The 72,089-nt window shown below is 38.9% G+C and overlaps 1 protein-coding gene and 2 long non-coding RNA genes across 3 annotated transcripts; 2 read left to right on the top strand and 1 right to left on the bottom strand.

Moving 5' to 3' along the window:
- The first annotated feature begins 24,491 nt into the window (after positions 1-24,491).
- LOC110607082 lies at positions 24,492-26,525 on the top strand. The gene is made up of 3 exons (XR_002486613.2): positions 24,492-24,762; positions 24,866-24,955; positions 26,137-26,525. It is a non-coding gene; the product is annotated as an uncharacterized LOC110607082 (long non-coding RNA).
- Positions 26,526-42,475: 15,950 nt separating this feature from the next.
- LOC122722351 lies at positions 42,476-44,244 on the top strand. Its single transcript, XR_006349317.1, has 3 exons — positions 42,476-42,747; positions 42,851-42,940; positions 44,129-44,244. It is a non-coding gene; the product is annotated as an uncharacterized LOC122722351 (long non-coding RNA).
- A 13,093-nt stretch (positions 44,245-57,337) lies between these two features.
- On the bottom strand, positions 57,338-59,853 carry LOC110606437 (EPIDERMAL PATTERNING FACTOR-like protein 6). Its single transcript, XM_021745239.2, has 3 exons — positions 59,152-59,853; positions 58,884-58,927; positions 57,338-57,770 (listed from the first exon to the last, which is right to left on the bottom strand). The coding sequence occupies exons 1-3, from the start codon at positions 59,243-59,245 to the stop codon at positions 57,543-57,545; spliced, it is 366 nt and encodes a 121-aa protein (XP_021600931.1). The 5' UTR covers positions 59,246-59,853; the 3' UTR covers positions 57,338-57,542.
- Positions 59,854-72,089: the final 12,236 nt, after the last annotated feature.

The raw sequence follows: 72,089 nt of genomic DNA, 5'->3' as shown, positions 1-72,089 counted from the left end.
CTTGTTACTAGATCCTAATTTGTTAGCTCCTAAGTAGCTAGACTCTCAATGTAACGATCCGAAAATTGGACCGCTACCGATGCTAGGATTCAGATCGACTTAAGGTTGCCGGAACCCGTAGCAAGCCTACTATACATCCTGTGTACCTGATAAAATCCAATACATGATCATACATCAACATAAAAACTTAAACATTTCATGAAACCAAGCTTAACATGTGCATGTATTATATTGAAAACATAAAACCCATACTAGAGCCCTCATCAAATGCTCCAGTATGGTCAACATACATGCCTCAACTTAGTTCAATATAACATAAACATAAAACTTTTACATAAAGATCATGAAAACTGGGATTACAACATTATCATTAGGGCGAAGCACAATTCCAATCCATAAGATATTATATGTCCACTACTATTCTATTACATAAAAACTGCACCAAAAGCTATGCCGACTCTCCCAAGCTATCTGCGCTCCTGCAAACCTCGGGTTAGGAGAAATGGATAAGCTACAAGAGCCTAGTGAGCAGAGCATAAAAACAGTTTTATAAATATATGCTCGTATGAAATGCGTCACAATACAAATTCACAACAAGATGGACTTGTCACCAGTAACCCTCTATATAATCCAATGTGCCCGGCCCTCGACGGAGCTCCTCAGGACTTTCGCTTAAACATAACATAACATATCCATAAATGTCGGGGGCGTAGAATGGACCTCAACCTGGACTTCCGTATCATATCATATCGAGGGCTAGTGGGTCATCCAATATCCATCCACAACAACAGTAAATTATGCAATACATCATATTTGTGAATTCTAATGCAAAACAACCTAATACATAAACATGGCATTCGTGATGCATGAGCATGCTTAAAAAGTTTGATTACTTTAAAACAATAGATTGGTTTAGTTCTACTCACCTCTGGCTAATGCTTGCCTAACAATGATGCAGCTAGCTCATTGAAGGTCTCTATGGTCTCCCTGGTCCGATCCTACACAGGTGGACTCAAATGAGAGACCAACACAACTATTACATGACTTTAAACAACTCCCCAAAAACTCCCTAAAACATAACAAAACATGCATAGGAAACAAGCAAAGGAAGGCTGGGTAGGGGACTTTCGACGGCAGGTTCGGCGGCCGAAGGTCCTCCACAGATTAAAGTCAGGCACTTTTGCCGGCAGGTTCGGCTGCCGAAACCCCATCACAGATCCGAAAGTCACCAACATTCAGGGGCAGGTTCGGCGGCTGAAAGCCTTCTCAGATCCGAAAGTCCATCCTTTCGGGGGCAGGTTAGGCGGCCAAAGGCTGCCTCCACAGGCAGGTTCGGCGGCCGAATCCTGCTTCGGCGGTTGAACCTAGGTTCTCCAGAATGGCAGAGCCCGATTCTGCCTTATGCACTCAGCCACCAAAACTCTCCAAAACCTCACATCCAACCCCTCAAAACATGCATACACACTCATCAAGCATAAGGGGCTTAAAAACTAGCCTAAACCCCAGCAAACAACGACTAAAACATCAAAAGAGCAAACATTCATAAACAACCCAACTCAAATCCTATAACATTAGATCTAACCGATTCATGCATTTTTAACCCTTAACCCTTATTAAAACTTACTTAAAATATAGGAAAAGGCAAGGATCTACACTTACCTCTTGAATATCTAAGGTAGATGCGACCCAAGCTTAGAATTGAGAAGAAACGGTCTCCAAACTTTAAAATCTCGGATTCAAGCTTAAAACTTCAAAAACAAGAGAAAACTCATGAATATTTTGAAGGATTTGAAGGAAAAGCAACAAAATCAACAATGGGAGGGCAAGAACTCACCTTTGCTCGAAAATGGAGAGAGAAACTCTCCCATTTTCTGTAATACCTGGCTAGATTCCGGCATCAAAATCTCTACCTTCCGGCGGAATCTCCGTTGGAATCGAGAATTTCTGATTATGCCAGAGGTTTCTAGAGGGGTAAAATGTGTTTTCTAAAATGTTTTCACAATGATTTCATGGTTTTAAATAAAAAAGAATTGAGTTTTGAAAAGAAAAGACCAAGGAGGCATTTGCCAGGTTCAGCCGCCGAAAGTGAAGTTCGGCCGCCGAACATGGAAAGGCTTCGGGAGCGCCTTTGGCCTCCGAAAGTCTTGTTTGAACGAGCCAAGGTTCGGCCGCCGAAAGTCAAGTTCGGCCGCCGAACATGCATGAGTTTAAGGGGCACGTTAGGCTGCTGAAGGTCTCTGACCAGGCCACCTATAAAGAGCCCTCAGATCGGAAATGGGCGAGTTTTCTCCCCATTCTCGAGCTCAGGTGAGTTTTTTGTCCTCCCTTGGCCGTTTTCATGTTTTTCTTCATCTCCTTCATGTTTTCATGAGTTCCATGGTTATTTTGAAGAGTTTTGAAGCTTAGATCAAGTTTTGAGAGCTTGGAGCTTTTGGAGCTTGGATTCTCCACACCTCCGAGTTAGAGATCACGCAACCCTCGATCTTCAAGAGGTAAGTGTAGATCTTTGCTTTCCTAGTGTCTTTCGAAGCTTTATGAAGGTTTTAATGGTGTTTTAATGGGTAGATATGCATGTTTAGGTTTATGTGGGTTTGATGCCCAATGTATGTTATGTGATGTTTGTGTTGAGGAGTTTATGTTAGTTTATGCTCCTTTATGCTTGTGGGAGTGAGTATGCATGATTGGAAAGAGTGTGTGAGGATTTGGGTTGTTTTGATGGTTTTGGCCTATGTGGGTCATAAGCTATCTATGTATGTTTTGATGTTGTTTTTGGAGTTTAATCAAGCTATTAAGCTCCTTTGTGCATGGTTAAGGGTTTATGCATGTTTTGGTAAGGTTGGGTGCTTGTGTTGGGGTGTTTGGAAGGTTTGGGAGGCTTGAATGCATGAGAAGCTGAGTTCTGCCCTTCTGGGAAGAACTCAGGTTCAGCCGCCGAAGGTGGTTTCGACCGCCGAACCTGCCTTTGGATGCATGGATGGGCCGCCTAACCTTGTCCCCGAAAGCTGAGTTTTGGCTTGAAAGCAGACTTTCGGCCGCCGAAGGAAGGATTCGGCCGCCGAAGGAAAGATTCGGCCGCCGAAAGTGCCTGACTTTCGTCTCTGGAGTGGGACTTTCGGCCGCCGAAGGTGCCGCCGAAAGTGCTCGAGTTTCGTCTCTGGAGGAAGGGTTCGGCCGCCGAAAGTGCCTTGTCCAGCCTTTTCAAGGTTGTTTTCTATGCATGTTTAAGTGATGTTTAAGAGGGTTTTTGAGGAATTGTTTATGAGTTGTTTAGAGTGTGTTGGCACCTCATTCGAGTCCACCTGTGTAGGATCGGACCCGAGGGACTGAGGAGGCCATCAGTGTTAGCCGTTGCAGAGTCAGTTCAACGTCTGCCAGATGTGAGTAGAACTAAACTAAATCTTTTATTTTATGAAATCAAATGCCTAAAGCATGCTCATGCATCATGTTTATATGTAATAGGTTGATTGCACTAGTTACACGAATATGAAGCATTGCATCATTTACTGTTGATGGAGATTGGACCAAGGATGATCCCACTAGCCCTATGGATAAGATCTGGCTGGGCCAGGCATTACGAAGTCCTGTGGTGCCCTCTATGGTGGCCGGGCAAATAGCTTAGGGATGTTTTGGGGTTGGGTCCAATCCGTGATATGATTTGTTTGTGCTGTGACGCATTTCATGAAAGCATGTAATTAATGAACTGTTTTCTCTGTTTCTACTCACTGGGCTTTTTAGCTCACCCCTCTCCCCTAACCCCAGTGTTGCAGGTTTGAGGTTGATCGGGAAGTCTCAAGAGTAAAGGTTTTGCTTATGTAATAGTTTCAGCTTAGTACTTTTAGTGTGGACATGTATTATAAATTTATGTATTGTATTTTGAGATAAGGTTATGTAATGTAAAGTATAGTAGAGTTATGTTTATGGAATAGTACTGTGCTTGGCCCTGAGACTTGGTTAGTCCCTGTTTAATACATGATGTATGTTTTGGTTTATTGTTGAGTTATGTTGGAACTAATCTTGTGGTATGTGTTGTTTACCACGCTATGGAAATGGATGAGGACCCTAGAGGAGGTCTTATGTTTGTGGTTTGAGGCATGCACAGGTTGGGTTCTAGTTCTTTGGATGTAATCCCAGCTTGATGTATGTTATGTTGACCCAGCTAGAGTTGTGATGAGAGCTCTAGTATGGGGTTCTTTTATGTTTTCAGTTATGTTGCATACATGTCAGGCTCGGGATATACATCATATGTCTCAGTTTTCATGTTAAAGTTTTGATCATGTATGGGATTTGACCAGGTGATAGGAGGTATGTTTGGCTTGCTACGGGTCCCGACGGCCTTAAGCCGATCTGGATCCTAGCGCCGGTGGCGGTTTGGGCCGTTACGATAGGGTATCGGTTTCCGGGCTGTTACAGATGGTATCAGAGCTTTGGGCTTCGAGAGTATGGTGTGTTGCACATCGGAAAGAGGTTGGTTTAGAGGTCATAGAAGGGCAAGCACAATAGGAAGAATCATGTCCACTAGGATAGGATGTTGAGTCCTGTCTTGTATGAATGATGATGTGTAATGCCATGATTTTATACATGTGCATTAACGTTATGTATGATATGCTATGTATGCATGTATGTGTAGGTTCATGTGTTTTCATATGAACCGTATGATGCTAATGATTGATTGTATGCTTGTGTGTTGTTCTTCAGAGGAGCCAGAATGCGAGGTGCTCGTCGATCTGTGGAATCGACTGGAGTTCCATCTGAGAGGGAAGGTATGGACACCTTTCCTCCTGCTCTGCCAAGAGCGCAGTCATGGGGAGTCAGCAGATGGGGAACATCAAGGGACCCTGGAAGGTCTTTTGATGTAAGCAGAGAAGGAATGGCTCCGAGAAGGATGTCAGCTAGTATGAGGGAAGTAGAGTTGGAGGTTCAGAGAAGGGATGTTAGTTTGGGAATCAGAGTGCCAGAGGAAGGCATGGGAGATTCTCAGGAGGATGCTCAGACTCAGGATTCCAGGATTTCAGGTTCAGGAGGGATTGATCCCTCCACTTTGAGTACAGCCTCCACAAAAAGTAAGAAGTGGGGTAGAGGCCTCAGAAGGTCGAAGAAGAAGTTCTGGAAGAATTTGAAGGCTAGTCTGGGTTTTGGTGGTTCGAGCTCTGGCTCCGGCAGTTTGAAATGCTTGAGGTGCGGTAGACCGCACAAGGGAGTCTGCCGTTATGGGACTGATGTATGTTACAGATGCGGACAGGAGGGGCACATAGCACGTGAGTGTCCCACTGTGCCCAGGTTGGCTCCGTCCCAGCAAGCAGCTTCAGGTAGAGCGGCTCAGCCAGTAGCTCCAACCGTGGTTCAGGTTAGTGGTCGAGGCAGAGGAAGAGGGTTAGCCTTTTCTTCTGAAGGTTTCCGTGGAGAAGGTTCGTCAGCTTCAGCTCGGATCTTCACCCAAGCTCAGCAGGAGGCAGACACATCGAACATGGTGGTGCCAGGTACGCTCACTTTTGAATGTTCTGATGTGTATGTTTTTGTGAACCCTGGAAGTTCTCTTTCTTTAGTTGCTCTAGGAGCCGTCGAGAGGTTGAGTTGACAGCTTTTGGGCTAGAGTGTTCTCTTTGGGTCAGTAGACTCACGTGTGATCCATCTGTGGCAGAGTCAGTCTGCCGGTTCAGTTCTGTGTCAGTTGAGGGTAGATGCCTTCCACCCGACTTTGAGGTCCTAGACTTGACTGTCTGGACGTCAGTTCAGGGTTGGACTGAGTTTTTCTGCTCGTGGTGCTATCTTGGTCTGTAGAGACAAGGTAGTCAAGTTCAGAGGACAGGATGGGTCAGAGGTAGTCTTCTGAGGGGACACAGTAGGGATGCCTAGAGGTTTGATGTCAGCCTGTTAGGTTCGTAGGGTGCGTAGGAGGGGTTGTCAGAGGGTTCTAGCTCTTGTTTGAGAGTTTTGCAGTCAGGTCAGGGAAACCAACCTCAGTGTCTTTGGTTAGAGAGTTTTAGATGTCTTCCCAGGCGGGTTGTCAGGTTCACCATCTGTTAGGGAAATAGAGTTGAGCATAGGAGTGGTGTCTGGACCCAGAACCATTTTTATTCTCCCCTACAGGATGGCACCTGCAGAGTTGTAGGAGTTGTTAGAGCAGTTGTGAGGCTTGGTAGACAAAGGGTTTTATCCGACCTAGTACCTCACCCTGGATTGTTCCAGTGTGGTGGTGGGAAAAGAAGGATGAATCCTCGAGAATTTGTAATGACTGTAAGCAGTTGACCAAGGTTACTACCAAGGGCAGGTATTCCCATGCAGGATGGGTGATCTATTGGAACAGCTAGTAGGAGCTGTTTGTGTTCCAAGATAGATCTGAAATCCGGGCTCTACCTGTGAGAGTTAGAGTTAGTTTTGGGTTAGCTGTGAGAAGAAGCCAATCAGTGAAGATGGAGAGAAAGAGAAAGGATCAGAGTAGCGCAGTGGAAGCATGTCGAGCTTCAGGTGAAGGTCAGGTATTGTTAAGGTGTTTCTTTTGGAAAGGTGTGTTTGGGAGACCCGGGAGTCTATACTCCAGCAATACCTGTGTCTCTCTTTGGAGAGAGGTTTTAAGTTTTGCTTGCTCGTTTATGTATGATTGATGCTATGATTTGAGATGCCTGTTTGTTATGGAACATTCGGGGACGAATGTTCTTAAAGGGGGGAAGAATGTAATATCCGGCTAGATTCTGGCATCAGAATCTCTACCTTCCGGCGGAATCTCCGTTGGAATCGAGAATTTCTGATTATGCCAGAGGTTTCTAGAGGGGTAAAATGTGTTTTCTAAAATGTTTTCACAATGATTTCATGGTTTTAAATGAAAAAGAATTGAGTTTTGAAAAGAAAAGACCAAGGAGGCATTTGCCAGGTTCGGCCGCCGAAAGTGAAGTTCGGCCGCCGAACATGGAAAGGCTTCGGAAGCGCCTTTGGCCTCTGAAAGTCTTGTTTGAACGAGCCAAGGTTCGGCCGCCGAAAGTCAAGTTCGGCTGCCGAACATGCATGAGTTTAGGGGGCACGTTAGGCTGCCGAAGGTCTCTGACCAGGCCACCTATAAAGAGCCCTCAGATCGGAAATGGGCGAGTTTTCTCCCCATTCTCGAGCTCAGGTGAGTTTTTTGTCCTCCCTTGGCCATTTTCATGTTTTTCTTCATCTCCTTCATGTTTTCATGAGTTCCATGGTTATTTTGAAGAGTTTTCAAGCTTAGATCAAGTTTTGGGAGCTTGGAGCTTTTGGAGCTTGGATTCTCCACACCTCCGAGTTAGAGATCACACAACCCTCGATCTTCAAGAGGTAAGTGTAGATCTTTGCTTTCCTAGTGTCTTTCGAAGCTTTATGAAGGTTTTAATGGTGTTTTAATGGGTAGATATGCATGTTTAGGTTTATGTGGGTTTGATGCCCAATGTATGTTATGTGATGTTTGTGTTGAGGAGTTTATGTTAGTTTATGCTCCTTTATGCTTGTGGGAGTGAGTATGCATGATTGGGAAAGAGTGTGTGAGGATTTGGGTTGTTTTGATGGTTTTGGCCTATGTGGGTCATAAGCTATCTATGTATGTTTTGATGTTGTTTTTGGAGTTTAATCAAGCTATTAAGCTCCTTTGTGCATGGTTAAGGGTTTATGCATGTTTTGGTAAGGTTGGGTGCTTGTGTTGGGGTGTTTGGAAGGTTTGGGAGGCTTGAATGCATGAGAAGCTGAGTTCTGCCCTTCTGGGAAGAACTCAGGTTCGGCCGCCGAAGGTGGTTTCGGCCGCCGAACCTGCCTTTGGATGCATGGATGGGCCGCCTAACCTTGTCCCCGAAAGCTGAGTTTTGGCTTGAAAGCAGACTTTCGGCCGCCGAAGGAAGGATTCGGCCGCCGAAAGTGCCTGACTTTCGTCTCTGGAGTGGGACTTTCTGCCGCCGAAGGTGCCGCCGAAAGTGCCCGAGTTTCATCTCTGGAGGAAGGGTTTGGCCGCCGAAAGTGCCCTGTCCAGCCTTTTCAAGGTTGTTTTCTATGCATGTTTAAGTGATGTTTTAGAGGGTTTTTGGGGAATTGTTTATGAGTTGTTTAGAGTGTGTTGGCACCTCATTCGAGTCCACCTGTGTAGGATCGGACCCGAGGGACCGAGGAGGCCATCAGTGTTAGCCGTTGCAGAGTCAGTTCAGCGTCTGCCAGATGTGAGTAGAACTAAACTAAATCTTTTATTTTATGAAATCAAATGCCTAAAGCATGCTCATGCATCATGTTTATATGTAATAGGTTGATTGCACTAGTTACACGAATATGAAGCATTGCATCATTTACTGTTGATGGAGATTGGACCAAGGACGATCCCACTAGCCCTATGGATAAGACTTGGCTGGGCCAGGCATTACGAAGTCCTGTGGTGCCCTCTATGGTGGCCGGGCAAATAGCTTAGGGATGTTTTGGGGTTGGGTCCAATCCGTGATATGATTTGTTTGTGCTGTGACGCATTTCATGAAAGCATGTAATTAATGAACTGTTTTCTCTGTTTCTACTCACTGGGCTTTTTAGCTCACCCCTCTCCCCTAACCCCAGTGTTGCAGGTTTGAGGTTGATTGGGAAGTCTCAAGAGTAAAGGTTTTGCTTATGTAATAGTTTCAGCTTAATACTTTTAGTGTGGACATGTATTATAAATTGATGTATTGTATTTTGAGATAAGGTTATGTAATGTAAAGTATAGTAGAGTTATGTTTATGGAATAGTACTATGCTTGGCCCTGAGACTTGGTTAGTCCCTGTTTAATACATGATGTATGTTTTGGTTTATGGTTGAGTTATGTTGGAACTAATCTTGTGGCATGTGTTGTTTACCACGCTATGGAAATGGATGAGGACCCTAGAGGAGGTCTTATGTTTGTGGTTTGAGGCATGCACAGGTTAGGTTCTAGTTCTTTGGATGTAATCCCAGCTTGATGTATGTTATGTTGACCCAGCTAGAGTTGTGATGAGAGCTCTAGTATGGGGTTCTTTTATGTTTTCAGTTATGTTGCATACATGTCAGGCTCGGGATATACATCATATGTCTCAGTTTTCATGTTAAAGTTTTGATCATGTATGGGATTTGACCAGGTGATAGGAGGTATGTTTGGCTTGCTACGGGTCCCGGCGGCCTTAAGCCGATCTGGATCCTAGCGTCGGTGGCGGTTTGGGCCGTTACGATAGGGTATCGGTTTCCGGGCTATTACACATGGGGTACTGTGGATAAGGTGGGTAAAAGGGAGGATAGGGCATGAAGGTAGGATATGGATTATAACTGGAGTAATTCGATGTACTCCCCATCGGATACCCTGGACCCTGTGGATAGGGTTGGTACTAGGGTGGGTGGACAAAACCCGAGGCTTGAGCGCCTCCTTGATCTCATGTCCAGACTACCATGGGGTACTGTGGATAAGGTGGCTTGAGCTCATGTCCAGACTACCATCTCTTCTTTGTTCATCATCGACAGATTCCCTCACATCTACTGATATCCTTCCTGGATCTGTTCTCCTCCTGTTTATATCAAAAGCCCTTCTTGGGTCCCTTGATGTCCCTTCTCTGCTGGACCTACTAAACATTGCCCTTGGCAAAGCAGGGGGAAGGGCATCCATGCCCTCATTCTCAAGTGGGACTCCAGTCAATCGTGCAAATCGACGAGTGCCTCGCATTCTGTTTTTTGAGAAACATCATATATACATAAACATTAGCATCATATGGTTCATGTGGAAACACATGAACCCGCATCACATACATCACATATCATTAATGCGCATGCATATAGTCATGGCATTTCACATCATCATCAAGACAGGACTCTATATCCTATCCTAGTGGACATAATTTTTCCTATTGTGTTTGCCCTTCTATGACATCTATGACCCCAACACTCTCTAGGTCCGACCATATGAACCTAGGGCTCTGATACCACTCTGTAACGACCCGAAAATCAGACCGCTACCGGCGCTAGGATCCAAATCGTCTTAAGGTCGCCAGGACCCATAGCAAGCCTACTATACATCCTGTATACCTGATAAAATCCCATACATAATCATACATTTTCATAAAAACTTTAAACTTTTCATATACCAAGCTTGACCTGTGCATGCATCATAACTGTAACAATAAAAACCCCATACTGGAGCCATCATCAAATGCTCCAGTTGGGTCAACATCTCATACATCAAGCTTGGTTCAACATAACTTATCATTAAAACATTTACATAAAGATCATGTACAAAAGGGATTTACAACATAGATTAGGGCCAAACACAATTCTAATCCATTGATATTACATGTCCACTACTAGCCTATTACATGACATAGCCATTACCCTTGCTAACTTCCTGCTATCTCTGACCCTGCAAACCTGGGGGTTAGTGTAATACCCGGCTAGACTCCGGTATCGGAATTCCTACCGTCCGGTGGAATCTTAGATGTCGGAGACCTTTAGAAGGGTAAAACCATGTTTTCATGAAATGTTTTAATGTTTTTGATGATTTTAAGTAAAAAGGAAATGAGTTTTTGAATAAAAACAACCTTGGAGGAAAACTCAGGTTCGGCCGGTGAAACTCAAAGTTCGGCCGCCGAACATGCATGCATTTCGGGTGAGCCTTAGGCCCCCGAAGGTATAAGTGAGGGAAGCCCAGGTTCGGCCGCCGAACATGGCATGCATGCGGAGGCACGTTCGGCTCCCGAATGTGGCCTGGCCAGCCACTATAAAAGAGCCCCTTAGCCGAAATGGGCTAGCTTTCTCCCCATTTTCGGCCAAGGTGAGCCCTTCCGCCGTTCCTCACCATCCTTGAGTTCTTTCCTTCAAATCTTTCACCATTTTCACTAGCTTTCACTTTATTTTGAAGATTTTCGAGTTTAAAGCAAGTTTTGGAGCTTTGAGGTTTAAGAACTCAAATCCCTCCCATCTCCGAGTTTAGGTCGTCTCTCTCTCGATCTTCAAGAGGTAAGAGCCAATCTTAAGCTCATTGAATGTTTTAAGTAAGTTTTATGTAAGATCTTTGGGGTAGAATGCATGTGTAGGGTTTTATGAGTTTTTGGGTTTATGTTGGTTTATGAACAATGTATGTTGGATTTGTGTTGCTTGATGTGTTGTAGTTGGGGTTTAAGGTAGTTTGAGACCCCTAGGAGCTTGTATGCATGTTTTGGTTGAGCTAAATGCATGATGGTATGAGTTGGAGGCATTTGTGCATGTTTGAACCAAGTTTCTGCCCTTTGGGAGAAACTAGGTTCGGTAGCCGAAAGGACTTTCGGCCGCCGCACCCTCTTGTGGAAGCAGCCTTCGGCTGCCGAAGCTTGCCCCCGAAAGGAGACTTTCGTCTCTGTCTGGGAGCTTCGGCCGCCGAAAGTGCCGCCGAACATGCATGAGTTTCGCCTCTGTCTGGGAGTTCGGCCGCCGAAGGTGCCGCCGAACCTGCCTGACTTTCGGCTCTGGAGGGACTTTCGGCCGCCGAACCTGCCGTCGAAAGTGCCCTGTCCAGCCTTCCTCTGCATGTTTTTGCATGATTGTTTTGAGGTGTTTTAGGGGGTTTTTGGGGGATGTTTTTGGAGTTATGTTCTAGTTGTTTGGTCCCTCATTTGAGTCCACTTGTGTAGGTTCGGACCCGAGGAACCGAGGACCCCAGCAGTGAGTTCAGCTGCTTCTGAGTCAGTAAAGCTTCAGCCAGAGGTGAGTAGAATAAACCTTATGTTTTTAAAGCAAATGAATTATACAGTTGAGCATGTTCATGCATCATGAATGCCATGTGATGAAATAGGTTGTTTGCATTAGAATCCACGAATATGTTGCATTGTATTTATTATGTTGATGTGGATTGGTTATTGGATGACCCTTTAGTCCTCATATGATATGATGATGCTACGGCATGATATGGTATGGAAGTCCAGGTTGTACCCATTCTACGTCCCTGGCACTATGTAAGAGAAAGTCCAGGTTGTACCCATTCTACGTCCCTGGCACATTGGTATGTATGATATGTTATGTTAAGAGAAAGACCGGTTGTACCCAGTCTACGTCCCGGCACTTTGGAATGTAGAGGACTATTGGTGACAATACCATTTGAGATGTGATTTGTTGTGATGTGTTGCATTACATGATGGCATGAGATTTAAATGTTGTTTTCTATTATTCTGCTCACTGGGCTCTAGTAGCTCACCCCTTTTCCCTAATCCCCCAGGATTGCAGGTACGGGCTAGACAGAGAAGTCAAGAAGAGTAATGAAGTCTTAAGTATGTAATAGTTAGAATGTGGACATGACAAATTGTATAATGATGTATAGATATGTAATGTAATAATTTTGAGGTTAGAAGTGTGCTTGACCATAGTATATTGTAATCCCTTTTTGATACATGATCTCAATGGTTATGGATGACTATGTTTAGCCAACTCAACACATGTTATGCCACCCATTGGGGGCATTGATGAGATCCCACTAAGGGGTCAAGTTTATGATTATGACTATGTTCAGTGCATGCACAGGTTGAGTTTGGTGTATGATAGAATGTATGAAAGAAAAGTTTTAAATTTTTATGTATGTTGTTGATCATGTATGGGATTAAACAGGTTTACAGGTTTCATGTCAGGCTTGCTACGGGTCCCGGCGGCCTTAAGCCGATCTGGATCCTAGCGCCGGTAGCGGTCCGATTTTCGGGTCGTTACAGAATGGTATCAGAGCCCTAGGTTCATATGGTCGGACCTACAGTGTCGGGCTCATAGAGGTTATGGAAGGTCAAGCACAATAGGAAGATCATGTCCACTAGGATAGGATGTGGAGTCCTGTCTTGCATGATGATGTGAAATGCCATGATTATATGCATGTGCATTAATGCTATGTGATGTATGTGATGAGGGTTCATGTGTGCCCACATGAACCATATGATGCTAATGTTTGCTTGTTATGTGCTGTTTTTCAGAAAACAGGATGAAGGGAACTCGTCGATCAGCAAGATTGATTGGAGTACCACCTGAGGATGAGGGCACGAGCGCCCGTCCTCCTACATTGCCTAGGGCAATGTCTAGTAGGTCTAACAGAGAAAGAGCAGTAAGAGACCCTAGAAGGTCTCTAGATCTGGGTAGGAGCAGATCAGTGAGGGGAACAGTTCAGGGAGGAATGTCAAAAGACATGGGGGATGATATGGATGTAGAGCAGAGGAGGGATGGCAGTCTGGGAGTTAGCATGTCAGAAGAGGAAATGGGAGAGTCCCAAAGAGGCACTCAGGCCTCGGGATTTGTTCAGCCACCCCACTACCCACACTTCTCACAAAATCCTGGGTATTCGATGGGAGGTACATCGGATTACCCTAGCTTCACCCCTTATCCCACACAGATGCCATACCCACCCTACTACCCACCATATTCACAATACCCAATGTATCCACCCACACCTTACTATCCAAATCCAGCAAACCCTACCTCAGAAAATGTTGCCCCACCTCCACCACCTACAGAACCAACAGCCCCAGTTACCCAACCTTCTAGACCTAGCTCAGCCAGTGGGAGCAAGGTCAAGATGACCGACTACATGAAATTGGGTGCTCCTCAGTATGAAAAAGGGGATGACCCATTTGTGTATCTTGAAAGGGTTAAGGTGATCACAGATGAGATTGGGGCTGATGACAGTAGAGCCATTCAGATGGCTGGATTCACGCTTAAGGGCAAGGAGGCACGAGAGTGGTTCAAGAATTATGTGAACCCGAGAGTAGACAACATGTCTTTGCAGGATGGGCTTTCCCAGATAGTTCAAGGAAGCTGAAGATGATAGAGTTTGAGCAGTTGAGGCAGACTGATGAGATGGGTGTAGAGGAGTTCACAGACAGATTCTTGGAGCTGTTGCCATTTGCAGGGCAAAACCTTGACACGGATCAGAAAAGGTCAAGGAGGTATATCATGAAACTCCACTCTAGATATTCCTCCTTGATCCATTCAGCAGATAGGGAGAGCTTCCACGCCATAGTGGATATGGCCCAGAAAATGGAGGCCAGTGCCATCGTTCAGGGAGCAGTTAAGCAATCAGTGGCACAGCCTTCTGGTTCCAAGACCCCAAGCTCTTCTTCTCTGAGTGCAGCAGCTTCAGGTAGCAAAAAGTGGAGTAATACCACTAGGAAGCCCAAGAAGAACAAGTTTTGGAATAAGGTCAAGTCTAGTCTGGGACTAGGGAGTGGCTCAAGCTCTGGTGCAGATAATGCAGTTTGTGCAAAGTGTGGTAGGCCACACAGGGGAGTTTGCCGGGCTGGGACAGCAGCCTGCTTCAGATGAGGGCAAGAGGGACACATGGCTCGGGAGTGTCCTAAGGCAGCTTTTGGAGCACAGTCTCAGCAGACAGCTTCCGGTAGTGTGGCTCAGCCAGCAGCTCCAGCCGTGACTCAGGCCAGTGGCAGAGGTAGAGGGAGAGGGGCAGCCTCTTCTTCAGCGGGTTTCAGAGGTGAAGGTCCATCAGCTCCAGCACGGATCTTCACGATGACTCAACAGGAGGCAGATGCATCTAACACCGTGGTGGCAGGTAATTTAGTCATTGGTGGTTCAGATGTGTACGCCTTGATGGACCCTGGTGCATCTCATTCTTTTATTGCTCCGAGAGCCGTCCAGAGGTTGGGGTTGATGATCTCTGAGTTAGAGTGTCCTCTCTGGGTCAGTGGACCCAAGTGTGATCCATCGGTGGCAGAGTCAGTCTGCCAGTGTAGTCCTGTGTTTGTTGAGGGAAGATGCCTTTCCGCCGACCTTGTGGTTCTAGACTTGACAGATTTTGACGTCATTCTAGGGATGGACTGGTTATCTACCCATGGTGCTACCTTGGATTGCAGGGACAAGGTAGTTAGGTTCAGAGGTCAGGATGGGTCAGAGGTTGTCTTCAGGGGAGACAGGAGGGGTACACCTAGAGGTCTGATATCAGCTCTTCAGGCTCGTAGGTTGCTTAGGAAGGGATGTCAGGGGTATTTGGCTCATATAAGAGAGCTTAGCAGTCAGGTTAGAGAGCCCGCCTCGGTGCCAGTGGTTGGAGAGTTTCTAGACGTCTTCCCAGACGAGCTGCCAGGTTTACCACCTGCTAGGGAGATAGAGTTCGAGATAGAATTGATGCCTGAAACCCGACCGATCTCTATTCCTCCCTACAGGATGGCTCCAGCTGAGTTGAAAGAATTGAAAGAACAGTTACAAGAGCTGGTAGAAAAAGGGCTTCATCCAACCGAGCACCTCACCTTGGGGTGCACCAGTTTTGTTTGTGAAAAAGAAGGATGGATCCCTTAGGCTTTGTATCGACTACAGGCAGTTGAACAAAGTCACTACCAAGAATAAGTACCCGTTGCCTAGGATCGACGATCTATTTGACCAGCTAGCCGGAGCAGGTTGTTTCTCCAAAATAGATCTGAGATCGGGGTACCATCAGCTAAGGATAAGGGAAGAGGATGTGCCGAAGACAGCCTTCAGGACCAGATATGGGCATTTTGAGTTCCTTGTAATGCCGTTCGGGTTAACCAACGCCCCTGCAGCATTCATGGATCTCATGAACCGAGTGTTTAGCCAATACCTGGATCACTTCGTTATTGTCTTCATAGATGATATCTTAGTGTATTCCAGGAATGCAGAGGAGCATGCCCATCATCTGAGGTTGGTTCTACAGACCTTGAGGGAACATGGCTTGTATGCCAAGTTCTCTAAGTGTGAGTTCTGGCTAAGGAGCATCTCTTTCTTGGGGCATGTGGTGTCAGAAAATGGGATAGAAGTGGACCCCAAGAAGACAGAAACTGTGGCTAACTGGCCTAGACCCACTTCAGTGACAGAAATCAGGAGTTTCTTGGGTTTGGCAGGTTACTACAGGAGGTTCGTTTAGGACTTCTCGAAAATAGCAACTCCTTTGACCAGACTGACCAGGAAGAATCAGAAGTTTCTGTGGACCGACCAGTGCGAAGAGAGTTTTGAAGAGCTTAAGAAGAGGTTGACTTCAGCACCAGTTTTAGCTCTGCCATCTAGTGATGAGGACTTTACAGTCTTTTGTGATGCGTCCCGTGTGGGACTGCGTTGTGTACTGATGCAGAATGAGAGGGTGATTGCTTATGCTTCTAGACAGCTGAAGAAGCATGAGTTGAATTACCCCACGCATGACCTAGAGATGGCAGCAGTAATCTTTACACTCAAGATGTGGAGGCACTACCTCTATGGGGTAAAATGTGAGATCTTTACAGATCATAAGAGCCTGCAGTACATCTTGAGTCAAAGAGATTTGAATTTGAGACAGAGGAGATGGGTAGAGCTGCTGAGTGACTATGATTGCAAGATTCAGTATCATCCGGGTAAGGCGAATGTCGTGGCAGACGCCCTAAGCCGGAAGTCACTAGGCAGTCTATCCCACATAACGGCAGAGAGGAGACCAGTGGTGAAGGAGTTTTACAAGCTCATTGATGAAGGTCTACAGTTGGAGTTGTCTGGTACCGGTGCTTTAGTGGCCTAGATGAGAGTGGCACCCGTGTTTCTGGAGCAGGTGGCTCAGAAACAGCATGAGGACCCAGAGTTAGTGAAGATTGCCAGGACTGTTCAGTCAGGCAAAGATAGTGAATTCAGATTCGACAACAAAGGGATCCTCCGCTATGGGAGCAGACTTTGTGTACCAGATGACATAGGGCTAAAAGGAGACATTATGAGGGAGGCTCATAATGCAAGATACAGCGTTCACCCCGGAGCCACCAAGATGTATCAAGATCTGAAGAAAGTTTATTGGTGGCCAGCGATGAAGAAAGAAGTGGCACAGTTTGTGTCAGCCTGCGAAATATGTCAGAGGGTGAAGCTGGAACATCAGAAGCCAACTGGAATGCTTAACCCGCTACCTATTCCAGAGTGGAAATGGGAGAATATAGCTATGGATTTCGTAGTGGGGTTACCGGCGACGTCCAACATATTGGACTCCATATGGGTGATTGTGGACAGACTCACCAAATCTGCTCACTTCATCCCTGTCAGGAGTGGCTATTCTGTGGACAAATTGGCGCAGGTATATGTGGATGAGATCGTCAGGTTGCATGGGGTTCCTGTTTCAATAGTGTCTGATAGAGGGCCCCAGTTCACCTCCAGGTTTTGGCGGAGTCTGCAGAATGCCATGGGTACTAGATTGGATTTCAGTACTGCCGTCCACCCCCTGACGGACGGACAGTCTGAAAGGACCATCTAGACTATCGAGGATATGCTTAGAATGTGTGTGCTGGACTTTGGTGGTTCTTGGAGGCAGCATCTACCTTTGGTGGAGTTTGCCTACAATAACAGCCATCATGCTAGCATCGGGATGGCTCCATATGAAGCTCTATATGGAAGGAAGTGCAGGTCACCTGTTTGCTGGGAAGAAGTTGGAGAAAAGGCCTTGGCAGGGCCTGAGCTAGTAGAGATTACCAGCAGGGTGGTACCCGTAATCAGAGAGAGGATCAAGACTGCTGCAAGCAGACAGAAGAGTTATGCAGACATCCGCAGACGGCAAGTAGAGTTTCAGGAGGGGGATCTAGTATTGCTCAAGGTGTCTCCAATGAAAGGAGTGGTTCGCTTTGGGAGGAAAGGTAAACTAGCCCCACGATACATCGGACCCTTTGAAATCTTACAGAAGATTGGGAATGCGTCGTACAAGCTAGATTTGCCTGCTTTAATGGAAAGAATCCATCCGGTTTTCCATGTTTCAATGTTGAGGAAGTTTGTGTCAGATCCGGGCAAGGTTCTTAGTGAGCCTGATGTGGAGATCCAAGAGGATCTCACCTATGTTGAGCAGCCAGTGCGGATCATAGACACCCAGATCAGAAAGCTGAGAAACAAGGAAATCCCGATGGTAAAAGTCCTGTGGAACCACCACAATATGGAAGAATGCACTTGGGAGACACGGGAGTCCATGCTCCAGCAATACCCTTATCTTTTTTAAGGTTAGTTTCTTATACGTTTCATGTGTTTTATGTGTATGTTATGTTGTATGCCATGCTATGTGCTAGTTGAGGAACATTCGGGGACGAATGTTCTTAAGGGGGGGAGAATGTAAAACCCGGCTAGACTCCGGTATCAGAATTCCTACCGTCCGATGGAATCTCGGATGTCGGAGACCTCTAGAAGGGTAAAACCATGTTTTCATGAAATGTTTTAATGTTTTTGATGATTTTAAGTAAAAAGGAAATGAGTTTTTGAATAAAAACAACCTTGGAGGAAAACTCAGGTTCGGCCGTCGAAACTCAAAGTTCGGCCGCGGAACATGCATGCATTTCGGGTGAGCCTTAGGCCCCCGAAGGCATAAGTGAGGGAAGCCCAGGTTCGGCCGCCAAACCTCAAGTTCGGCCGCCGAACATGGCATGCATGCGGAGGCACGTTCGGCTCCCGAATGTGGCCTGGCCAGCCACTATAAAAGAGCCCCTTAGCCGAAATGGGCGAGCTTTCTCCCCATTTTCGGCCAAGGTGAGCCCTTCCGCCGTTCCTCACCATCCTTGAGTTCTTTCCTTCAAATCTTTCACCATTTTCACTAGCTTTCACTTTATTTTGAAGATTTTCGAGTTTAAAGCAAGTTTTGGAGCTTTGAGGTTTAAGAACTCAAATCCCTCCCATCTCCGAGTTTAGGTCGTCTCTCTCTCGATCTTCAAGAGGTAAGAGCCCATCTTAAGCTCATTGAATGTTTTAAGTAAGTTTTATGTAAGATCTTTGGGGTAGAATGCATGTGTAGGGTTTTATGAGTTTTTGGGTTTATGTTGGTTTATGAACAATGTATGTTGGATTTGTGTTGCTTGATGTGTTGTAGTTGGGGTTTAAGGTAGTTTGAGACCCCTAGGAGCTTGTATGCATGTTTTGGTTGAGCTAAATGCATGATGGTATGAGTTGGAGGCATTTGTGCATGTTTGAACCAAGTTTCTGCCCTTTGGGAGAAACTAGGTTCGGTAGCCGAAAGGACTTTCGGCCGCCGCACCCTCTTGTGGAAGCAGCCTTCGGCTGCCGAAGCTTGCCCCCGAAAGGAGACTTTCGTCTCTGTCTGGGAGCTTCGGCCGCCGAAAGTGCCGCCGAACATGCATGAGTTTCGCCTCTGTCTGGGAGTTCGGCCGCCGAAGGTGCCGCCGAACCTGCCTGACTTTCGGCTCTGGAGGGACTTTCGGCCGCCGAACCTGCCGCCGAAAGTGCCCTGTCCAGCCTTCCTCTGCATGTTTTTGCATGATTGTTTTGAGGTGTTTTAGGGGGTTTTTGGGGGATGTTTTTGGAGTTATGTTCTAGTTGTTTGGTCCCTCATTTGAGTCCACTTGTGTAGGTTCGGACCCGAGGAACGGAGGACCCCAGCAGTGAGTTCAGCTGCTTCTGAGTCAGTAAAGCTTCAGCCAGAGGTGAGTAGAATAAACCTTATGTTTTTAAAGCAAATGAATTATACAGTTGAGCATGTTCATGCATCATGAATGCCATGTGATGAAATAGGTTGTTTGCATGAGAATCCACGAATATGTTGCATTGCATTTATTATGTTGATGTGGATTGGTTATTGGATGACCCTTTAGTCCTCATATGATATGATGATGCTACGGCATGATATGGTATGGAAGTCCAGGTTGTACCCATTCTACGTCCCTGGCACTATGTAAGAGAAAGTCCAGGTTGTACCCATTCTACGTCCCTAGCACATTGGTATGTATGATATGTTATGTTAAGAGAAAGACCGGTTGTACCCAGTCTACGTCCCGGCACTTTGGAATGTAGAGGACTATTGGTGACAATACCATTCGAGATGTGATTTGTTGTGATGTGTTGCATTACATGATGGCATGAGATTTAAATGTTGTTTTCTATTATTCTGTTCACTGGGCTCTAGTAGCTCACCCCTTTTCCCTAATCCCCCAGGATTGCAGGTACGGGCTAGACAGAGAAGTCAAGAAGAGTAATGAAGTCTTAAGTATGTAATAGTTAGAATGTGGACATGACAAATTGTATAATGATGTATAGATATGTAATGTAATAATTTTGAGGTTAGAAGTGTGCTTGACCATAGTATATTGTAATCCCTTTTTGATACATGATCTCAATGGTTATGGATGACTATGTTTAGCCAACTCAACACATGTTATGCCACCCATTGGGGGCATTGATGAGATCCCACTGAGGGGTCAAGTTTATGATTATGACTATGTTCAGTGCATGCACAGGTTGAGTTTGGTGTATGATAGAATGTATGAAAGAAAAGTTTTAAATTTTTATGTATGTTGTTGATCATGTATAGGATTAAACAGGTTTACAGGTTTCATGTCAGGCTTGCTACGGGTCCCGGCGGCCTTAAGCTGATCTGGATCCTAGCGCCGGTAGCGGTCCGATTTTCGGGTCGTTACAGTTAGAGGAAAGGGGTGAGCTACAAGATCCCAGTGAGCAGAACAGTAAAAACGGTTCATTAAATATATGCTTTCATGAAATGCATCACAACACAAACAATCCACATCATGGATGGACTAACCCAAAAATCCCTCTACTCTGTGCCCGGCCCTCAGTGGAGCTCCTCAGGACTTCTATTACATAACATAAGCTGTGTGCCAGGGGCGTAGTGCAAGCCACACCTGGTCTTTCCTGTACTCTATGCCAGGGGCATAGAATGGCAGCCCTAGTCTTTCATTACATAACATAATATCTAGAGGGCTAATGGGTCGTCCTGTTGTCCATCCACATCAACAACCAATTATGCAATGCGACATATTCATGAGGTCTAATGCAACCAACCTATTACATATACATGATGCATGAACATGCTTAAAACATTTGATTTCTCCAATAAAAGATTAGTTTAGTTTTACTCACCTCTGGCTGACTCTGAACTAACTCTGTAGCAGTTATCTCACTGCTGATCACCTCGGTTCCTCAGGTCCGATCCTACACAGGTGGACTCAAATGAGGGACCAAACATACTCTAACATGACTCTAAACAACTCCCCAAAAACCCCTCCAAAACATCATAAAACATTCATAGAAAACAGGCAAATGAAGGCTGGGCAGGGGACTTTCAGCGACAGGTTCGGCGGCCGAAGGTCTCTACAGAGCCGAAAGTCAGGCACTTTTGGGGGCAGGGTTCGGCGGCCGAAAGCCTTCACAGACCCGAAAGTCAGGCATTTTCGGGGGCAGGTTCGGGGCCGAAAGTCCAAACTTTCGAGGGCGAGTTTAGGCGGCCAAAGCTGCCTCCACAGGCAGGTTCGGCGGCCGAAACTAGCTTCGGCGGCCGAACGTGGGTCCTCCCGAAGGGCAGAACCCGATTTCGCCTCACTCATCCAGCCACCCAAAACTTTCCAACTTGCATCCAACTATTCTAGAACATGCATAAACACATTTTCAAGCACATAGGGGCATAAAACTAGCCTAAACCCCAACAAACACCAACATAGCATCACATATATCATTAGACTAACATAAGCCCTAACATTTTACATCTACTCTAAACATGCATTAAACACCCTTAAAACCCCTCAAAACTTACTTAAAACATAAAAGAAGGTGAGAATTTATACTTACCTCTTGAAGGACGAGAGGAGAGGTGATCTGAACTTGGAGATTGGGAGAAATCGAGCTCCGGGGGTCTCCAAGCTTCAAAACTTTGATCTTAACTTAAAATCTTCAAAACAAAGGTAAAAACTCATAAAAATCATGAGAGACTTGAAGGAAAAGCACAAGATCGACAAGGGGTGGTGAAGACTCACCTTGCCCGGAAATGGAGAGAGAAAACTCGCCCATTTTCGGACAGGGGGCCCTTTATAGGTGGTTTGCCAGACCAACTTTGGGGGCCAAAAGTGCCTCCGCATCCGCCCCATGTTCGGCAGCCGAACCTGGGTTTTCCCTCAAGCTCTTTTCTTTTTCATTTTTAAAACTTTAACTAAAAAATTTAGTATTAAAACCATAAAAAGCATTTTGTAAAAACATATTTTACCCCTCTAGAGGTCTCAGCATATGAGATTCTAGATTCCAAAGGAGATTCCGCCGAAAGGTAGGAATTCCGATGCCGGGGTCTAGCCGGGTATTACATATTTGCAGAGGCATTTTATTGAAGTTAGTAATTTTGTGAGATTTCATTCTTATTTTCTTATTCGATTATCTATCTTCTTATTTATTCATTATTCAAAAGTATTAGTTTTTATTTTTGTGTGGTTTTTGCTAGTTTAGAGCATTCGAACATTGGGTATTAGTTTAAGTTCAGTTTCAGCTCTATTAAAGGAGTGAAAAATTCATCTATTTTCATATTAGTGTTTTCTTTTAATCTTTATCATCTTTATTTTATTTCGTTATTAGCATTCTATACACATAGAGTGACATAGTTGTTGCATGTTACTCATTAAATTACATCTCAAGCATACTTATTGCCATCTTGTGCTAATATTCTATTGTGTCCATTTTTGCCTCTAGATTTTACTTTTACATTTATTTATTGTTTAAGATATCGTGTTTAATTTCTATTGCTGTGATCTTATTAATCTTGTATTGTTTGTTGGTTCTGAAATGCAATACTCTTAAGTTGAACATTGAGAAATAAAAAAGCTTGAGTGGCAAGTTCATAAGAGGATAAAAGCCAATTTCTGAGCGAAATATGAGTGTAAACAACTTTTTGAGAGAAACAAATGAGGGAGCATTTGAGGATCAAATTTATTTTTCTTTTTGTTTGTGTCTTTGAATTTGTTTCAGAATGGAAAGCAAAGAAAGAAAATATGGTTGTAGAGGATCCAATAAATTCCATTTAAGGAACCAATAAGAGATTCTGATATCCTTAAGTAAAATTTGTGATATCATAAAAGTGCATATCAAATTATTCCAAGAAGAAGCGAAAGTCTTAGAGAAGCTTTTACTATAATGGGCAAAGCAATCTCAATTACCACCACAACATGTTGATAACAAAAAGGTTCCAATCATTTTTTAGGAGAATTTTTTTGAGGAATAAATCATAATTGAGACCAAACATGATCAAGATTTGGAGACTATATTGAGGATTATTCTGTTGAAGAACTCTAAGCAGCTAAAGTATAAGATCCTTTAATATATGAAAGCCATGACAATCGAGTTACTTATGAGATTGTTGCTTAAGATCATAAGTCACAAGATGAGTACGTATACATTGATCATTTTCTTATCCATATGATTGTAGATTCGAGGACGAATCTTCTTGAGAAGGGAGGAATTGATACGTGCATAAGTGATCAAACATAATTTAGCCACATCTTTATTATCTTTATCACTGCTTAATTATACATTTTCCAGCTTTATTTATGGTTTTTGTCATGTTTTTACAGAAAATAAAGAAAATAGAAAGTTGGAGAAAAAGTGCAGAAAAAGCTGGAAAAGTGATTGGGTCAAAGTGATTTGGCCAAATCACTGCCCAAATCAAGCTGAAGCAGAAAACTGGGACTGACTCACAGGGAGCGATTGGGGCAAGCGATTTGGGCAAATCACTGCCCAAATCAAAATGACAGCAGAGGCAGACAGCAGCGCGGGAAAGAGGCAAATTTCAAATTTCAAAAGCATTGAAGTCCTATCCTACTTCAAACACTTCAAGATCAATTCTAGGACATCTCTAAGAGTCACTCCCAAAGATAGACTCCCTCAAGAAGAAGATTTATTCACAAGTAAATACAAAAGCAAAGAGGAGATTAAATACTACAAAAAGACCAATCCACACTAGGATTCCAAATCCTAAGTGGATTAGGATTATTCACCTATAAAAGGAGGCAGCCCCAAACCAGCAAAAGGGCATCAGATTTTCTGCAGAATATCATCGGCAATACTGCAGAATTTCAGCAGCCTCTCTTCTTCTACTTTTCTCCTTTCTTTTTGTATATTTTGTCCACCATGAGTGGCTAAACACTTTTCCTTTCTAGTTGAAGTTGGAAATTTCATATTTGTGATGAATTGGGAGATTTAATACTCCATTATTACACTCTTGTTTATTTTCAATATTTATGCAACTTGATCTTTTTATAATTATTGCTTTGCTTTTAAAATCAATTAAGGCCTGTTGCTTTTAATTGCTTGAGTAATATATTATTTGAATAATTTAGGTCTGTAATTGCTTAGGTTATTTAATCACAAGCATAATCAGTTGCATAATCTAAACTTGACCACGAGGTTGGCAAGGTTAGAGTTAGGTTTCTCTAAGTCCTAATGCAGTTAACAGTTGTTCGATGCTAAAAGTCCCAAGGACGTTCCTTGGCAACTTGTTAGCTAGAGTTCGATTAGCGAACGTTTCCTAATCAAACTAAAAACTAAGGAGGAATTTGGATTGTGAGAAACGTCTTCCACGTCCTAAACTAACTTATTGAAATAAATAAGAGTATCAAAAAGTCAATGATCAATTCTAAACAAACTGAAATTCATCCATGCTTCAACTAGAATCCTTTTCCCATTGAAATTCTTATCTCTTAAATTATTTGTAGCATCCCAAAAATAAAAATAAAGTAAAAATAAAAATAAAGAAAAGAAAAAGAAGATAATAAAATAAATAAATGAAATTTTAATTTAAAGCCAAGTGGCGCAACCAAATAAAAGTTAAAAAAAAAAAAAGAAAGAAAAGAAAAGAAGAAAGGAGAAAAGACTAGAAGAGGAAGGGAATTTATTTTTCCCATTCATTTTCTTCTCCTTCCCGTAAACATGCATAAACCCCTCTTCCTCCATCTTTTCTTTCTACCCCAAAATTGCTTCAAATTTCCATCTCTAATCAACTCTCCATCTTCTCCCAACACATTTTCAAAGTAGAATTTGAAGAAAAGAAGAGAAATCAAAGAGAAAATTCAAGATTGAGGGAGGGTGAATAGTAACCAAGGGTTTTGAAATTTAAAGGTATGTTAGGGGTTTTGATTTAGGGATGTTTCTTATTATTTTTATGTGAATATTTATGAGAAATATTGTATTAATATGATTTATTGGTTTATTTTTCATGAAGAAGAAGTGGAAGGGAAAAGTGGAAACTCTAAAGGAAAAGGGAAAGAAAAGGAAGATTAGGAAGTTTTAAGCTTGTGGAAGATTTTAGAAGGTTTGTGCTCAACTTTGTTTGAATAATTTAAGAATTTATTAAGTATGCTCTATTTGAAAATTTTATTATCCTAGTAAAAATAGGCCAAATGAATAATAGTTTAATTATTTTGTATAATCAAAGTTTGAGAAATAATAGATTCAATAGATAGAAAATTTTAAAATTAATATGTAATTTAACCAAAAAAAATTTAGGTTATGGATCTAATGAAATGACTCCATTTTCCTTGATAGAAATATAATTTGGTTAGATATAGTGACAAATAAAAAAAAATTAGTAGAAAAAAAAAGAGAGATATTAGATTAGATGAAAAAAAAAGAAATTAATAAAAGAGTAAGAAAATCGAGATATAGTGTAAATATGATGTTTAAAAATAATAATAATAATATAAGATAAAAATAGAAATTCAAAAAAAAATGAAATAAGGTATATTGTGATAAATAGAAAAAAATATATATTATATTAGGAAAAAAATAAAAAGAATAATAGTTAATTAATTTATGATTAAAGTATGAATTTATAATTTATGTAGTTGAATTAAATTGATAGATTTATATGATATGCCAATACTTAAAAGCAGAGTTGTAATATGATAAAATGTTATAGTTTGAACAATTGACGGTTACACTGTATTGAAAGTTTTTTTTTTATCATGTTTAAATGTATAAATTATTTAAAGTCTGACCCTAGTAAGTTTGGTGGGAATTGTGAGTTAGTTTAAGGGTGTGGCATGCCATATACAGATCTTGCAGTACTGCACTACAGTTACACTGATTTTTGGGATACAATGAGGTACCCTACAATTATAGATTCGGCTTTCGAGCCGTACAGTTATTTGGCACTTTGTGCCCTACAGTTACAGTTTTCTTATCTGACTTAACAGTCCCATTTAAATTTCTAGGGGTCAAAAGAAAAATAATGAATAAATAAAAGTACTGAGAGAAAACAAAACTTTTTACATGATGAAGAAAAAGAAAATGATTATGAAATTAAAGTATGAATATATGTGAATTAATAGTATGATTTAGATTATTTTAAATTATTTGTTATATAGTTATTTGTCATTTTTTTGAATTACTGTTATTACATGAATTTTGATTTAAATGTTTTATTTATAAAAAAAAGTTGAGCACTACTAAGCAATTTGCTTAGCGCGTAGGAATTTATTTTTCCTCGCGCAGGTTGTAGACCCAAGTAGCAATAGATCAAGTTCTACATCAACCCAGCCAAAGTTACATCATTATTTATCTTGGGTATATTTTGTAAATTTTATATAAAGTTGATTTTGAAAATTTGGCATGTACATAAAGTTTTAGAGATAAAGTTGTATATGGTTGGAAAGGGATATATTTGAAGATTTTAATTTTGATGTAAATATGGATGATTAGCATAAGTTTTTGTATTGAGACTAATGAGATAGTTTATGAAGTGTTTGATCTTGATTGAAATTGTATTGATGTTGAAAGAAGTTTGGGAGTTGAGGTTGAAGTTTATAGAAGTGTGATATTACTATTCACAGGTGGAATTAAGTCAATATTGCAGGGGAAACTCTGCCGAATTTTCGGTAAAAAAAAAAAAAAAAAGAAGTCATGTACTACATGATATATGTAACGACCCGAAAATCGGACCGCTACCGGCGCTAGGATCCAGATCTGCTTAAGGCCGCCGGGACCCGTAGCAAGCCTGACATATAACCTGTAAACCTGTATAATCCCATACATGATCAACAACATGCATAAAAATTTAAACTTTGCTCTCAAACATCCAACTCAACCTGAACATACATGTGCATGGTCCTGATCATAATCATGATCCCTCTGTGGGATCTCCTCAATGCCCCAACGGGCGATACAACATGAGATGAGTTGGCTTTCATGAACATTAAAAAAAAACATTTCTATAGATCATGTATCAAAAGGGATAACAATACTCATAGGGTCAAGCACATCTATAACCTCAATATATCTCATTACATAACATACTGAAATCTCTTACATTACATCATAATACAATTGTCATGTCCACAATCTAACTATTACATCAACATACTTCAAAAACTCTGGCTAACCTTCTGGTCTACCCTGTACCTGCACATCTGGGGTTAGGGGAGAGGGGTGAGCTAACAAGCCCAGTGAGCAGAATAGTAGAAAACAATATATTAAAATTTCATGCTTTCATGGAATGCAACACATCACAACAAATCACATCTCGGATGGTATTGTCACCAATAGTCCTCTACATAGTCCAACTGTGCCGGGACGTAGAATGGGTACAACCGGTCTTTCTCTTAACATAACATATCATACAGTCCAACTGTGCCAGGGACGTAGAATGGGTACAACCTGGACTTCCTCTTACATCGTGCCAGGGACGTAGAATGGGTACAACCTGGACTTCCATACCATATCATGCCATAACATCATCATATCATATGAGGACTAAAGGATCATCCAATGACCAATCCACATCAATCATCATAAATGCAATGCAACATATTCGTGAATACTAATGCAAACAACCTACTATATCTCATGGCATTCATGATGCATGGATCATGCTCAAAATTCATATTTCATTTATTTTAAAACTTAAAGTTTATTCCACTCACCTCTGGCTAGCTCTGACAAACTCTGTAGCAGCTGGCTCACTGCTGGGGTCCTCGGGTCTGAACCTACACGGGTGGACTCCAATGAGGGACCAAACATACATAAACATAACTCTAATATACTCCCCAAAAACCCCCTAAAACATCAGGAAAACATCACATAAAAACATGCAAGAAATGGCTGAACAGGGCACTTTCGGCGGCAGGTTCGGCGGCCGAAAGTCCCTCCAGAGCCGAAAGTCAGGCACTTTCGGCGGCACCTTCGGCGGCCGAAAGTCCCAGACAGTTCCGAAAGTCCTCTTTATGGGGCAAGCTTCGGCAGCCGAATGCTGCCTCCACAAGGGGGTTCGGCGGCCGAAAGTCCCTTCGGCTGCCGAACCTGGTTTCTCCCAGAATGGCAGAAACTTGGTTCACATGAACCTCTTGCCTCCCAAAACTTCAAATCATGCATATAACTCAACCAAAACATGCATACAAGCTCCTAGGGGCCTCAAACAAACAAATACCCCAACTACAACACTTCAAACATACTCAAACATGCCACATTGTTCAAAAATCACATAAAACCTAACATAGCTCAACTAACTTAAACATGCATTTCTACCCCATAAAACTTCATAAAACTTATTTAAAACATACATTGAGCTTAAGATCGGCTCTTACCTCTTGAAGATCGAGAAAGAGACGACCTAAACTTGGAGATCTAAGAAAATGAGCTCCTGAGTTCCCAAAGCTCCAAAACTTGTCTTAAAAGCTCAAAACTTGCAATGTGGGGTTAAAACTCAAGAAAAATGGAGAAGATTTGGAGAAAGAACACAAGATCTGGGGAGAGGGAGGTCGGAAGCTAGCTGTGGCCGAAAATGGGAGAAAAGCTCGCCCATTTCGGCTAAGTGCCCCTTTTATAGGTGGCTGGCCAGGCCACGTTCGGGGGCCGAAAGTGCTTCCGCATGCATGTCATGTTCGGCGGCCGAACTTGGGTTTCGACGGCCGAACCTGAACTTCCCTCACTTATGCTTTCGGGGGCCTAACGTGCCTCCAAAACGCATGCATGTTCGGCGGCCGAACTTGACTTTCGGCGGTCGAACCTGGGTTTTCCTCCAAAGACTTTTCATGCAAAAATTCCTTAAATTTTCATACTTAAAACCATGAAATACTTTAAAACATTTTATGAAAACATGTTTCTACCCTACTAGAGGCTTCCAACATTCGAGATTCCACCGGACGGTAGGAATTCCGATACCGGAGTCTAGCCGGGTATTACATTCTCCCCCCCTTAAGAACATTCGTCCCCGAATGTACCTCAACTAGCACCATAGCATGGCATAAAACATAACAAACATGCAAAACACATAAACACATAGGGATCTAACCTTAAAAGAGATGAGGGTACTGCTGGAGCATAGACTCCCGTGTCTCCCAAGTGCATTCTTCCAAGTTGTGGTGGTTCTACAGGACTTTCACCATCGGGATTTCCTTGTTTCTCAACTTTCTGATCTGGGTGTCTAGGATCCGTACTGGCTGTTCAACATAGGTGAGATCCTCTTGGACCTCCACATCAGGCTCACTAAGAACCTTGCTCGGATCCGACACAAACTTTCTCAACATCGAAACATGGAAAACCGGATGGATTCTTTCCATTGAAGCAGGTATATCCAGCTTGTACGACACATTCCCAATCTTTTGCAAGATTTCAAAGGGTCCGATGTATCGTGGGGCTAGTTTACCTTTCTTCCCGAAGCGAACCACTCCCTTCATTGGAGACACCTTGAGCAATACCAGATCCCCCTCCTGAAACTCTAACTGTCTTCTGCGGACGTCTGCATAGCTCTTCTGTCTGCTGGCAGCAGTCTTGATTCTCTCTCTGATTATGGGTACCACCCTGCTGGTGATCTCTACTAGCTCAGGCCCTGCCAAGGCCTTTTCTCCAACTTCCTCCCAGCAAACAGGTGATCTGCACTTCCTTCCGTACAAAGCTTCATATGGAGCCATCCCGATGCTAGCATAATGGCTGTTGTTGTAGGCAAACTCCACCAAAGGTAGATGCTGCCTCCAAGAACCGCCAAAATCCAGCACACACATTCTAAGCATATCTTCGATAGTCTGGATGGTCCTTTCTGACTGTCCATCAGTCTGGGGGTGGAAGGCAGTACTGAAATCCAACCTAGTACCCATGGCATTCTGCAGACTCCGCCAAAACCTGGAGGTGAACTGGGGCCCTCTATCTGAAACTATCGAAACAGGAACCCCATGCAGCCTGACGATCTCGTCAACATACACCTGCGCCAACTTGTCCACAGAATAGCCACTCCTGACAGGAATGAAGTGAGCAGATTTGGTGAGTCTGTCCACAATCACCCATGTGGAGTCCACTCTGTTGGACGCTGCCGGTAACCCCACTACGAAGTCCATAGCTATATTCTCCCATTTCCATTCTGGAATAGGTAGCGGGTTAAGCATTCCTGCCGGCTTCTGATGTTCCAGCTTCACCCTCTGACACACTTCGCAGGCTGACACGAACTGTGCCACTTCTTTCTTCATCGCTGGCCACCAATAAACTTTCTTCAAATCTTGATACATCTTGGTGGCTCCGGGGTGAATGCTGTATCTTGCATTATGAGCCTCCCTCATGATGTCTCCTTTTAGCCCTATGTCATCTGGTACACATAGTCTGCTCCCATAGCGGAGGATCCCCTTGCTGTCGAATCTGAAATCACTATCATTGCCTGACTGAACAGTCCTGGCAATCTTCACTAACTCCGGGTCCTCATGCTGTTTCTGAGCCACCTGCTCCAGAAACACAGGTGCCACTCTCATCTGGGCCACCAAGGCACCTGTACCAGGCAACTCCATCTGTAGACCTTCCTCAATGAGCTTGTAAAACTCCTTCACCACTGGTCTCCTCTCTGCCGTGATGTGGGATAGACTGCCTAGTGACTTCCGGCTTAGGGCGTCTGCCACGACATTCGCCTTACCCGGATGATACTGAATCTTGCAATCATAGTCACTCAGCAGCTCCACCCATCTCCTCTGTCTCAAATTCAGATCTCTTTGACTCAGGATGTACTGCAGGCTTTTATGATCTGTGAAGATCTCACATTTTACCCCATAGAGGTAGTGCCTCCACATCTTGAGTGCAAAGATTACTGCTGCCATCTCCAGATCATGTGTGGGGTAATTCAACTCATGCTTCTTCAGCTGCCTAGAAGCATAAGCGATCACCCTCTCATTCTGCATTATTACACAACCCAGTCCTACACGGGATGCATCACAAAAGACCGTAAAGTCCTCATCACTAGATGGCAGAGCTAAAACTGGTGCTGAAGTCAACCTCTTCTTAAGCTCTTCAAAACTCTCTTCGCACTGGTCGGTCCACAGAAACTTCTGATTCTTCCTGGTTAGTCTGGTTAGAGGAGCTGCTATTTTCGAGAAGTCCTGAACGAACCTCCTGTAGTAACCTGCCAAACCCAAGAAGCTTCTAATCTCTGTCACTGAAGTGGGTCTAGGCCAGTTAGCCACAGTTTCTGTCTTCTTGGGGTCCACCTCAATCCCATTCTCTGACACCACATGCCCCAAGAACGAAATGCTCCTCAGCCAGAACTCACATTTAGAGAACTTGGCATACAAGCCATGTTCCCTCAAAGTCTGCAAGACCAACCGCAGATGATGGGCATGCTCCTCTGCATTCCTGGAATACACCAAGATATTATCTATGAAGACAATAACGAAGTGATCCAGGTATTGGCTAAATACTCTGTTCATGAGATCCATGAATGCTGCAGGGCCGTTGGTTAACCCGAACGGCATTACAAGGAACTCAAAATGCCCATATCTGGTCCTGAAGGCTGTCTTCGGCACATCTTCATCCCTTATCCTTAGCTGATGGTACCCCGATCTTAGATCTATTTTGGAGAAACAACCCGCTCCGGCTAGCTGGTCGAATAGATCATCGATCCTTGGCAGAGGGTACCTATTCTTGGTAGTGACTTTGTTCAACTGCCTGTAGTCGATACAAAGTTTAAGGGATCCATCCTTCTTCCTCACAAACAAGACCGGAGCACCCCAAGGTGAGGTACTCTGTCGGATGAAACCCTTTTCTACCAGCTCTTGCAACTGCTCTTTCAACTCTTTCAATTCGGCTGGGGCCATCCTGTAGGGAGGGATAGAGATCGGTCTAGTTCCAGGCACCAACTCTATCTCGAACTCTATCTCCCTAGCAGGTGGTAAACCTGGAAGCTCATCCGAAAAAGCATCCTGAAACTCTCTGACAACTGGCACCGAGGCCAGCTCCCTGACCTGACTGTCTAGCTCTCTCACATGAGCTAAGTACCCCTGACATCCCTTCCTAAGCAACCTACGAGCCTGAAGAGCTGATATCAGACCTCTAGGTGTGCCCCTCTGGTCTCCTCTGAAGACGACCTCTGACCCGTTCTGATCTCTGAACCTGACTATCTTGTCCCTGCAGTCCAAGGTAGCACCATGGGTAGATAGCCAATCCATCCCTAGAATGACGTCAAAGTCTATCAAATCTAGAACCACAAGGTCGGCGGAGAGGCATCTTCCCTCAACAAAAACTGGACTGTACTGGCAGACTGACACTGCCACTGACGGGTCACACTTGGGTCCACTGACCCATAGGGGACACTCTAACCCAGAGACTATCAGACCCAACCTCTCAACGGCTCTCGGAGCAATAAATGAATGAGATGCACCCGGGTCCATTAATGCATACACATCAGAACACCCAATGACGAGATTACCTGACACCACGGTGTTGGATGTGTTAGCCTCCTGCTGTGTCATGGTGAAGATCCTGGCTGGAGCTGATGGACCTTCACCTCGGGAACCAGAAGAAGAGGCTGCTCTTCTCCCTCTACCTCTGCCACTGCCCTGAGTTGTGGCTGGAACTGCTGGCTGTGCCACACTACCAGAAGCTGTCTGCTGGGGCTGGCCCATAAAAGGCGCTCTAGGACACTCCCGAGCTATGTGTCCCTCCTGTCCACATCTGAAACATGTATTAGTCCCAGCTCGACACACTCCCCTGTGCGGTCTTCCACATCTCTGACATTCTGTACCATCTGAGCCTGAGCTCGAGCCACCGCCAATTCCCAGACCGGATTTCAACTTGTTCCAAAACTTATTCTTCTTCGGCTTTCTAGTGGTGTTATCCCACCTCTTCTTACCTGAGCTCTGAGAAGAGAAACTTGGTCCTCCTCTGCCTGGGGTCTTAACCCCTGAAGACTGGGTCACTGACTGCTTCACTGACCCCTCAACTATAGCACTTGCCTCCATTCTTCGAGCCATATCCACCACAGTGTGGAAACTTTCTCTCTCAGCTGACTGAATCAGTGAGGAGTACCTGGAATGCAGCTTCATAACATACCTCTTGGCTTTCTTCGTATCTGTATCTAGAGCTTGCCCTGAAAAAGGCAATAGCTCCAAGAATTTATCCGTGAACTCCTCTACGCCCATGTGCTCTGACTGCCTCAGCTGCTCAAACTCAATCATCTTCAGTTCTCTGGAACTGTCTGGAAAAGCCCATCCAGCGAACTCATTCGCAAATTCCTCCCATGTCATACCGTCTAGTCTCGGGTCCACATAACACTTGAACCATTCCCGTGCCTTCTTGCACTTTAAAGTGAACCCTGCCATCTGAATGGCCCTGCTGTCACTTGCCCCTAGCTCATCAGTTATTGTCTTCACCACTCTCAGATACTCAAAGGGGTCATCCCCTGACTTGTATTTGGGAGCATCTAGCTTGAGGTAATCTGTCATCTTCACCTTGCTCCCATCAGCTGAGCTAGGTCTAGGAGGTTGAGTAACTGGGGCTGCTGGTTCTGTAGGTGGTGGAGGTGGAGGTGCAGCATTCCCCGAGGTGGGGTTTGCCGGGTTTGGATAGAAGGGTGAGGGTGGATAAGCTGGGTACTGTGTGTAGGGTGGATAGAAAGGTGGATAAGGCATGTAGGTAGGGTAGGGGTTAAAGCTGGAGTAATCTGATGTACCTCCCATCGGATACCCTGAACCCTGCGGGAAGGGTGGATAATGGGGTGGAAAACCATACCCCAAGGCCTGAACGCCTCCCTGAGACTCCCCTGTCCCTTCTTCCTCCATGCTCACATCCAGGTTCCCATCCCTCCTCTGATCCTCTCCTGTAACTTCCCTCACATCTGAAGAACTTCCTCCTCTATCTGTCCCCCTTCTGCTAGCATCAAAAGACCTTCTAGGGTCCCTTGACACTCTTTCTCTGTTGGCTCTACAAGACATTGCCCTAGGCAATGTAGGAGGACGGGCGCTCGTGCCCTCATCCTCAGGTGGCACTCCAGTCAATCGTGCAGATCGACGAGTTTCTCTCATCCTGTTTTCTGAAAAACAGTACACATCATACAAACATCAGCATCATATGGTTCATGTGGGCACACATGAACCCTTATCACATATACATCATTCATATCATAGCATTAATGCACATGTATAAATCATGGCATTTCACATCATCATACAAGACAGGACTCAACATCCTATCCTAGTGGACATGATCTTCCTATTGTGCTTGACCTTCTATACCATCTATGAGCCCGACACTCTAGGTCCGATCCTATGAACCTAGGGCTCTGATACCATTCTGTAACGACCCGAAAATCGGACCGCTACCGGCGCTAGGATCCAGATCGGCTTAAGGCCGCCGGGACCCGTAGCAAGCCTGACATATAACCTGTAAACCTGTATAATCCCATACATGATCAACAACATGCATAAAAATTTAAACTTTGCTCTCAAACATCCAACTCAACCTGAACATACATGTGCATGGTCCTGATCATAATCATGATCCCTCTGTGGGATCTCCTCAATGCCCCAACGGGCGATACAACATGAGATGAGTTGGCTTTCATGAACATTAAAAAAAAACATTTCTATAGATCATGTATCAAAAGGGATAACAATACTCATAGGGTCAAGCACATCTATAACCTCAATATATCTCATTACATAACATACTGAAATCTCTTACATTACATCATAATACAATTGTCATGTCCACAATCTAACTATTACATCAACATACTTCAAAAACTCTGGCTAACCTTCTGGTCTACCCTGTACCTGCATATCTGGGGTTAGGGGAGAGGGGTGAGCTAACAAGCCCAGTGAGCAGAATAGTAGAAAACAATATATTAAAATTTCATGCTTTCATGGAATGCAACACATCACAACAAATCACATCTCGGATGGTATTGTCACCAATAGTCCTCTACATAGTCCAACTATGCCGGGACGTAGAATGGGTACAACCGGTCTTTCTCTTAACATAACATATCATACAGTCCAACTGTGCCAGGGACGTAGAATGGGTACAACCTGGACTTCCTCTTACATCGTGCCAGGGACGTAGAATGGGTACAACCTGGACTTCCATACCATATCATGCCATAACATCATCATATCATATGAGGACTAAAGGATCATCCAATGACCAATCCACATCAATCATCATAAATGCAATGCAACATATTCGTGAATACTAATGCAAACAACCTACTATATCTCATGGCATTCATGATGCATGGATCATGCTCAAAATTCATATTTCATTTATTTTAAAACTTAAAGTTTATTCCACTCACCTCTGGCTAGCTCTGACAAACTCTGTAGCAGCTGGCTCACTGCTGGGGTCCTCGGTTCCTCGGGTCCGAACCTACACGGGTGGACTCCAATGAGGGACCAAACATACATAAACATAACTCTAATATACTCCCCAAAAACCCCCTAAAACATCAGGAAAACATCACATAAAAACATGCAAGAAATGGCTGAACAGGGCACTTTCGGCGGCAGGTTCGGCGGCCGAAAGTCCCTCCAGAGCCGAAAGTCAGGCACTTTCGGCGGCACCTTCGGCGGCCAAAAGTCCCAGACAGATCCGAAAGTCCTCTTTCGGGGGCAAGCTTCGGCAGCCGAATGCTGCCTCCACAAGGGGGTTTGGCGGCCGAAAGTCCCTTCGGCTGCCGAACCTGGTTTCTCCCAGAATGGCAGAAACTTGGTTCACATGAACCTCTTGCCTCCCAAAACTTCAAATCATGCATATAACTCAACCAAAACATGCATACAAGCTCCTAGGGGCCTCAAACAAACAAATACCCCAACTACAACACTTCAAACATACTCAAACATGCCACATTGTTCAAAAATCACATAAAACCTAACATAGCTCAACTAACTTAAACATGCATTTCTACCCCATAAAACTTCATAAAACTTATTTAAAACATACATTGAGCTTAAGATCGGCTCTTACCTCTTGAAGATCGAGAAAGAGACGACCTAAACTTGGAGATCTAAGAAAATGAGCTCCTGAGTTCCCAAAGCTCCAAAACTTGTCTTAAAAGCTCAAAACTTGCAATGTGGGGTTAAAACTCAAGAAAAATGGAGAAGATTTGGAGAAAGAACACAAGATCTGGGGAGAGGGAGGTCGGAAGCTAGCTGTGGCCGAAAATGGGAGAAAAGCTCGCCCATTTCGGCTAAGTGCCCCTTTTATAGGTGGCTGGCCAGGCCACGTTCGGGGGCCGAAAGTGCTTCCGCATGCATGCCATGTTCGGCGGCCGAACTTGGGTTTCGGCGGCCGAACCTGAACTTCCCTCACTTATGCTTTCGGGGGCCTAACGTGCCTCCAAAACGCATGCATGTTCGGCGGCCGAACTTGACTTTCGGCTGCCGAACCTGGGTTTTCCTCCAAAGACTTTTCATGCAAAAATTCCTTAAATTTTCATACTTAAAACCATGAAATACTTTAAAACATTTTATGAAAACATGTTTCTACCCTACTAGAGGCTTCCGACATCCGAGATTCTACCGGACGGTAGGAATTCTGATACCGGAGTCTAGCCGGGTATTACAATATAAATTAAAAAAAAAAAAAGAGAACAATTACAAAATGTGATGTCTCCTGCTCGTTTAATTAAATGATCGGGTAGGGGGTGTTACATTTAGTGGTATCAGAGCCTGGTTTAGTCGACTCTAGGCAGTATGTGGATATATAGTTAGGTATAGGAATATGTACATGCCATATATATTAAAGATATGATGTAACTCTGATGTAATTCTGATGCAGATCTATTTTATGAATCTTAATATTATAGGATGTCTGAAGAACAGAGAGAACTTCAAGTCGGAGAAGAATTAGAAAGTCATGTACTGACTGAGGCCACTGGTCATGCACCGCCACAGGCTCCTCCTGGTGCTAGAAGGCTAGAGCAGGAGGTCTTATTGCAGCAATTAACAGAGATTTTTAGGCAGGTGACCGGAGTAGCTCAACCAGTTATAGTTCCACCACCGGCTCCTGCACCAGCACCAGCTAGGCCGCCTATTGATAAATTAAGAAAGTATGGTGCTACAGAATTTAAAGGACGAAAGGAAGATGACGCGTCTGCAGCAGAATATTGGTTGCAAAGTACAGACAGGGTGCTTCAGCAGCTACAATGTTCCTCAGAAGATAGTCTCGTATGTGCAGTGTCACTACTGAAAGAAGAAGCCTACCAATGGTGGGACACTGTGGCCCAGACAGTGCAACCAATGCAGAGGACATGGGAGTTGTTTTTAAATGAGTTCAGAAAGAGATATGTAGGTGACATATATATGGAGGAGAGAAAATGAGAGTTTATCTATTTGAGGCAGGGACGTATGACAGTAGCTGAGTATGAAAGGGAGTTTATTCGATTGAGCAAATATGCCAGGGAGATTATTCCTACAGAGGAGGCAAAATGTAAAAGATTTGAGCAAGGGTTAAACACTGAGATCAAGATGCTTCTAGTTGCTCTTCAGATCAGAGATTTTTCAGCACTGGTGAATGCAGCTTTAAATGTAGAGAAAGTGAGGGAAGAAGACCAGAGTAGAAGACAGAGGAGTCAGCAAAAAAGGACTCACAGTCAGAATCAGAGTCAAGGGCAAATGATAGCTTCACAGGGCTCTAGTAAGAGACAGAAAAGTTTTCAACCTGCTAGATCAAGCCAATCTCAAAGGCAAGGCTAAAAATCAACTCAGAGTTTAGCAAGTGGGTCTATTCAACAGACTGCTTCTGATGCGGAACCCAGGACCAACTTGTGATCAAAAACCCCATCACACAACTTGATAGAGAACAAGACAAAGATATCTTCCAGAAGGTTGCTCTACCACACCCCTAACCAACGAATGTGATTAGAAATATGGATAATCAAGCGAAGGTTGCTCTACCACACCCCTAACCAACCATGTGATTAGAAACATAGATAATCAAGCGATTCCAACTTCGAGAACGCCACAAGAAATTCTTGATAAGTTAACTAAGCATGGAGGAAATCCATATCAGAACGCCACAAGGTTAAACCTTGATAAGTGATGCGGAACCCAGGACCAACTTGTGATCAAAAACCCCGTCACACAACTTGATAGAGAACAAGACAAAGATATCTTCCAGAAGGTTGCTCTACCACACCCCTAACCAACGAATGTGATTAGAAACATGGATAATCAAGCGAAGGTTGCTCTACCACACCCCTAACCAACCATGTGATTAGAAACATAGATAATCAAGCGATTCCAGCTTCGAGAACGCCACAAGAAATTCTTGATAAGTTAACTAAGCATGGAGGAAATCCATATCAGAACGTCACAAGGTTAAACCTTGATAAGTTACCAAATAATGGAGAAGAACCAAATATTGTTCAAAAAAATCATTTTTATTCACTGCCTTCTCGTGGCTGCCACCTTAAGGGTGTTTTTATAGCCTTCAAACCCTAATTCTATTGTAGGATGGTGTAATTACAATATAGGAAGGGTATCTAGTCAAATAGTCAAATCTGGATTACATTAAAGATCATTTTCCTAAATTATCTTGGAGAAATCTCCTTCCTAAATGGGCTGCACGAATTTAGCTTCTAATATAGGCCAAATTAATTTAAAACAAATCCCACAAAATACTAAAATACCAAAATAATAAAACTGGCCTAAATGCAATTTGGCCATACATGCATTACGCGATCTGAAATTGTGTTGTGCGTCCATATGTGTTGAAGAGAGTCTAATTTGTTTCCTTATTCTCCCATGCTTCCCAAATATAGTTCTCATCTCGTAAGCCTTGAATTAAGCGATGGTAACTTGATTTGTCATGATTTGGAGTTTCCCTTTTTAAATATTTGAAGTATCGTATTATTTCCTTATCCGTATCAGCTTCTGTGGCCAGTTCAGGAGGCTCAGGAAGAAGTCTTCCACCAGAGTGCAACCACTACAGAAGGAGACACACTGGTACTTGCAGATTGCTGACGGGAGCTTGTTTCATATGTGGGTCTATGGATCACATTATGAGGGATTGTCCTAAGAAGCAGACAGCCTCAACACCAGCAACAGAAAGAACTACAACAGTAACTCAGAAGACCAGAAGCAAAGGTAGAAGTGAGCTGACAGGTACCTCTAGTCAAAGAGTGTCAGAAACTATGGATAGACCGGAATCTAGAGCACCTACCAGAGCCTATGCCATCAAAGCTAGAGAGGATCAGGATTTCCTAGATGTTATCATAGGTATATTTTCTATCTTTGGCCAGTCTGTTCACACTTTAATAGATCCTGGTTCCACACACTCTTATGTTTGCATGCCTATCACAAATAAAGAAGAACTACAAGCAGACATTCTAAACCAGGATATAGTAGTAACTAATCCTCTTGGCCACAATGTAGTTGTCAGTAAAGTATTTAAAGATTGCCCCATCTTGATTCACGGTCACATTTTTCATGGAGATTTGATTGAATTACCTTTTCGGGAGTTTGATGTGATTCTAGGAATGGATTGGTTGTTTAGACACCAAGTTATAGTTGATTGTAGAAAGAAGAGAATCATGTTAAAGACACCGGATGGTGAAGAAGTAGTAGTTGTGGGCGAGAGATCAGACTTTCTCTCCAATGTTATTTCTGCTACTACAGCCAGAAGAATGATAAGGAAGGGTTGTGAGGCATACTTAGCCTGTGTTTTGGAGGCTAAGAAGGAGAAACCTATCGTGCAAGATATACCTACTGTTTGCGACTTCTCTGACGTCTTTCCAGATGAATTTCCAAGATTACCTCCAGAAAGAGAAGTGGAATTTGCCATAGAAGTTGTACCAGGCACTACACCCTTATCAATTGCTCCTTATAGAATGGCTCCCGCAGAATTAAAAGAATTAAAAGTGCAGCTACAATAATTACTTGATAAGGGTTTCATACGCCCCAGTATCTCTCCCTGGGGTGCACTAGTGCTATTTGTTAAGAAGAAGGATGGTTCGCTGCGATTGTGCGTGGATTACAAACAACTCAACAAGGTGACCGTTAAAAATAAATATCCACTGCCCCGTATAGATGATTTGTTTGATCAACTAAAGGGAACGGATGTCTTTTCTAAAATTGACCTAAGATCAGGTTATTATCAGCTCAGAGTAAAGAACGCAGATATTCCAAAGACTGCGTTCAGGACCCGATATGGGCATTATGAATTTCTTGTCATGCCATTCGGATTGACTAATGCTCCAGCTGCATTTATGGACTAGATGAATCGTATCTTTCCTAAGACATGTAGTATTTGCAGAAGGTATAAGGGTCGATCCCAAAAAGATAGAGACTATCCTTGCATGGAAGCCACCCAAGAATATTACAGAAGTCAGAAGTTTTTTGGGGTTAGCTGGTTATTACAGAAGGTTTGTAAAAGGATTCTCTCAAATAGCTGCTCCACTGACAAGGTTGTTGCAGAAAAATGTCAAGTTTGAATGGAATGACAAGTGTCAGGCCAGTTTTGATCGATTAAAGGTTATGCTCACAGAGGCACCTGTCCTTACACAACCAGTGTCAGGTAAGGACTTTGTGATTTATAGTGATGCTTCTCATAATGGACTTGGTTGCGTGTTGATGCAAGATGGAAAGGTTGTTGCTTATGCTTCCAGGCAATTAAAGTCACATGAAAGAAACTATCCCACTCATGATTTAGAATTAGCAGCCATAGTCTTTGCATTAAAGATCTGGAGGCATTACTTATATGGCAAAAAGTGTTACATTTATACGGATCATAAAAGCCTAAAGTACTTGCCAACTCAAAAAGAGTTAAATTTGAGACAAAGGAGATGGATGGAGGAGCTGTTAAAAGACTACGATTGTATTATTGACTACCACCCTGGCAAGGCAAATGTGATCGCAGATGCTCTTAGTAGGAAACATTTGCTTGCACTCAAAGCTATAAATGCTCACTTGACATTGGCTAGAGATGGAGCTGTTATTGCAGAACTGAAAGTTAGGCCCAGTTTGCTTCAACAAGTCCTGGAAGCTCAAAAGGAAGATAAGGATATTGCAGTGAAGGTAAGACAAATACAGGAAGGGAAGGATAATGGGTTTGAAATTAAAGCCGATGGTTGCTTATATTACCAAAACAGAATATGTGTGCCAGACATAACTGAGTTAAGGAAGAGTATACTTGAAGAGGCTCATAGTAGTCCCTATGCAATGCATCCTGGTAGTACCAAAATGTATCAAGATCTGAAGAAGAACTATTGGTGGCCAGGAATAAAAAGAGACATAGCAGAGTTTGTTTCGAAATGCTTAACCTGTCAGCAGGTAAAAGCAGAGCACCAAGTTCCTTCTGGTTTGCTACAACCAATCTCTATACCAGAATGGAAATGGGATCGAGTTACTATGGATTTTGTTACTGGTCTGCCACTCTCACCAAGAAAGAAAGATGCTATTTGGGTGATTGTTGATAGATTGACAAAGTCTGCACATTTTTTACCTGTCAGAACAGATTATTCCCTTGAAAAATTAGCAGAATTGTACATAAACGAGATAGTACGACTACATGGCGTACCTCTCTCTATCATATCTGACAGAGACCCAAGGTTTACATCAAGATTTTGGGAGAAATTGCATGAAGCCTTGGGTACCAGATTGAATTTCAGCACAACTTTTCATCCCCAAACAGATGGACAGTCAGAGAGGGTGATTCAGATCTTAGAAGACATGTTAAGGAGCTGTGTTATTGAATTTGAAGGAAGCTAGGAAAAGTATCTTTCATTAATGGAATTCGCTTACAACAACATCTACTAGTCCAGTATTAAAATGGCACCTTATGAAGCATTGTATGGGAGAAAATGCAGGACTCCTCTATGCTAGACAGAGCTAAGTGAAGATAAGCTTGTGGGTCCTGACTTGATAAGACAAACAGAAGAAAAGGTTAAGATCATCAAGGAGAGGTTAAAGGCAGCATCAGATAGACAAAAGTCATATGCAGATAAGAAAAGGAAGAATATAGAGTTTTCAGTGGGCGATAAAGTATTCTTTAAAGTTTCACCTTGGAAGAAAGTGCTGAGATTTGGCAAAAAGGGCAAACTGAGTCCTAGGTTTATCGGTCCTTATGAAATTATGGAACGTGTAGGACCGGTAGCCTACAAGCTAGCCTTACCACCAGAACTTAACAAGATACACAATGTCTTTCATGTTTCCATGCTTAGAAGATACATGGCAGATCCCTCTCATATCCTCCCAGCAGAATCTATGGATGTACAACCAAACTTGTCATATGAAGAAGAACCTGTGAAAATTCTAGCAAGAGAAATAAAAGAGTTGAGAAACAAAATAATTCCTCTTGTTAAAGTCCTGTGGAGGAATCACCAAATGGAAGAAGCGACTTGGGAGAGCGAAGATGTCATGAAAAGCATAGTATCCTCATCTCTTTAATACAGGTAAAATTTCGAGGACGAAATTTTTATAAGAGGGGTAGAGTTGTAGCATCCCAAAAATAAAAATCAAAATAACGTAAAAATAAAAATAAAGAAAAGAAAAAGAAAAGAAAAGAAAAAGAAGATAATAAAATAAATAAATGAAATTTTAATTTAAAGCCAAGTGGCGCAACCAAATAAAAGTTAAAAAAAAAAAAGAAAGAAAAGAAAAGAAGAAAGGAGAAAAGACTAGAAGAGGAAGGGAATTTATTTTTCCCATTCATTTTCTTCTCCTTCCCGTAAACATGCATAAACCCCTCTTCCTCCATCTTTTCTTTCTACCCCAAAATTGTTTCAAATTTCCATCTCTAATCAACTCTCCATCTTCTCCCAACACATTTTCAAAGTAGAATTTGAAGAAAAGAAGAGAAATCAAAGAGAAAATTCAAGATTGAGGGAGGGTGAATAGTAACCAAGGGTTTTGAAATTTAAAGGTATGTTAGAGGTTTTGATTTAGGGATGTTTCTTATTATTTTTATGTGAATATTTATGAGAAATATTGTATTAATATAATTTATTGGTTTATTTTTCATGAAGAAGAAGTGGAAGGGAAAAGTGAAAACTCTAAAGGAAAAGGGAAAGAAAAGGAAGATTAAGAAGTTTTAAGCTTGTGGAAGATTTTGGAAGGTTTATGCTCAACTTTGTTTGAATAATTTAAGAATTTATTAAGTATGGTCTATTTGAAAATTTTTTTATCCTAGTAAAAATAGACCAAGTGAATAATAGTTTAATTATTTTGTATAATCAAAGTTTGAGAAATAATAGATTCAATAGATAGAAAACTTTAAAATTAATATGTAATTTAACCAAAAAAAATTTAGGTTATGGATCTAATGAAATGACTCCAATTCTTTGATAGAAATATAATTTGGTTAGATATAGTGACAAATAAAAAAAAAATTAGTAGAAAAAAAAAGAGAGAGATATTAGATTAGATGAAAAAAAAATTAATAAAAGAGCAAGAAAAGTGAGATATAGTGTAAATATGATGTTTAAAAATAATAATAATAATATAAGATAAAAATAGAAATTCAAAAAAAAATGAAATAAGGTATATTGTGATAAATAGAAAAAAAAAATATATATATTATATTAGGAAAAAAAATAAAAAGAATAATAGTTAATTAATTTATGATTAAAGTATGAATTTATAATTTATGTAGTTGAATTAAATTGATAGATTTATATGATATGCCAATACTTAAAAGCAGAGTTGTAATATGATAAAATGTTATAGTTTGAACAATTGACAGTTACACTGTATTGAAAGTTTTTTTTTATCATGTTTAAATGTATAAATTATTTAAAGTCTGACCCTAGTAAGTTTGGTGGGAATTGTGAGTTAGTTTAAGGGTGTGGCATGTCATATATAGATCATGCAGTACTGCACTACAGTTACACTGCTTTTTGGGATACAATGAGGTACCCTACAGTTATAGACTCGGCTTTCGACCCGTACAGTTATTTGGCACTTTGTGCCCTACAGTTATAGTTTCCTTATCTGACTTAACAGTCCCATTTAAATTTCTAGGGGCCAAAAGAAAAATAATGAATAAATAAAAGTACTGAGAGAAAACAAAACTTTTTACATGATGAAGAAAAAGAAAATGATTATGAAATTAAAGTATGAATATATGTGAATTAATAGTATGATTTAGATTATTTCAAATTATTTTTTATATAGTTATTTGTCATTTGTTTGAATTATTGTTATTACATGAATTTTGATTTAAATATTTTATTTATAAAAAAAAAAAAGTTGAGCACTACTAAGCAATTTGCTTAGCGCGTAGAAATTTATTTTTCCTCGCGCAGGTTGTAGACCCAAGTAGCAATAGATCAAGTTCTGTATCAACCCAGCCAGAGTTACATCATTATTTATCTAGGTATATTTTGTAAATTTTATATAAAGTTGATTTTGAAAATTTGGCATGTACGTAAAGTTTTAGAGATAAAGTTGTATATAGTTGGAAAGGGATATATTTGAAGATTTTAATTTTGATGTAAATATGGATGATTAGTATAAGTTTTTGTATTGAGACTAATGAGATAGTTTATGAAGTGTTTGATCTTGATTGAAATTGTATTGATGTTGAAGAAGTTTGAGAGTTGAGGTTGAAGTTTATAGAAGTCTGATATTACTATTCACAGGTGGAATTAAGTCAATATTGCAGGGGAAACTCTGCCGGATTTTCGGTAAAAAAAAAAAAAAGAAGTCATGTACTACATGATATAAATTTAAAAAAAAAAAAGAGAACAGTTACAAAATGTGATGTCTCCTGCTCGGTTAATTAAATGGCTGGGTAGCGGGTGTTACATTATTGCCTTATCTTGCTATTTAATTTTAATTCATTATCATTAAATCAAACCCCCTCTCATATTTACTTTTGTTATTTGTCCAAGTCATTAATAGGAAAATCCGTAGTGTCAAATCCCTGTGGTTCGACCCTATTGCCACTATCTACAAGTTAATTGTTGATTATTTAATAGGTTTATTTTTTACGACTTCGACAACTGCTATCAATAAGGAACAATACTTTTCAATAATTTGAAGTATAAGAGAACTCAATCATTCTTTAAGAACACAAGCTCCAAAATTCATGTTTGACTTCCAAAACCTGAGAAATCAAGTTACTATCAAGTAATTCAAGGCTTAGAAGATGAGAACTATATTTGATTGTAGATTCGAGGACGAATCTTCTTGAGGAGGGAGGAATTGATACGTGCATAAGGAACAATACTTTTCAACAATTTGAAGTATAAAAGAACTCAATCATTCTTCAAGAACGCAAGCTCCAAAATTCATGTTTGACTTCCAAATCCTGAGAAATCAAGTTACTATCAAGTAATTCAAGGCTTAGAAAATGAGAACTATATTTGAAAAGTATGGGAGAATTAAAAAACGAGAAACACACTGTTCAATACATATGGACGCAAAATACAAGTTCAACTCGCGTAATGCATGTATGGCCGAAATGCACTTAGGCTCATTTTATTATTTTGATATTTTAGTATTTTATTGAATTTATTTTAAATTAATTAGGCCCAATTTAAGTAGCTAAATTCGTGCAGCCCATAAGGAGAAAGAGTTCTCCTAGTCCAACTAGGAAAATGATCTTTATTATAATTCTTATTGAGAAAGGTTTAACTGTTTGACCAAGAATACTTTCTACATTAGAATTAATCATTTTACCACAAGGATTAGGCTTTTAGAAGGCTATAAAAACCCCTCTAAGTGGCAGCCACAAATTTCAAGACTTATTTTATGAACAATATTATTTTTTTATTAATAAATTCTAGAGAGAATTTTATTTGACTTTGTGTTAAGAATTGACATCTTATTGAGATTAGTAATTTTGTTGCAATTCCATTCTTATTTTCTTGTTCGATTATCTATGTGCTTGTTTATTCATTATTCAAGAGTGTAGTAGAACGCTTGAAAATTAATCTTGTCGTATGACTTAATATTATTGTGTATTAGAGTTTTAGATTACATTGTTAATCCAGCGTTCTGCATCACATTGTCAGTAGTAACTCCTTTAGAGATTCCAAAATGAGTAAAAATATTTTTGCTGATGAAGGAAATAGTCTACTGTGTGGTGATGGACTGGACTGCTTCTGCCTCGGCTCACCTGCTGAAATGATCAACTGCCACAATTATATATTTTCTTTACCTGGTTGCTTTGGGGATAGAACCAAAGATATCTAGCCTCTATTGTAAAAAGGGCCAAGGGCTACCAATTTTTGCTTGCATTTCAACTGGAGTTCGAGGAATGCTTGCTGTGCTTGGCACCGTTGGCACTTCTAGATCGAGATCTTTTGCATCATGCATTACTATTGGCTAGTAATATCCTTATCTGAATGCTTTCTGAGCGATTGTCTGAGCGATTATCCGAGCTCCTTTATGACTTCTAAAGTCTCCTTCATGGATATTTTTAAGGATACTCCTACCATCATCTTCCGTTAGGGACCATAACTATGGCTAAGTTAACAATCCCCTATACAACCAACTATTTATTAGTGTATATCTAGAGGATTTTTTTATTACCTTTTTAGTCGCTAATTCATCTACTGGCAACTCATCCTCTGTAAAAAATATGTATACTGGAGTCATCCTTGATTCTCCCTCCTCAATTGGCAGAGTCTATGCACGACTTCAAATTGGAGAGGTTGAGTCAAGTGTTACTCTCCTGTTGCTGCCATTTTCTCAAATTGATCAGCCTCTTGTTGTCACTTCTTACCACTTGACAAATTTTACAGTCGCCTTGCCTTTCCTTGATACTCATCATTAAGAATTGGATTTTTTCTTCATACTTGACGAGACTAGGGTCCCGAATCTTGAACTATTCCTGACACTCATTAACAATTAAGTCACTAAAAATAATATACTTTTTACATACCTATTTTCACTATGATCCTGAGTGCCATGATCATGGTCTCATACTCGATCACATTGTTCGTGGTGTTGAAGGCGAGTTTTGCTGCATACCAAAACTTTATTCCCGTCTGACTTTGTAGGAAAATTCCAATTCTAGAATTCCAGCTCCACAGGCACCATCTGCCCACAACCTCCATTCTTCAACTGCTAGTTTGGAGGTCTCAATGGGTGGAGTCATTTCCGCTCCAAAGTTGGCCAAAGCCTAGGATTTCATCCTATTTTTAGAAACATACCTGATGTCATAGACTGACAGTATAATGGCCGAGGTAGACAATCGCTTTGACATTTCTAGTCTGTGAAGCACCTTTTGAAGAGAATAGTTTGTCCTTACCTCTATAGTATGAGACTCAAAATAAGGTCAAAATTTTGTGCCAGACATTAAAACTATAAAGGCTAACTTCTCGAGAGGGGGATAATTTACTTTGCTCGCTTTAAGACTTGATTGGCATAGTAGACAAGGCTTTACTCTCCTTTGTCTTCTCGTACAAGTATCGAGCTTACTATTTCCTGCATGACAGACAAATACAGAAATAAAACTTGCATTCAATGGGCGAGCTTAGCAAAGGTAAAGATGACAAGATATTTTTCAAATTAAGAAAGGCCTCAACGCACTCTTCCCCCCTCCCTCCAGAAACTTATTTTTCCTTTTTAATGTTTTAAAAAATGGGAGACACCTCTTGGCTGAGCAAGATATGAATCGGCCAAGAGCTGTAACCTGCCCATTTAGATTTTATATATCATTTATGTACTTAGGTGCTTTCATATCTTGTATAGCTTTAATTTTTTTTATGGTTTGCTTCTATACCTCTTTTAGAGACTATATATCCTAAAAATTTATCAGCCCTTACCCCAAAAGTATATTTTTTAGGGTTGAATTTTATACATGTCTTATCTAGCACATCGAAAACTATCTGAATGTCGCCTGGGTGATCTTCCAAGGTTCAGCTCTTTACCATCATGTCATCAACGTACACCTCTACTGTTGTCCCTACTAGATTCTTAAAAATACATGACATTAACCTTTGATAGGCTGCTCCTGCATTCTTCAATTTGAATGACAACATCTTATAATGAAAAACCCCTTCATTCATAATAAAAAGTGATTTTTTTGGCATCCTTGAGATCCATAAGGTTCTTGTCGTATCCTGAAATGGCATTTAAAAAGAGACCACAGTGTGAGCCGAGGTAGAGTCTACTAACCTGTCAATAGACAGGAGTGGATAGTGATTCTTTGGGCATGCCTTATTTAGATAGGTGAAGTCCACGCACATCCTTCACTTTTTGTTTGCCTTTTTGACTAATACTACATTGGTGAGTCATGTAGGATATTGGACTTCCTTTACTAAACCTGCACTCAAAAGTTTGTTAACTTCTTTCTAAATCACCTGTTATCTCTCTCGGGCAAACTTCCTTTTCTTTTACTGTACCAGTTTATTGACTAATCAACAAACATCTTGTGGGTGATTAGGGTCGGGTCTACACCTATTACATCCTCTGAATACTAAGTAAAGGTGGTCATTCTGCCTTTTAATAATTTTACAAAATGATATTTTACTAGACTACTCAATAGAATTCCAAAATACACATTTTTATCTACTTCTAAGAGGATTTATTCCACCAGGTCTATTGGTTCTAGTTTCATATGAGAGTCTAGTTTTTTCAGCAAATCAAACAACATCATTGCTTTCTTAAGGCTTTTAATGGATTGCCTATAGTATTCTTGTGCTGACTCGAACAATCGCCAATTCCCTTAGTGCTGGTAACTTTAAACACAAAACACCCATGTTAATTACTATCTTGTGGCAGTTTAAGACCAGGTGATTGAGTATTACATTATAGGCAAGTGGAATATCTACCACCGTGAATTCTGCATATAGCTTCAGCTTGTGCTTCTTATCCCTTAGCAGAAGCGGGAGATTAATGGTTCCAAGAACTACCACAATTTTATCCTCTAATCCCACAAACAGATAGGAGATTTTGGCAAGATATTTTTATCTAAACCTAACTTATTAAACACTTCTAAAGTGAGAAGGTGGACAGAGCTATCTGTGCCTACAAAGACTCACCTTACATCATACCTATCTAACCAAACACTTATAACTAGTGGGTCATTATGCAGAGTTTCTGTCACCCTGTCTATTGGCCCAAACTTTATCTCTTTTTTCATCTACGATTCTTGCTCTACAGACAAGACATCCTCAGGGGTGCACTTTTTCTTTCCATTACAATCACTGAGGCCACCTGCAATCACATGTATAATCCTAACGGGTTCACTATCAACAGTATTTTTTGGTATTCTTAGCTCAGGCTCGGTTCTTCTGTCCTCTCTATCTTTCCTGGCAAACTTTCAAAGTGCGCCATACCTTATCAATCTTTCGATTTCGTCCTACAACTACCAGCATTCCTTTGTTGTGTGTCCGTAATCTTTATGGAATCGATAATATTTTGTCCTATTATGCCTGCTAGCTTTATCAGGGTTGATCTTAGAAGGCCATCTGACCTCTTAGTCATTCTTCCTGATCCACATCAAAATATGTGTGCGTGAGTCATTTAAGGGAGTATAATTCTTATACTGACCTCGACCTTCCCTCCCTTGGGACACGAGATAACTCTTTCAATCTCCTTCGTAGCCTTGCCTTTTTTACTTTTAGGTTTTACTTTGACTTGTCCTCTTATCCTCTCTTAGTGCAAGGACCTCATCATCCAACCGAATTTATTTTTGTGCCTTGTCTATTAACTGCTGAAAAGTGGCTGCTGGGATCTTGATTAATGAATCCATAAATTTTATGTTGTGAGTCCCTTTCTTTATGTTTTGCATGCTATCTCGTGATTCAATTCTTCAATATGTATTGCTTTAGCATTAAAATGTGAGATAAAACTCCTTAAAGACTCGCCCTCTCCTTGTTGAATTTTTTGCAAGTCTGAGGAAAGTTTTTTAGGAGGTACACAAGTAATAAATTTAGATTTAAATAGCATGAAAAGTTGTGTAAAACTATGGATGGAACCCGAACTCAGATGCTAGTACCATTTCTTCACCAAATCTGTGAGGGTGGACAGAAAGACTCAGCACAGCATGAAATCATTGACATCCTAGAGCCACATCGTAGTTTAGAAGATAGCCAGATGGCTCTTAGGGTCTACCATCCCGTCGTATTTGTCCAAACTGGGTAGCTTGAACTTCATGGGAAAGGTCTTTGCAAGAATTTCCTCTGACAGGAGTGAGGCATCATCTAAGCCATAATCTTCCTCTTGCTCCTTCTAGTACCTTTATACAACACGAACCAACTTTCAGTCAACGTCTTTGGGGCCTCATCCAATGATTCCTCATCCTCCAGTTTGACCTTTCCTTTGGACTGCGTGTGAATTGCCTCCGTTCGAGTCTTCAAGGTCTCGATGGAAGCTTCCTCTCTTATTCTAGAAGCCATGAATGAGACCTCCTCCTAAACTTTATACTACTCGAGTGTTACCTATAGCTTCTTGATGTATTACACCATCTGCTCATTATTCAGATTATTGAAGTCTGTCTCATTGACCATGGGAGGAGTGCCTTGTCCATTGCTAAGGGCGGAGGAGACAATGACTCTCCTATTAGCAGCAGACTTAGCTACAGCTCGTGCATTTTCAGCCATTTTAAGAGTAAAGTGTGAGAAATGAAAAGGACTAAATGTGAAAAGGTAAATAGAAATGTTAGGCAAGATTTATCCTAAATAAACAAGAAAAACTCAGTGGGATCCCAACAATGGAACCAAATGATATGGCTAAAAAGGAGTTGAAAATTATCTATCACTTTGCAAAGAGAGAAAGTAAGGTGGCTGACGCCTATGGGCAGCCACTCCAATGCTCAAATAAATAAGTTATCAAAGAGGGCGAGTGTAAGTAAATTGCTTGAGTTTAAAAAGAGTGTAAGAATGCGTACCTTGAACCATGTGCATACTTTGCTTTTTATATTGTATGAAGATAGAGTTAGTTATTGATTTTCCTGGAAATCCGATTAGTACTAACTAGTAGATAAGAGATCCCGTAATTGTAGGTATAATGAGAATTTTCTATATAATATCCTTCAACAATAATTTGGATGTCATGAGAAGTTCAATCGAACATAAAAGGGCGAGTCTTCTACTATTTTGGACGCTGACCATCTGATGACCAAGTCTCTTTCTTATGAGTGAGACTTGTATAATTGAGTATCACATATTATTAGAGTTTTAATACGTAGCTCCATCATATGCTGACGAATGCACGACACACTTTGGGTGCATATTGTATCATATTAGAAATTATTATCTAAATGAATTTAATGCTAGTAAATAAATATTTTAATTTTAGGATATACATAAATATTGAATTTGTTATTTTAGAATAAGATTATTAAAATAAATTTTAGTTTAATAATATTAAATTATTAGATAAAAATTTAAATTTTAAAAAATATTATAAAATAATAAAAGTGTTAATATAACTCAGTCATATAATAATGGTAATTTATATTTATTTAAAAATATTAAGACATTGAAAGAATAGTCATAACATTAAATTGTTAGAAAAAAAATTAAATTTATAAGATAATAAAAAATACTATCATTTTAAGAATTAATTGAAGCGATTTTAATGTATATATTGGATAAACATCAAAATTAATAATTTTAATAATACTATTTTTTAAAAAAAAGTATGATAATAAAGTAATTATATAATCAATTAAATAAGAATTGATTGAAGCGATTTTAATCTATATATTGGACAACATCAAAATTAATAATTTTAATAATACTATTTTTTTAAAAATAAGTATGATAATAAAGTAATTATATAATAAATTAAATCAATAATTAAAAAATCTTTTATATATATTGATGAGTGACCAGAATTTTTACCTTTATTCAATATCAATTACAAAAAAAAAGAGCTCATATTCACATAAAATTTTATTCTTTATGTGTTAAATTAAGTTTCAAAATACATAAATTAATTTATTTATTATATTTATTATTTTTTATGCATCTCTTTGCGCTGAAAATATTTAAATTAATGTACTAATTTAAAAACATTAATTATTTTCATTCTAATTTTATTTTATTTGTACTCTTATAGTTAATTTTTAGGTGATAAGATTAACATGAAAGAAAACAATAATGGACATATGTAACTTGCACCAATGCATAATATATTTTTATTCATAATTTGTAACTTTGACCAAAAAAAAGTAATATTAAATTACTAGATGTTATAATTGATTTATTTACCTATTTTTAAAAAATTCAAAAAGGTAATATTAATTGATTTTAAAGTAAATATTATATTTTATATTTATTCTATTATTATAAATTGTATATCTACTTTTATATATATAATGAAAATTGAAAAAAACAAAAAAAAAATAGATAGATCATTGGATGGGATTGCAAGCAAATTTCGAGTATAGTAAATCCTACGGTACTAGAAGCTATGGCTGCTAGAGAGGCTGCACAATTAGCTCTTTGAAGAGAAGGTATACACTTTTATTTTCCTTCTTTTCCATATTTTCTTTTAATTAAAACAAATGAAGAGATAAAATATTTTTATTTTTATTTTTTTCCTTCCATACAAACAAAAGCACAAGAGTTCTGATGGGATCTGGATTCCTTGGTATGAGATTCATGGAGAAATCTTGGAGGTCCGAGATCATCACCCAATTGAGGGCCCAGCTTCTTGCTGGGTCCAACCCATCAGTAGCTAAAATTTCCAAGAATATGCAGTATTGTTTTCTCTTCGCAGCAGGTTCCCACATGACTGTGCATGCATATCCAGAGACCAATAACTCTGGCCAGTGGGTTATCCCAACAATTTTTTTTTTCGTATTTTATAATGTTGAGATATTTAAAAAAATAATAAATTAAAATGTTTTTTATTTAATAAAAAAACCAGGTCATTTTATAAAGAGAAAATTTTAAAAAATATATTACTTAATTTTATAGATGTTTCACTCTAGAGTATTATAGTTTATTTTACGATATAAAATTTAATTTAAGTGAATTGAAATAAACTATAAAAATAAAAAATTAATAAATATTTATTTTATACTCTCTTTTTATAAATTTTAAAAATTTTATTAACATTACTAAATTTTTTATTTTTTATATTACACTAAATCATGAAAAATAACTTTATTTTCTTAAAAAATATTTTTTAAAAAAATAATTTTATAATTAAATTATTTTTTATAAATAAACGGAGCAATTTTAAGTCCACACTAATTTAATTTGGTCTATTTGATTCGGTTAATCAGTTTAAACAATTCAGTTAAATTTTATTAAAGCAATTTTACTTTTTGATTTAATTCTATTTTGATGAAGGAAGAGATAAAATCAAACCAATTGAATTGGTTTAAAGGGTGGCCTTTTATGCATTATGGGCTTTCAATTCGACCAGGCCCAACTTCATTTGTCTAATAGCTCCAGCCCAATTGCTTTCTTAATTTAATTTATTGTTCTCATACATTAAACTAATAATAAATTAAAAATTAAAATTTAAGTATTTATAAAAATCAAACTGGGTGAATAATCAATTTGACCATTTGAATATTTTACTTTCTTTATATATTATTTTAACTATTTTGTGATTCAATTAAAGTAATTTAATTTTAATTATCTTCAATTTTAGTTAAAGTCTATCTTCCTTTATTATCAAAATCATACATTATTGATAAATAATTAGTTTGATTTAATTTTTTTTAATTATTTTTTAATTAAAATTAAATCTAACTGAAATAATTAATTTTTTTAAAAATAAAATTAAATCAAACTGATAAAAATATAAAATCTACTCTAAATAATTCAGTTTGAAATAAATACTGTTTGGAAATGTAGTGTTTTAAGTTTCACCCTCTTGAAGTTTTATTCACTATCAGTATTTGATATCTTTACAACTTTATTATGTTATTTGTTCTCTTTTCTTCCATTTAATTTTCTTAAATCTCAGTTTGTTCCACAGCAAATAATTAAAAAAATATATTTTTTACATTTTTTTACTTTTGAGACATTTATAAAATTAATGAATAAAAAATATTTTTATAATAAAAGAAAAGTTAAGTATTTTTTTTAAGAAAATAGCTTCTTCTTTAAAAAAGATTATTTTTCTATATTTTAGAAATCTTAATTAGTATTATTATAAATATATTTATTAATATATTTATTTTTTATAGAAAATATTTATTAAATACAACTTATTTTCAACAACAAATGGAAGTTAATCTTTTCTATTTTTTCAAAACATTTCAAATGGAATCATGTCATAAATCTCTTTCACCTAAAACTTGTGATTCAAATTCAGTAGGTTTTTAAGATTTTTTGGATGAGTGGCTACATACAATTTTCTTAATAATCATTTTTATTCTCAAAGTTGGTTCTTTTGTTAATTTGTGGGATTAGCTTTCCTTTAATCTATGCAAGTATTTGTAGTTTTGTGTGTTTTTTTTTAGGTTTTGCTTGAATTTGTAGTATTTCTACTTTGAGCCATTGATTTTGGATTGCTTGAAACCTTGAATTTTTTTTTTTTAATATGTATTCTCTTCATTTTCTTCTAATAAATAACTAACAAAATCTATTCTAATTTGAACATTGTACTTTTAAGTCAAGAATTAATATCATTACCATTACCTTTTATTTAAAGATTATTTTGATAATAACATTGCCCATAAAAAAAAACATAAAATTTAAAGTAATTGGAAAAAGTCTAATCCATAAATGAATTTATTATTAAGACATAGTTATAATCTTAATTACTTTTCTTACTCAACCACTCAAATTAAAAATTTAATATGCACATAAAATTGCCTTACAATTTAATTGCATGCATGCAACCTTATTGCAACATTTATTTTCTTTGTCCATGACTGCGACACATAATCGCTATTATTTCAAGAAAAAATTTAAATTTTATTTGATAACAGTGTAAAGTGATAATATTTTGTGTTTAGGTTAAATTAAAACACTAATTTTTATTAGAAAAAAATATTATTTAATCTTTATATTTATATTATGGAAAAACTTACTACTTGATTTCTCGATTTTAAAAAATATATTAAAAATGTTTCAGATATTTTAAAAAATTTATTAGTTAATTCCTCCTTTAGTTTTAACCGTTAAATATTATAAAAAAGTCTAAAATACTTTTGATATGGAGTCACTAATTATAAAAAAGTCTAAAATACCTATGATATGGAGGGATTAATTAGTAAATTTTTTAAAAATTTAAAGAATAAACTAATAAATTTTTAAAAACTATAGAGATTAAATAGTAAAATATTTAACGGTAAAATTAATGAAGGAATCAACAAGTAAACTTTTTAAAATATCAGAGATATTTTAATATATTTTTTAAAATTGATGGACTAATTTGTGAGTTTTTTTAAACTATAGAGACTAAATAATAATTTTTTAGTATTATTTATTGTTTGATAATAACTAATTTATAGTAATATTGATGGTTGAATTAGTGGTTAATAGAAAACTGCTATTTTTAATGTTTACCGATTGACAAATATTAGTTATATTTTTTTATAACATTTATGTCTTTTTTTATAAATGTATATATTTATTTATTTATTTATTATTATTTTATAGTTAATAATTAATTTAATATTTATTTTATACTGAACATTTCTATTTTAAATATTAAATAAATAATTAATGGCAAATAATTAATATCTAACTGCTGTTAAAATAGCTAACGACTAATCAAATTATTAATATATCAAACATGACTTTAAAAGAAAAAAAAAATCACTATTTCAACTATTTTGCATTTTAATTCGATAGTTTTAATTTTGACATGATACATTAATTTTTAAAATTTAAAAAATTTTATTTAATTTCAAAATTAAATTTTAAAAGTGTGCTCGTGTTGTAAAAAAAAAATAATAATAATTAGTTCGTTCTCTACCTTTTGCATTGAAAAACATTAGCAAAAGCACATTCCCTATAATTAAATTTTAAAATTAGATAAAAATAAATTTTAAATTTTAAAAAATTAGTATATTGTATTTAATTAAAACCATTTTATTGAATTAAAATGCAAATAATTGAAAAGGTAAAGACTTTTACTGTAATTAAGCATCAAGGAAATTGCGGACAGGCATTGCACTCTATGCTGCACCCACTCTCATGACACAAACAATATGCATTAAAACATCTCCTTGTTTTTCTCCAATTAAAAACATTCAAAAAAATTATTTAACGATAAATATTTTTTCATTAAAAGAAAAAATAAATTATTTTAAAAAAATAAATTTATTTTTTTAAAAAAATTTTTACATTTAAAAATTCTTATTAAAACTTTTATATATAAATTTTATTTTTTAAATTAAAATTAAATAATAAAAAATAAATTATATCATTAAAAATATTTTTTCACAAAAAATAATTTTCAACTACAAATTATTTTATTATGCTAAACTGATTGCACGCTTACCTCTAGTTTTGGATTCTTATTGTAAAATTTTTTCGTTTCCATATTTTAAAAGTAATTAAATTTTATTTGGATTTGGACACAACAATTACCATACATAAGCATATCACGAGTGGAAAGGGCTGGCTTTCACTTTTTTAGCTATCCCTATGTTTCACCTAGTTAGACTCTATTTTGCCTCAAAATTTATTTTCAAGAAAAAAACACCATCTTAACATTGTGGAAAAAAGCTTTCTTTTTCTAGAATTCTTATAAATAACATTTATCAAGTTTAATTTTAAATGAATTTTATAATTAAAAATATTAAATATAAAAATTTACAATTTTAAATAACAGACTTCAATTTTTAAATTTATCTTTTTTATAATATTTTATATAATTAGATATAAAAGTCAAAATTTTATATTTAAATATACTTATAGGTGAAACCTTTAATTTTTTACCCAACTTTTTAAATTTATTATAATTATATTCAACATTTAAAATAATTTTAATCAATTATTATTTATTTATATATTTAAATATTAACTAAACATATGCAAACAATCTCTTAATTCTAAGAATTATTAAATAATGTTTCTATTTAAATTATTATTAAGTAATATTTCTATTTAAATTAAATTATTATAATTTGATCCAAAGCGTAAATTAATATTTGTTAATAATTTTATATTAAAACTATATATATATATATCAATTAAATTATATAAAAATTCATTTAAATTTTTTCTTACAAATATATTTTTTTTCTTCTAACAGTCTCATAAAAGCAAGATCACCAAGTTCCCAGTGGAATAAGACTAAGCTGAAGTCCAAAGAGAATAAAAAGGTTTTCAACACAATTATCCAGTACTCCTCAAATACTTTTCAACACAATTAATAATAACACAATAAATTATTGAGATAAATTAAAATTTATTTAAATTAAAATTTATTTATTAATATTAAAAACTTAATTTATCGTACTCACAACATAATCCGGTAATAATTTTCATTTTAAAAACAAAAAATTTATTTAAAATATTAATATTTTATTAATTGAACGCACATGGAGTATTTTCCAATTACCTTCTCATCAACACAATATTGGCTCTTGTTTTTCTTGCTACCATCAATTGTATGCAATACTTAATCTCAGTTAATTGTCAAAATTATATGTTTTATACAAATAAAAAAAAAAAAAAGAGTTAAAAACCCTATACATTTCTTCTCCTCAATATTCATCATAGTAAAAATTAATAACTTGGCAACATTTCTTTTTCTCCTTTTTTTACCATACTAGCAAGTGATCCAATAGCTAGAATTTTTAACCTGGTGATGACTAACACAGTTAATTCAACAATAACATCATGGCATGTACAACTTGTTTCCACATTTGCACCTCCATGCTTCTGGGTAATACTCAGCAGTAACCGGAGTTCCAGGCGGCACCGCCACATGCACCGGCTTACACGGAGTGCAGTTGCCACACTTGCCAGTGCATCGCGGTGGTGATGATCCAGGACCACTCAAAATTCTCCTTGTTGTAAACAAGGGAAACTCCATGTTTTCCTTAACTCTTCTCTTTTCAAAATCCTATAAAATTATCCATTGTTCAATCATTACTACTAAAATACAACAACATATGTTAAAAAATAAAAATATCAAAAATATCAATAAAATTTTAAGATGTGGAGTTTCAATTTTAATTAAAATTAAATAAATGCTAACATGCGCGGAGAAAAGAGTTTGGGTATTTGGTTTTCTTAACGTTAACCTGCGGCCATTATTGGCGCAAGTTACAAATACTCGGGGGGAAAATAGGACAATAGAAAGAAAATCAGTAAAGTTTTTACTAAACTGAGCCGGGTAGTGTCGAGCGCTCACTGAGCTGAACCTTAAAAAATTGGACCACTCTGCGGTGGTGTGTTGCCTAATCACCGTTGGTGGTTCAATAGATCTGATGGCTGATATCAATGCCAGCGGCATCGCTCTGCAGCTGTCTTTTGGCGCATTTTAGCTCGTATAAATTGTCTGTTTAGTGAGGAAAAATGGGAAAATGGTTTCGTACACAGTAAACCCACAATGATTGAGTCACTTGAAACCCTGACTCCAAACTAATTTTTATACAAATTAAACATTATGTAAGATTTTTAGAGTTTCATATTTAATTTAATTCAAAAATATTTTTTATATTTAGAACATTCATAAAGATCAGTTAATAAAAAATAATTAATTTTTTGATAGTAAAAAAAAATTTAAGCAATTTTTAAGAAAATGGGAAAAAAATTAATTTAAAGGTTTGTTTGGTTCCACATAACTCAATTTAAAAATTTTAAATTTTTAAAAAAGATTAAAATCCTACTTAATTAATTGATAATTTTTCTTAATTTCTTAAAAGTTTAAGACTTTTACTTTCTCAATCCTATTTAAATTACTTTATGAGAAATTCACCTTCTAAATAGGCTATTTAAACCAAACAATATCTTATTTTATTCACATTATTTATTTTTTAACTTTGAAATAAAAAGTAAAAAAAAAAATGTACATATGAATTTTTTTACAACTGTAAAATAAGATGAAGGTATTCGGTAAAATTAGTGCTGTTAATTTCCTAAACCCAGAAAAATATAATTGAAAATACAATTGATTAGATTTAAAGAGCAATAATTTAAGGAGTAGCAGCAGTAGAGTGATTAATAGACTCACCTGAAAATGGCAATCAGGCTTACCAGAAAATGAACACCTGATGCCTGTATTTGAATACAAGAAAAAGTTATACATATAATTAATGCTTCACTGACAAACAAGACATCTTGAAAGATCATCCGATCTTTTCATGTATCAGAAAACAGAAAATAAAAGAAAATTTCCAAATGGGTATTTTATTTTTTAGTTGAAAACTAGAAAATCAGGTTGAAATTAATGGAAATAATTAAGAGAGTAGTAATTAGGAAAAGGATTAATGGAGGTTTACCTATACATGTAGCTGTGGAAGTGAAGAATCCACAGAAGAAGAAGAAGAAGAAGAAGCAGTAAAATGGAGCTGCAGCTTTGTGTTTGAAGGTCATGAGTGAAAGCTAGCTTCTCTCTTCCAGTACTTGAAGAACGAACAAAGAACAGAAACTCTCTTTCTCTCTCTCTCTCTGTGTGTGTGTGTGTGTGTGTGTGAGCTGATGATGGATGGGGATGTTGATATATGGGAATTTAGAAACTGTGAGGTTGGAAGCAGAAAGTGAATCGAAAAGCAATACCTAACATCTGAGGGGTGTCGGAGGAAGAGTAGGTGGAAGAAGTGGGGGTGGTTGGCGGTGGAGATGGGGGGAAAAAGGTGGCTTGGCAGAGAGGTTTTAGGAAGGAAAGTGTTTCCTTTGAGAGAGAAAGAGAGGGATGGAGAAAAGGATTGTGAAGGTGAATCTATAGAGAGGGGAAGGGTCAGTTCCTAAGCTTTACCATGTTTAGGTGTTGGATTCTCTTGCAGGCTGTCTTCACTGCCTTTCAATGATACCCAAACCCAGAAATCACACATATATGCAATATATAATTCACATAAATAAATAAATAAATATATAAAGATAAAAACATGTACTTTTTCTATTATATATATTTACTTGAAACAATCCCCCACCTCCTGAGCTGCTTCTGCTGCTGCCTCCTGCCTCTGCTTCCTGTCAATTCTTTTTCTATTTCACCCTCTCCCTTCTTTCATTTTAATTTCTTCATTTTTATACTAGTACTTTTAAACGACATTATTACTGTCACTACTACATTTTCAATCAGCACTATTTTATAAGGTGTAAAATTGTTATCTAAATATATATAATAAAATTTATTTGGAATGTACTTATTATAAAAGAAATTTATTTTTTTAATTATGTATAATAATATTTTTTAATGAATAACTTATTTCATAATTAATAAAATTATAATTTAGTAGTATTTTTTATTCATAAAAAAATAAGTGAATTGTTATTTTATATTATAACTGTAAAAGCATATATATTAATTCTTTAACTAATATCATTGATATATGATTATAATTTAAATATATTTAATAATAAATTGCAGCAATTAATTAAAATCCATTTTGTAGTACTGTATTATTATTATTATTATTATTATTATTATTATTATTATTATTATTATTATTCACATTTATATAACCTGTCAATATAGTTATAAGTTTTTAATGTGACAAAATAATAGGGTCATATTGCAAATGTTTAATTAATTGATACGAGGTTCCACTCGTGAAAAAGAAGATCCGGACACTGTAATTCTTGGTTTTTCACCAAGTCTCACCCCTTTTTAGCAGGACAAGATTTCATGAAAAGTTACCATTAGAGAATACAATCTAGCAGATTACTGTTACATCAATAATCGTGTGATCTCTTATTTACTAGTCGGTATCAGTTGAATTTCTAGAAAATTTGATAGCCAACTCCAAACTTTTACAGTATATAAACTAATGAACACAGAGATCAAGGTACGCATTATTACACAACTATTCTTGAGTTCTAAGCAATTCATTATACTCGCCCTTTTCTCCAATTTACTGACTTGAGCGTCAGAGTGACTGCCGTAAGCGTCGACCACATCACATTCTCTTTCTTGTAGATTGACCAATCACAGCACAGTTTCGTTTCAGTTACATCATTTAGTTCCATTGTCGAGACCTTCCGTTGAATTCTCCCTGTTCATTTAGATTAAAACCGATCTCTTATTCACTTAAATATTTTTCTTTTTTATCTTTCTAAATGGCTAACAATTCACAAACTGTTGCTAAGACTGCTACAAACAAGGGCATTATTATTTCCTCCACTCCTGAAAGTGGACAAAACACACTCTCAATGGTCAATGAGGCAGGTCTAGATAATTTAATTAACAAGCAAATGTTCCAATATATTAAAAGGTTGCAGGCCACTCTCGAGCAGTATAAAACTCAGGAGAAGGCCTCATTTATGGCTCCCAAGATAAGGGAGGAGGTCTCCATTGATATCTTGAGGACCCGGACAAAAGCGATCCAGACGCAATTCAAAGAGAAGGCCAAGTTAGTGAAAGAGGAGTCATCAAATGAAGCCTTGAAGGACGTAGGCTGGAAACTGATACGAGCTGTACAAAGGTACCAAAAGGAGCATGATGGGTGTCGAAGCCACTAAAAATAATCTATTAAATATCAACATATATGAATTGCATATAGTGATAACACAATCGAATCCATATGGAATTGACACTAAGGATTTTCAAACAATAATTAGAAAAAATAAATAATAAAAAAAGTTTTAATAATGAGTAAAAATCAAAATCAAAATAATTAAAGAAAGTGATAATTAAAAGAGAAATAAATCAATATAATCAAGTTCTAGTTGAAGTGTATGATCCATTTTAGTTTGGAAATTGATCATCGATACAAAATACTTTTATTCATTTCAATAAATTAGTTATAGTTATGGAAGATACTCCAAATAACTAATCTCTTCTTAGATTTTAAATTAATTGAGAATTTATCAATTGTTTTAAGTATTATATAGATCTAATTCTAACTGACCAGCTGCTTGGTGAGTTTGAATTAGATTATACAACTTCTTAATTGTTACACTAATTATTACTTGTGTTTGAATAACTTAAGCAATTACGGATTTCAAGCATTCAAACTTATAATATATTACTTTGAAATTAAGAACAATGAGCCCTAAATAACAAAACAATAATAATATGAAAAATAGAATTTGTATAAATATTGAAGAATAAAATATGAATAATTGAGTTTAGATCTCCCAATTCATGCATAAACTGAAATTTCACCCTAACTTCAACTAGAAATAAAGAGTTTAGCCACTCATGACTTTTGATATGAATAATTGAGTTTAGATCTCCCAATTCATGCATAAACTGAAATTTCACCCTAACTTCAACTAGAAATAAAGAGTTTAGCCACTCATGACTTTTGAAAGAAATACAAAAGAGAAAAGAGAAGATGAAGGATCGATGCTGGTGAGAAGAGATCTGATCTCCTGCTGTCCTCAATAATTTGGCTTTATATAGGTACTTAACCCTAGCAAAGTCCTTTTGAGAATAGAAATTCTTCTTTGATTTGAATCATAAATCCTTCCTTTAATGTATTTCTTCAAGGATAGAACTACTTAATTTGAGGAAGACTTGATGCTGCATTGATGTAAGAGAATTTGTATGGGCCCCACATCTTTTAAAGAGAAGATCAGGTCTCTTTATTTTCAAATCTAGATTTTTCCCGCTCATTGTTCGATTCTGTGTAATCTGTCGATTTGCCCAGTTAGTTTGGGCAAATCGCTTGGGCAAATCCACTATCTAAAAAATGGTTAACTTAGCCTGCAAGTCTGGGCAATCTCTGGCTTCTAAGCAATATGATCATTCGAAAGGTTTGTCCAAATCGTTTGGTCAAGTCAGTTTTAGTGCTTTTAGACCACTTTTTATCAAATCTTCTTTTCTTTTTGATTTTCTGAAAAATATAGCTAAAAACACAAAATTAGTCAGAAAAATACTCAATTCAATACTAAGAATAGTATGAAAAATATGTTGAGATTATATTCGATCAAATACACCCACACTTAAATCATGCTTGTCCTCAAGCATTTAAACAATTTAGAACATCAACTCCACTCTTTCATCTGGACTTTTGAATTGAAATACAACAGTATAATAGCATGCATATAAGTAGCAATACCAGGAGTCACATTGCAGACAATATTTCCAACAAAATCTTTGACATAAATAGGAGAGCTCAAGCTATTCACACTCAATCACACAAATAGTTAAGTAGCATTCATGGAGTAGTCACTAGACCTTTCTTTAGCCAATTCCATTTATGTTCAAAGCTTGTTCTTAAGTCTAAAAATAAAGTATCCAAGACTTTTTTTATGAGCACTTATTCATGTCTTGCTTGGAACGTCACCACTTTTTTGACGCAAAGGTATATATTTGTTATATCTACATCCGATTACTCAATTGGTCACAATTTCAAGTGGCTACTAGCACTGCTTATGGTCACTTAACCAGTGAAGTAGATTTATTTTATGCTCTTTTTCTTTGGTACCTTGAATACCTTACTTCTTTGATAAAAGTTCCATGAAAATTAAAAATTTATGGTTTGAGCAAATTCTAGTTACACTAGTGCCTTAATCATGCAAGCACACACATCTTATTCAAGCTCAACTATTTATGCTTTAAGATAATTATCAAAGACTATTGCAAGTAATATGAAAACTGAGATAATCACCAACATAAATACTAACATACTATTTATTATTCAATCTAAATTGTAAAGAGTTTAAAAGTGAAAAAAATAATAAAATTGCAATGCTTAGCCAAAATTTTACTAAAATGCATAAAACGAAATAAAAGAAAATGCATGAAAATTGAAAATAAGAAAAAAAAAAAGCAGAATAAAATAAGAAATAAGAAAATGCAAAATATATAGCTTTCCTCCCCCACACTTGACCAACATATTGCCCTCAATGTGTGTAAAAAGAAAAAAGTGATACAAAGAGGGTAGAATAATACTCTCTTGGTCAAGTTGACGTGGGTAAGGCATAAGGCAAGACTCAATTAATTGGTAGAGGAAAAAGGATCCCAATATAATTAAGTAAGAAGTGTAGCACGCATTTTGTCTTGGTTATAACCCATTCTATTTCTTTCATGTACTTATGAAGTAAGATGATTAGTTTCTCCTCTTTTAAGTGAAGTGTGCCTCCAGCCCCTATATTTGAATTTTTGGGATGATTGGGTAGCACTTTGAACTCCAATTCATATTTCTTTATAACAGGTGGCTGCAGTCTAGTACTGGATTTGGGAAAATCAGTTCTGGAGAGTGGCAGAATACTGTCTAGAGCATGAACAGTCTCTTATAACTTCTTATCAGCCAAGATTTGCTGATTTAATGGCTTTGAATCATCCATATCCACACCCCTGTATTGAGCACTATTCAACTTGTTATCAACACTTAATTCAAATGTATTTTGGCTCCAAGAATTAAGAACATATATACCATCAATATTAGTTACATCATTAGAAAATTTCAGAGAATCATGAATATTAAATTTAATCACTTCCCCATCAAATTCCATAATGAGAGTACCATCATGCACATCTATTTTAGTTTTAGCCGTGCTAAGAAAAGGCCTACCCAACAAAATATCAGATGTAATATTAACTTTATCCTCTTTCATGTCAATGATATAAAAATCTGCAAGAAAAATTAATCCATCAACTTGGACTACGGCATCTTCTGAAACATTCTCGGGATATACAACGGATCTATCAACAAGTTGGATGACAATATCTATTTTCTTTAAAGGATCAACAATCAATGAATTATAAATAAATAAAGGCATGGCATTAATTGAGGCTCCAAGATCACACATAGCCTTTTTAAATCCAAGATTATCAATGGTGCAAGAAATAGCAAACATATCTCTATCGTTGCATTTAGGAGGCAATTTCCTTTGAATAACTGTAGAAATATTTTTCCCTAAACTTACCCTTTCATTCTCGGGTAGCATTTTCTTTTTGGTACAGAACTCCTTAAAAAATTTCGCATATTTAGGTATTTGCTTAATAATATCAAGGAATGTTTACCTCAACCTTGCAAATATTTTCAAGAATTTTCTTTTCTTCTTTTTCCTTTTTGATATTGGCTAACCTTTTTGGAAATGGAGGTGGAACTTTGAATTGGTCAGGTGGTATTTCTGCCTTCTGTTATCTTAGTGTAGTCTCTGCAGCTTGCTTCTTAGTAGTTTGCCCAAAGGTTTAGGCAAATCGCGACTTAGGGACGTCATTCTGCAGCTCTTTCTCAATGGTTTGTCTAGAGGTTTGGGTAAATCTCTACTCAAGTCTGTCATTCTGCAGTACTTTTTCGCTGGTTTGCCTAGAGGTTTGGGCAATCGCTGCTCAAATCCATCATTCTGTAGTACTTTTCCACTGGTTTGCCTAGAGATTTGGGCAAATCACTGCTCAAATCCATTATTCTGCGGTACTTTTTTGCTTCTCAAGGTAATAGCGCTCACATTCTATTTTGGGTTAACCACTGTTTGTGAAGGCAATTTCCCTTGTGACTCCAACCTACTCACTGATGTGGCTACTTGGCTTATCTGTTATTTCAAATTTTGTATAGAATTAGCAAGAGAATTAATAATATATTCAAGAGGCATACCTTGATTTTGATGGGCTATTTGGGCAGAATTCCTTTGCTGGTAATTTTGAAATTGATTTTCCCTTGTATAGCTAAAGTTTGGGTGCTCCCTCCAACTTGGGTTGTAAGTGTTGGAGTATGGATCATATTTCTTTTGCTCATTAAATCCCCCAATGGCATTGACTTGTTGCTCACCATTTTGAAGAGAAGGATATAAGTCAGTTGGATATCCTACCGTGGCACAGATCCCACAGGGACTTACTTGCTGAGCTTGATGAGCTTACTGAACTTGACCTACAACCAAACTTCGGACAACAGAGGTTAAATCAACAATTTGTGAGGCTAAAGAAGATGTACTTACCTCATTAACTCTCCTTGGCAATTCCCTTTGGTCTCCATGTTGCTTCAAAGCTGCTGCCATATATTGTCAGGTTAGTAGACTCTACCTTGGGTCATGCAGTGGTTTCCTTTCTGGATGCTATTTCGATTACCACCAGATCATGATGGACGTCGAGATGCAAAAAGGACTATGTTTATCATTGATGCAGGAGTCTTCTGTTACAAGGTGATGCCGTTTAGGGTAAAGAACGCAGGGGCAATTTACCAAATGCTAGTGTCAGGCATCTTTAAAGACATGATGGGGTCTATAGTTGAGGTGTACAGAGATGATATGGTAGTAAAGATCTAATCCTTAGAAAATTGCCTAGACGATTTGATGTACTGGACAAGGCAGGTATGAAACTTAACCTTGAAAAATGCACTTTTAGGGTAAAAGCTAGAAAATTTTTAGGGTACATAGTCTTAGAAAGAGACATAGAGGCAAACTCAAAAAAAAATTAATGCCATCCAAAATATGGAGGCACCTAAAATCATAAATGATGTATAAAAGTTGAATGAATGGGTCACAACTCTTGGCCGGTTTATATCATGCTCGGTTAAGAGGTGTCTATTATTCTTTAAAAACTTAAAAGGAAAAAATAAATTTGTTTGGGGGTAAGAGTATGTAGAGGCATTTGAAAATTTAAAAACTTTTTTTATCATCTCCCGCTTTGCTAAGGTCGCTCGTCAAAGGCAAGATTTTATTTTTGTATTTGTCTATGACGTAGGAGATTGTAAGTTCAATGCTTGTTCGAAAGGACAAAGGGGAGCAAAGCCCAGTCTAGTACACCAACCAAGTCTTGAAAGGGGTAGAGTTGAACGATTCCCCTCTTGAGAAATTGGCATTTTCAGTCCTGATGTCTGCCACGAAGTTGTGTCCTTATTTTGAGTCACACACCATACAAGTTAGAACAAATTATCCCTTATAAAAGGTACTACATAGGCTGGAGCTATCAAGGTGGTTATCCACCTGAGCAGTAATCTTTTCAACCTTCAATTTCAGGTATGTCCCAAGAAAAGCGATGAAAGCCCAAGCAGTAGCTGACTTTATTGCAGAGATGACTCCGCCATTGGAGACTTCAGAATCGCCTGAATCGCCTATTGAGGAGTGGAAGGTTAGGGCGTGTAACGACCCGAAAATCGGACTGCTACTGGCGCTAGGATCCAGATCGGCATAAGGCCGTCGGGACCCGTAGCAAGCCTGACATACATCCTGTAAACCTGTTTAATCCCATACATGATCAACAACATACATAAAAATTTGAACTTTTCTTTTCTTTTACCAAGCTCAACCTGTGCATGCACATAAGCATATACATAAACATAAACATAAACCTCACACTGGAGCTCTAACCAAATGCTCCAATGGGGTATCTCATCATACACAAGCTTGGTGGAACATAAACATCATAAATCATAGATCATGTTTACAAAAGGGATTACTATACAAACTCGGTCAAGCACAATTTCTAAACCTCAATCTCAAAATCAACATTTACATGACATAACTATTCATAACTTTACATCATTTTACAATTTATCATGTCCACATTCTAACTATTACATACACATGACTTCATTCATCTTGACTTCTCTGCCTAGCCCGTACCTGCAAACTTGGGGGATTAGGGAGAAGGGTGAGCTACTAGAGCCCAGTGAGCAAAATAATAAAACATTTAAAATCTCATGTAATGCAACACATCACAACAAATCACATCAAGGATGGTGTTGTCACCTATAGTCCTCTACATTCAAAAGTGCCGGGACGTAGAATGGGTCAATCGGTCTTTCTCTTAACATAACATATCATAACATTCCAATGTGCCGGGACGTAGAATGGGTCAACCGGTCTTTCTCTTACATAGTGCCGGGATGTAGAATGGATCAACCGGACTTCCATACCATACCATACCGTATCATATCACATCGCATCATATCGAGGACTAAGGATCATCCAACATCCATCCACATCCATCATAGAATAATGCAATGTAGCATATTCGTGAATTCTAATGCTGTAATACCCGGCTAGACTCCGGTATCGGAATTCCTACCGTCCAGTGGAATCTCGGGTGTCGAAAGCCTCTAGTAGGGTAGAAACATGTTTTCATAAAATGTTTTAATGTATTTCATGGTTTTAAGTAAAAAGGAAATGAGTTTTTTTCATGAAAATAGTCTTGGAGGAAGACCCAGGTTCGGCCGCCGAACATGCATGCGCTTCGAGAGTGCTTTAGGCCCCCGAAGGCATAAGTGAGGGAAGTCCAGGTTCGGCCGCCGAACCTTATGTTCGGCCGCCGAACATGGCATGCATGCGGAGGCACATTCGGCTCCCGAATGTGGCCTGGCCAGCCACCTATAAAGGGGTCCCTTAGCCGATAACGGGCGAGTTTTTCTCCCCATTTTCGGCCAAGGTGAGCTCTCCGCCGTCCCTCACCGATCTTGAGTTTCTTCCTTCCATTCTTCATGATTTTTATGAGTTTTCACCTTTGTTTTGAAGATTTTCGAGTATAAAGCAAGTTTTGGAGCTTTGAGGTTCAAGAAACTCAAATCTCTCCCATCTCCGAGCTAGGGTCATTCTCCTCTCGATCTTCAAGAGGTAAGGGCCGATCTTGAGCTCATTTTATGTTTTAAACAAGTTTTATACAAGTTTATGGAATAGAAATGCATGTTTAGGTTTTTGGTTGGTTTAAGGGTTATGTTAAGTTTTTGAGCAATGTATGATGCTTGTGGTTGTTTGATGTGTTGTAGATGGGGTTTAGGATAGTTTGAAGTCCCTAGGAGCTGATGTATGTATCTATGCATGTTTTGAGTGAGTTGTATGCTTGATCTAAAAGGTTGGGAGGCAACTGTGCATGAGGAACCAAGTTTCTGCCCTTTGGCAGAAACCAGGTTCGGCAGCCGAAGGACTTTCGGCCGCCGAACCTGCTTGGGAAGGCAAGCCTTTCGGCTGCCAAAGCCTGCCCCCGAAAGAGGACTTTCGTCTCTGGAGGGTAGTTTCGGCCGCCGAAAGTGCCGCCGAACATGCATGAGTTTCGTCTATGTTTGGGAGTTTCGGCCGCCGAAGGTGCCGCCGAACCTGCCTGACTTTCGGCTCTAGAGGGACTTTCGGCCGCCGAACCTGCCGCCGAAAGTGCCCTGTTCAGCCTTCCTTTGCATGCTTCCCATGGATGTTTTGAGGTGTTTTAAGGGGGTTTTGGGGGATGTTTTAGAGTCATGTTCTAGTATGTTTGGTCCCTCATTTGAGTCCACCTTTGTAGGTTCGTACCCGAGGAACCGAGGACCCCAGCAGTGACAGCTGCTTCAGAGTCTTGTCAGAGTCAGCCAGAGGTGAGTAGAATAAACTCTTACGTTTTAAATAAATGAAAAACTTTAGCATGAATCATGCATCATGAATGCCATGTGATATCCTAGGTTGCTTGCATTAGAATTCACGAATATGTTGCATTGCATATCTTGATGTTGATGTGGATGGATATTGGATGACCCATTGGTCCTCAGTATGATGAGACATGATATGATATGATATGGAAGTCCAGGTGTGGCCTGCACTACGCCCCTGGCACTATGTAAGTAGAGCTTGCTCTAGATGGGTTAATTCATACCTGTTAAGCCTGGTTTTTTACATACAGTAAAACATATATACATATCCAGATCATGTACAAAACATACATCACTAAGTCAAGCACATTTCTAACTTTATACACAACTATTACATCTCTTTAATATTACATGTCCACTCTAAGCTATTACAAATCTCTTTACTCTTTCTGTACTCTGATGGACTGTCCCTGTACACTGTACACTGAACCTGCAACACTGGGGTTAAGGGAGTGGGATGAGCTCTATAGCCCAGTGAGTAGAACAGTAAAACATCTCAGTAAAATATGATCTCATGGAATGCACCATATCACAGACAAGCCACATCAAGAGTAAACCTGTCACCACATAGTCCCAGTAACTCTGTGCCAGGGCGTAGAATCGAGCACCTGGTCTTCCTGTCATATAGATATATGTGTATATAACACCTCTGTACTTACCATTGCCAGGGCATAGTCAAAGGCTCCTGGACTTTGCTATACCTGCCAGGGCGTAGTCAAAGGCTCTTGAACTTTTCTATACCTGCCAGGGCATAGTCAAAGGCTCCTGGACTTCCTGTCTGAGACTATGGGATCATTCAGCATTCACTCACATCACCAAATAACGATGCAATGCAACATATTCATGGATACTAATGCAATCAACCTATCGCATAATCATGATGCATGAGATATGCTAAAACATTTCATTGTGCAAGTAAAAGAGTTAAGTTTAGTTTCACTCACCTCTGGCTAACTGGACTAACTCTGCAGGCTCTGAAAACTCTGGAGCAGAACTTACTGTTGCTCTCTCTGGTTCCTCTGGTCTGTACCTATACAGATGGACTCAAATGAGGGACCAAACGAGCTTATGAACAACTCTATTAAACTCCCCAAGAATCCCCTTAAACTCACTCTATCATGCATGCAAAGCATGCAAAGGAAAGCTGGACAGAACACTTTCGGCGGCAGGTTCGACGGCCGAAAGTCCTCTCCAGAGACGAAACTCAAGCACCTTCGGCGGCCGAACTTCCACTTTCGGCTACCGAACCCTTTCGGGGGCAAGTTTCGGAGGCCAAAAGGCACTCCAGAGACGAAAGTCTCTAACCTTCGGCGGCACCTTCGGCGGCCGAACTTCCCTCCAGAGCCGAAAGTCCAAAAGCTCGGGGGCAAGCTTAGGCAGCCGAAGCCACCTCCTCACACCTCCTCAGGGGTTCGGCGGCCGAATGTACCTTCGGCTGCCGAACCTGAGTTCATCTGCAGGGCAGAACCTTGCCCTGCCTCTCGCCAAAACGCACCAAAACCTTTCCAAACTTACAACCTCACTTCCTCCACTTGCATACACCTCAGTATATGCTCAAAGGGGTCAAACACTACCTAAAAACCCCAAACACACAACAAAAACAACACAAAAACAAGCTCTATGCACAAAATCAACAAAACCTCTCTTTTTACCCTATTCATGCAACTCTCTCCATAAACCCCATAAAACCTTCAGAAAACATAAAAACAAGCTCAGGATCTACACTTAGCTTGTGAAAACAAGTAGATGAATGATCCTAACGTGGAGTTTTGGAGCAACTCTCCTTCACACTCTCCAAACTTCACACCTTTGAGTTTTTAGCTTAAAACCTTCAAAAGATCATAAAAACTAATCAAATCTTTGCATGATTTAATGAAAACATGAAAGAATACTCACAAAGGACAGAGTTTCACCTCAGCAAGTGAAAGAAACGGTGCTCTACCGCTTCAACCGACTGAGGGCCATTTATAGGTGGCTGGCCAGACCACCTTCGGCGGCCACACGTGAAACCGAAAGCCATGAATGTTCGGCGGCCGAACCTCAACTTCGGCGGCCGAACCTGGCTTTTCTGCCTTGGTTCATTTCACTCAAAAAATCATTTCCTTATTCTTGAAAACTATGAACATACCAAAACATGTTAGAAAAACATCACTCTAACCCTTCTAGAGACGTTCGACATCCGAAACTCCATCGGAAAGTAGAATTCCGATGCCGGACTCTAGCCGAGTATTACATTCTCCCCCCCTTAAGAACATTTCATCCTCGAATGGTCCTAAAACAAACAATTAACACATAAAAAGGAGGAAACTAACCTCAAAACAAATATGGATACTGCTGGAGCATAGACTCCCGCGTCTCCCAGGTGCACTCTTTTAGATTATGGTGGTTCCACAGAACTTTCACCATTGGGATTTCTTTGTTCCTTAGCTGTCTGATCTGTGTGTCCAGAATCCGCACTGGCTGCTCTATATAGGTGAGGTCTGTAAGAACCTCCATCTCAGGCTCACTCAGAACCTGAGTCGGATCTGACACAAACTGCCGTAGCATAGAAACATGAAATACCGGGTGAATTCTCTTCATAGAAGCAGGTAAATCCAGCTTATACGACACATTTTCGATCCTCTGCAACACCTCAAAGGGTCCAATGTACCGTGGAGCTAATTTACCCTTCTTCCCAAAACGAACCACTCCTTTCATTGGAGACACTTTCAGCAATACCCAATTACCCTCCTGGAACTCTAACTGCTTTCTGCGAACGTCTGCATAACTTTTCTGTCTGCTCTGCACTGTTCTGATTCTCTCTCTGATCATGGACACTACTCTACTGGTAATCTCTACTAACTCTGGCCCTGCAAGAGCCCTCTCTTCTATCTCTTCCCAGCAAACAGGGGATCTGCACTTCCTCCCATACAAAGCTTCATAAGGAGCCATCCCAATGCTAGCATGATGGCTGTTATTGTAGGCAAACTCTACCAAAGGTATATGCTGCCGCC

This window comes from Manihot esculenta, chromosome 18 (assembly GCF_001659605.2).
Source record: "Manihot esculenta cultivar AM560-2 chromosome 18, M.esculenta_v8, whole genome shotgun sequence".
Taxonomy (NCBI): Eukaryota; Viridiplantae; Streptophyta; class Magnoliopsida; order Malpighiales; family Euphorbiaceae; genus Manihot; species Manihot esculenta.
Note: the sequence above shows the minus strand (reverse complement) of the source record. Positions and strands in the feature narration are given on the sequence as shown.

Bases quoted from the DNA above. Each gene is read 5' to 3' on its own strand.
- LOC110606437 (XM_021745239.2), bottom strand. From the start codon at position 59,245: ATGACCTTCAAACACAAAGCTGCAGCTCCATTTTACTGCTTCTTCTTC. The intron at 58,928-59,151 runs GTAAACCTCCAT...ATTCAAATACAG, and splicing joins TTCCACAGCTACATGTATAG to GCATCAGGTGTTCATTTTCT. The intron at 57,771-58,883 runs GTGAGTCTATTA...ATAATTTTATAG, and splicing joins AGCCTGATTGCCATTTTCAG to GATTTTGAAAAGAGAAGAGT.